We start from the raw sequence: 70,010 nt of genomic DNA, 5'->3' as shown, positions 1-70,010 counted from the left end.
AGGAGTCGCGCAGAGGAAGAAGAGAGAAATGGGGAAGAAGAAGGGGCTCGTGGTTATAAAACCTAGGGTCCGACGGACATTATCCGTCGGAATTCCGTCGGAATTCTAATTTCAATTTTCGCGAAATATTTGCCCGGTAAAATGAAAATATTCCGAGGAAATTCCGACAGATAGTAAAATATCCGTCGGAATTTCCTCGGAATATTCCGAGGAAATACCGAGGAACTAGTGTTTGGGGTTTCAAAACATCAATTTTTTTTGCCGTATTTCATTTCTTATACAATTGTAATGCATACCATTGAGGATTCTTTGTATACATGAGCATAAACCATGAAATAACAAATTTCAAAACTAATTGAAAGTATTCCCTTTACCGTTCATTAAAAGGTATAAGTGTTTCTCTTATGTTGCGAGATTTCGTTCATACAATCGGAAAAGTGTTAATTATACGGTAAGGAACAAATTTTTGACTTCATAATGAACGTAAGACACTTAATAAGGGTTATATAGGTGTTATTCAAACGGCAAAACGTTGTTTTCGGTTTAAAAACCCTATTTCCTCGGAATTTCCTCGGATTATTCCGAGGGAACTCCGAGGAAACCCTCTTCTTCCTCGAATTTCCTCGGAATATTCCGAGGAAATTCCGACGAACTAGTGTTTGGGGTTTCAAAACGTAATTTTTTAAAAAAAACGCATCGATCGATGCGTTTTTGAACAAAAACAAATCGATCGATTACTAAGATGGCCCGGGCCGTAAGATTGTGATCGATCGATGAGAGTATCCCATCGATCTATCGACAATCTGAATTGTTCCTCGGAAAATCTTGTATGTTTTTTTAAAAATGCATCGATCGATGCGTTATAGAACAAAAACGCATCGATCGATTACTAGGATGGACCGGGCCGTAAGATTGTGATCGATCGATGAGAGTAACCCATCGATCTATCGACAATCTGAATTGTTCCTCGGAATTTCCTCGGAAAATCTTGTATGTTTTTTTTAAAATGCATCGATCGATGCGTTATAGAACAAAAACGCATCGATCGATTACTAGGATGGACCGGGCCGTAAGATTGTGATCGATCGATGAGAGTATCCCATCGATCTATCGACAATCTGAATTGTTCCTCGGAATTTCCTCGGAAAATCTTGTATGTTTTTTTAAAAATGCATCGATCGATGCGTTATAGAACAAAAACGCATCGATCGATTACTAAGATGGACCGGGCCGTAAGATTGTGATCGATCGATGAGAGTATCCCATCGATCGATCGACAATCTGAATTGTTCCTCGGAATTTCCTCGGAAAATCTTGTATGTTTTTTTAAAAACGCATCGATCGATGCGTTATAGAACAAAAACGCATCGATCGATTACCAAGATGGCCCGGGCCGTAAGAATGTGATCGATCGATGCGTTATAGAAACAAAACGCATCGATCGATGCGTGTTCGGAAAACAGAATTATAAGGCAAAACCCGACCTTTTTTGGATCTAAACCTTAGAACTCTCATCCCCTCCGATTTCCCCTATAATTCGCCCCCCCCCCCTTTCTCTCTCTATAATCATCCGATTTGAACAATTTTGGGCTCTATTCCACTTGATTTTTCGAGCTCTACCTGATTCCTACACTCGTCTTCACCCTAAGACAGGTATACTCCGCGAATCTCCACATTCTGAAATCGTGTTCTTGAGCAATTTTTTGGGTTTTGTGAATTTCTTATTTCCGTGTTGATTCCTTGATCAAATATGCATGAAACAGATGTTTAAACATGGAATAGAACACAATTGTCTGTGATCAACGAGTTTGGAACATGATTTGAGATGATTTAGGGATAGAGAATTTTTTTCAATTTCGTTTTTTTTTATCACAACTCGATTTCGCTTTTCATTTTCATGTTGCTTTGAGTTCTTAATTGATTATAACCATGTTGAGAGCAATGATTCTATTTTGTAGAGAATGAAGCGCACGAAAACATCAGCAAAGAAAAACACACAAGAAGCGGGTTCGTCACAGCTGGAGAAGCAAAGGCCAAAGAAGTGGGATAAGTCTGATACCACCCACTACAACAACATGAAGAAGGTAGCCGTTCCGGCTACACAACTAGCATGTCCTGAGACGATGACAATATTGGGAATCAAAGCAGACATTGAAGGACTGTTCCAGAACATGGGTCTAGGCCAACTATGCAACCTCAAGGAACCCACTTATCCGGAGTTGGTACGCCAGTTCATAGCATCCGCATACGTCACCCGTCCCGATGATAGCCATCAGGAAGGTTTTCTGGCATTCGTAGTGCAGAAAGTATACTATGAGGTATCTTTCACAGACCTCTGCGGACTATTTGGATTGAGTGCGGGGGAGAGGACATATGGTCTTTATTGGACTTCAGAGCTGTTGAACTTCTGGGAAACGATTGGCACAGGGGTTTATAGATCTTCTCAGGCAAAGGAGTCACTTATCCGGAGCCCAGTACTGAGATATGCGACACGCCTCATTGGCTCATTGCTATACGGGACAACCACAGCCGCATCAGTCACGCAATGGGAGTTGTGCCTCCTGTACCAAGGTGTGAGGCATTTGCTACCGGCATTTGGAAACTCTACATTCCCACCTGCTACTGCCTTCAACATGGGAGCGGTGCTGGCCGCAAACTTAGCAGGATACAAGGGGAAAGTAACCAAATCCAAGAGCAATGCATGTGGATTTGGTGCAGTGATTACTCGGATCCTTAGACATGTGGGTGTAGACTGTGAGAACCACCAGGTAGCACTGGACAGATCGAACAACATTGCTTGGAACTACCTGGATGTCATTTCTCTAGTAAGTAAGGAGTTCATAGCTGGTCCCCACTCGAGGATCGATCGGGATGGTCCTTACGTCTACGTATTCCAGGACCGAGCGAAGAAAACACTCTACTGCCACCTGCCTCAGATCGGCCTGACTGCTCTACTTTCAGAGGCTGCAGTTGAGTTCCTACCCCCTGCTACCGCACTAGTAGACAAGCCATCCTTCTTCACGCCAAAATATCAGACCAAAGGCAAGGGCGTGGTTGATGAAGAAGGACAAGATGAGGCTGCACAAGCCATTCCAGATGATTCACAACCCCATCAGCTACTCCCATCAGACTCCAGCCAGTACAAGCTGCAAGAGCTTCCACCGAACGCCACTTCGCGCCAGCAACAACATTGGAGAGATCAGAGCATAAAGACAAACAACGACATGCTACACAAGATCTGGGCTGCCATTTCACGTATCAGGCCGTGTCGTTGCCAAAAGGATGATGTAGTTCATCGGGACAACTCTCCATCCAGCTCTGGTTCGGGTTCGAGTGGTACACACAGGGTAAGAAAGAGGTCCAAGAGACCCAACGATGCAGGAACATCTGGAGCAGGAGACGAGGAGTAGGAGCTATCACCGGCTATTTTATTTTCTTTTCTATTCTAACGTTTTATGGTCTTATTTTCTGTTAATTTTGAACTGAGTTTTTTTTTAGGTTTCTTAATTATGAGTTCGTATTTCTTTTACATGGTTTCTTTGTTTTATTTGGTTGTGTTTTGTGTAGCTTTTAATTCGTATTCAGCTTTGCCTTGCTAGATAAACCAAATAACTATTATCCGAGGAAAGAGGTTATATCAAGTGTTCCTCGGAATTTCCTCGGTATTTCTTAAAAAAAAAAAAAATAAGTTCAATGGTAGTCTGTTTCCGAGTCATCATCACCAGATGAATCTGAATCTGGATCTTGGTGAAACTCTCCAATTACTGGTTCATCCTCTACGTGAACGACGGCTTCCTCTCCAAAGTCGGTTAAATCGACTACAAGGCCAACTCCAGCTAAATCTTCTGCTGCACTACAGTTGCCGGATGTGCTTGGTTGTAGTGGGTCTTCCAGCTCAGAACTTCCCTGAACTCGGCCTCTCGGGTTGAGTCTTGTAACAGTAACCCATGGATCATCTCTGTTCCTTACCCGGGGGTACTTGATATAACAAACCTGTAACATTTAGAAAAATTATAAATTAATACACATGATGATGAATCATTCTGAATAATTAACATTTAATTACCTGATCGGCCTGGGAAGCAAGAATGAAAGGATCATAATATTGCAGCTTTCGCCTCGAATTTACTGATGTAACACCAAATGCATCTGTTCTCACACCTCGATCTGGGGTGTTGTCGTGCCAATCACAATAGAAAACAGTACAGCGCAATCCAACCATGCCCAAATACTTGATTTCCAAAATCTCATGTATGTGTCCGTAGTATACATCATCTCCTGATGCAGAACAAACGCCAGCATCATAAGTCGTACTCGAACGTCTCCTCTTCTGAGTTGTGAATGCATATCCTCGAGTACAAAATCTCGGATATGACTTCACAACAAAGTTTGGTCCAACGACCATCTCACGTATCCAATCGTCAAATGTTTCACCTCTGGCCAAACCAGCAGACACCTATTAATAGCACATATATATATATTATATCAATAAATGTGAATTAGTATAAATATGTGATAAAATATATTTTAATTTGTTTAAAGCACTCACATAAGTAAACATCCATCCAGTAAATTCTCTCTGCTTCATTTCTTCTAGTTCGTCCTCTGTGGCGTATCTATACTCGAACCGCTTTTCTGCCATGAAAATCCTGTATATGATGACAATAATGTAATTAATTAAGATTTAAATTTCAACTTGTTAAAATAAAAATTTGTAAGCTCATTTATTTACCTCTCATATTGAAGAACGTCTTCGCAGTTGGTGAGCAAATATGTTTGCAAATGACTGCGCTCCTGCTCAGTAAGTCGACGGTCCTTTGGTTTTCCGCTAAGTCGTCCAACGTCTGTGAAAATGTCTGGAACCGTAACATGATATGTTGCCCGTTCGCCTCTATCATCATGCCGAGCAGGTCTTCTGTTTTTGGTCTGAACTTCTGCTGGAAAGTAGTACTCGGCAAAGTTTGAAGTTTCTTCATTGATCATCTGTGCGACTATAGAACCTTCCACCCTACTTAAATTTTTCACCATCTTCTTCAAATGGAACATATACCGCTCATACAGATACATCCATCTATACTGCACAGGACCACCAAGTTCCAATTCTCTTGCCAGGTGAATAACAAGATGCTCCATAACATCAAAAAATGAGGGAGGAAATATCTTCTCAAGGTTGCACTGAATCACGGCTATGTTAGTCTTCAAATTTTCAATACCTTCAAGAGTCACTGATCTCGTGCATAAATCGCGGAAGAAACCACTTATCCCTGCAATTGCTTCATGAACATTTCGTGGTAATATTTCCTTGAAGGCGAACGGAAGGAGGCGCTGCATCATTACATGGCAATCGTGGCTTTTCAAGCCAGTAAACTTTCCTTCCTTTCTGTCGATACAGTTACGCAAATTTGATGCGTAACCGTCTGGAAATTCCACATCGTTTGAAATCCAATCAAAGAACGCATCTTTTCCCGCTGCATCAAGTCGGTATATGGGAAAAGGAGCCCTACCATTCTCATCAACATGAAGTTCTGAACGAGCACATATATCGACTAAATCCAGTCTTGACTTCAAATTATCCTTTGTTTTACCTTGAACATTAAGGATCGTGTTCATGAGATTGTCAAAAAAGTTCTTCTCAATATGCATGACATCTAAATTATGCCTTAGCAGATGATCCTCCCAGTATGGCAGATCCCAGAAAATACTTTTTTTGTGCCAGTTATGTAGTTCTCCAACAGCATCTACCGGAAAACGCTCATGTCCACCGACTTCTGGCGTCCTTTCTGCACCAAAATCTCTTAGTTGTATCTTCAAATCTTTCCCACAAATTTCCGGAGGTGGACTGTCAAACACCCTCTTGTTCTTCGTAAACAAATTCCTACTCCTACGATATGGATGATCAGGTGGTAGGAATCTCCTGTGACAGTCAAACCAACACGTTTTCCTTCCGTGCTTTAGTTGGAAAGCATCAGTGTTATCTTGACAATATGGACATGATAGCCTTCCATGCGTTGTCCATCCAGACAACATACCATATGCTGGAAAATCACTTATTGTCCACATTAGTACTGCCCGCATTTGAAAGTTTTCTTTACACGAAACATCGTATGTTTCAGCACCTTGAGCCCATAGTTGTTGCAACTCATATATTAGTGGCTGAAGAAACACATCAAGTGATCTCTTAGGATGCTCTGGTCCGGGAACGAGAATCGAGAGAAACAAAAACTCTCGTCGCAAGCACAAGTTTGGGGGGAGGTTGTATGGTGTAAGAATGACGGGCCATAGAGAATACTGTCTTCCACTCTTGCCAAACGGACTGAAACCATCAGTACATAATCCAAGGTAGACATTTCTTCTCTCATACGCAAAGTCGGGATACTTTGATTGGAAATGCTTCCACGCTTTTGCATCTGAAGGATGTCTGATCTCACCATCTGTTGAGTGCTCCGCATGCCATCTCATTGGTTGCGCTGTGCGTTCAGACAGATACAACCTCTGCAACCTTTCCGTCAAAGGTAAATACCACATCCTTTTATATGGCACTGGAACTCTTCCACTTGTATCTTTATAACGAGGCTTTCCACAAAATTTGCATGTAACCCGCTGTTCATCCACCCTCCAATAAATCATGCAGTTGTCGCTGCATACATCTATTACCTGATACGATAAACCAAGACCAGCTACGAGTTTCTGAACCTCGTAGTATGAACCAGGAGCTACATTATCCTCGGGTAGAATACCTTTTACAAAATCAGCAATCGCATCCACACAGTCTTCAGCCAAATTATAATCTGTTTTAATGCCCATCAATCTTGTAGCAGATGATAAAGCTGAATGACCATCTCTGCAACCTTCGTACAATGGTTGCTTTCCAGCATCCAACATATCATAAAATCTCCTAGCTTCTGCATTGGGTAAATCTTCCCCTCTAAAATGATCATTTACCATCTGCTCAGTACCTACACCATAATCTACATCCGTTCTAATTGGTTCTTCTAATCTAACCGCTGGCTGAGGTTCACTAGTACTACCATGTTCATAATCAGTTTCCCCATGATGATACCAAATTTTGTAACTTCGTGTAAACCCACTCAAATATAGATGAGTCCAAACATCCCACTCTTTAATAACCTTTCTATTTTTACAATTAGAGCAAGGACATCTTAACATACCTGTTTTTGCTTCCGGTTGTCGGTGAACTAACCCCATGAATTCAGTTATACCTCGTTGGTATTCTTCCGTAAGCAATCTCGTGTTCGGATCCAAATGAGGTCGATCGATCCAAGAACGAAAATAATTTGAAGAAGACATATTTTTTATGAATCAAATTCGTGTGTAAATAGAGTAAGAGGGAGGATGAAGATATGAAGTGAATGAAGAGGAAGAGGAGTGCTTGTATTTATAGTTTAAATCCTGCCGACATACCGAGGAAATTCCGACGGAATTCCGACGGACAAAACTAGTTTGTCGGAATTTCCTCGGAATTTTGTAAAATCCCCCAACGGCTCTCCAACGGCTATAATATTTCCTCGGAATTCATCGGTTTTTTCCGAGGAACACAGTTTTCCTCGGAATTTCCTCGGAATATTCCGACGGACTGTAGTTTCCTCGGAATTTCGTCGGTATATTCCGAGGAAATTCCAAGGAAACCCAATTTTGTGTTTCCTCGGAATTTCCTCGGAAATTCCTCGGTATATTCCGAGGATTTCATTTTCCGTCGGAATGTCCGTCAGAATATCGCTGTTTTCTTGTAGTGTGGGTTTGAATAATAACACTTCGAGTTTGGTTCAAATTTTTATTGCATCCTAATACCCATAAAATAACCATATATCTTTTGGATTCGGGTTATATCAGTTCAGTTCGGATACATCCGAAGTAAAAAATAAAATTTTAAAATAAAACAGAAATTAAGAAAAACACTAAACTTAATAGAAACTAGATTCTGACCGGCCCTTTGAAAGGGCGGATATACTTTTTGTTTTCATTCTTTTCTTAGAAATTTAATTTTTATATATATTTTTTTTGTCATCATATTTATGTTATTCTTTGTAACCATATTTGTGTATAAATTTTAATCAAAAAATATTTTATAAAATAATAGCAACTAAGAAGTTGACCCGACATACTCTATGTTCCTTATAATCATATGTCTGTATGCCCATTCTTTTTGTAATCATATTTGCTTATTTTAGATCTTCACCCGCATGTATAATGTTACTTTATAATTTATATATTTTTCTGTAAATATGTAACATTTTTTGGTCACAAAAATGTAACATTTTTTATATGTTAAAAAAAAAAGTTTATATGTTTGTGTATAATATTTTTAAAAATTATTAGTATTAAAACAGTCCTAATATATTAAAATATTCTTAAAATGATTAAGTATCTAAATTAGTCCATTTAATCTTTCAGAGTATATATATCAAATATAACTGACAATAAAATAAATCAACCTATTTAATATATATCAACCTGTTTGTATCTATCTAAACTTATTAAAACTTTTGAATTAATTTTACTTATAAAAGGTGTAGGTGTTAGGAATAGAATCGAGGTTAGGTTATAGGGTGAAAAAATTGATGTCAATTATATTGTTGTCAAACATGTTTAATATGATTACTTACATTGATTGTTGTATTAAACCGTAGACTTTGACTCAAGTAGATCCGAAAATTAGGGGAATCAAATGGAAGTTATAAATAAAACTGGATATGGATATATTAAGAGAATAATAACTAACCAATAAATAAATAAAATATATGTTGGACACAACCTTTTATCAATTGGACATGTTCCTAATTTAATATTATTGATTAATCCAACACACTGATAAAATAACAATAAAATGTTAATTAAGCATGAAAACAAACATCGTTTGTAAACAACACTAGCTTTTGATCCGCGCTTTAAAAGTGCGGAATTATTTTTGTTAATAATTTTTTTTTTAATATATACTATTAAAGCAAAATCTTTTTTAGGATTATGCCCCTCGCTTTTCCAATTAGTTACAAAATTTTCCATTAACTTTTTCAGTGATTTTTTCAATAATAAACATGATTTTGTCGATCAAAACAATAAACTAGATTTGTAAGGGTAGTGGACTTGAGCCTATTAAGGTAAAATAAGATATATGTTTGCTTTGCTTTCTGGTTGAATTGGTTTTTGCGACCCAACTTGATCATTTGTGCATGTGATTTTAAAATCAAGTAATAGTGCGTCTCATTTTAATTATTTTCAGCAAATCAAAATATTTGAAAATATAAAATATCGACATTATAATTTTTTTCATAATATAAACATTACAGATTATATTTTTAATAAAAACTATAACATTTTTTCTGAATATAGTAACTTTATGTTATTAAAATTATTTGTTATTCTTTTCTACATTATTTATACCTTAAATAAATAGATATGTAAATAAAATAATTTTCTAAATATTTCTCCCATTTTATTATATTGGTGATTCAAAATATGAAGATTTTTTTATTTTACCTCAATTATTTGAAATGATTTAAAACATAAATGTAACCAGAACCAAAAAATTTGAAATTTTTATATATTCATACCACACAAAATATCAAAATATTCAATCACTTTAACCAAAACTCAACTTCATATATAACAAAAAATGTTCATATATTTCTAAACCAAAAACCACATCCAAACTGAAATCGAAAACCAATAAAAGCAAATTAGAGTCGAACAAAAACCGAAAACGTTTATAGCAAAATAAATTAGTTAACAAACAGTTATATCAATAAATTTGTCAACAAATTAGTTAACAAACAGTTATATCAATGTAATTGAAATTTTATATAAGTTCATTTAATTTTATGTATATTATAGAGTTATTTTTAAAGATGCTAAAACTGATAAACCCTCCCAATTTAATGTTTTCCTTTCATGATCTTTTCTATTTATCTTTCAAATAAGTTTAGACACATTTAATTTTAAGTTTTTTAGGATCCTCTGTTTACACCACCGGTAACTACATTTACCTGTTTAGACCAATTAAATTATTTTTAAAAATTGAATATATATTCAAAATTAACTTTACAATTTAAAAAAATATCTGAAGTGTATTTTGTAAGAATATGTTATTTATTTATTTATTAAATGAAACAAAACTGAAATATTATATATGTAATTTAAATTATTGTATTATATAACTCAATATTTTAATTAATCTGAAATATTTAAATACTAATTACAAATTATTTTATTTATTTATTTTGAAAAGAAAATTATACAGTTTTTTATGATTAAAATAAATTATAGATTGTATTAGCGTTGTGCATTTAGATAAGCGGTAATTACATTGACATGTTTAGATCCGTTAAACTTATTTAAAAAAATTGGATATTAATTCTAAAAGTAACTTTACGATTTAAAATATATGGGAAGTGTAATTTTTCTAAATCTGGATATTCACCTTAGTTATGGAATCAGTAGAGTATATTCTATATAATTTTATTTTCAAAAAGTAGTATATGGATATAATTATTAGGTTGTAAAGTACTCTTAACATTCTTAACAAACGAACCCTTAAATATTGATGTATAATATATTCATCATAAAGATGTTTATAATGTTATAAAAATTTAATTTATATTATCATTATACTAAAATTATATCAAAATTGAAGCATAGCCAAATTATATTATCAATATACATAGTAAATAGACAGTACATACCTTATAATAGTTAGTAAAATTTGTAATATTATAATCAAACAAGTAATAAAAAGGGAATACGAACCTCAGTTAAACCATCTACGTAGGATAGAAAAATCGTCCAACGGAAAATCTGCATTCGGACACGTCAGCACTGTTTGGGTAACGCTGAGCTTCCCTTTTTTTTATGAGCTCTTTCTGATTGTTTATTGGGTATATTCATTAAAACAGAAGATATTTTACTAAACTCGTGTGTTGGCCCAAATAAGCGTCTTAGTCGTCTGATCTCCCTCTTCAGTGTTATATAGGGTTCCTGGCGACTCTCCATGGAACTGTTAACAATTGAAGCGAAAAGTACTCCACAAATCACTATTCGACTTCCCTTCTCCAACCCTATATATGCCGACCACCACCAACAAAACTTAAAGCAACAATGGCTTTCTCTCATAGATCTTTATTCTCTTCCCGAAGCTTCAGAGATATCTCAAGCGTCGGCATCACCAAACTTCAGAGGATTATGATTCAGACCATTGTATGTTTTCTTGGATCTTTGTTTATAATATTTGTTGTTTTGACTACTGTAAATAAAAATGGAACACTGAGGAATCACAATAAGTTTCTCCAAAAAGCGTCGAGAATGAGTGGTTGAGGATCTTTTAGCAAAGCTTAGTGCTGCCACGTTTATATTGAAATTTTGTGATGTGGGGATGGTGTCTTGGTTATGTTCTGTTTCAGGTTCTTCTGACGAAACTCAAAATATTTCTCATTGTTTGAGAATACACCAAATTCTGCTCAGCTCTAGCAACTATGTTTCCCTTGTTGGTTCGACATCTATCTTATTAAAGTAGATCTATCTTATTAGAGTAGAAGTACCTAAAGGTTTTGTTTGGCACTTTGATAGTAGTAAAAAAAATTATACTCTTTTTAAAACAAAAACATGGATAGCTTAATAAGATATATTTATTATTTTATGCTTAAATCTTTTAGTTTACACTAAATGGGCTTTTAATTCTCTTATATCTTTGACCCGTTTTTGTGTTGGTCCACCAATGATAATCAAATAATGCTCTTTGACATACATACAAAACGTTTTATTCCGTATCAAACCAAATCATAGAAGCCAAAACTGAAATATTTCTTAACAGTAATATTTTTTAACAGTATCATTCTATGCACCCCCGTTACACAATACAGTGAAAAAATACATAGTTTAAACATATAAACAAAAGTAGTCAAACTAGAACCGTTAACTTTTCGATTTTTAAAGTTTGTATATATTGTAAAATATGCACTCGCGCAATCGCGTGGGTCAAGATCTAGTTATATTTATATTGCAAGTCAAGTTTATAATTTTGCTTTCAATTGCATGGAGTATCTCGAATTTGTCTCTTCTCATCATATAGATATGTGATTGCACATCCAATTTATACCTCTTAGTTAAGGGTCACAAAACCTGAGGGATTGTGTCAGGAAAAAGAGTGGTAGAAAAAGATGACGAGGTAAGAAAGAGAGATAGTTCAATGGAAAAGTTGATGTGGTGGCAAAGTCAGTAGTGGTTTTTCACCTACGTAGCTTTTTTGGCCAAATTGTTATACACAACAAATGTAAGATTCTGATAATACTCATCTACTAAATTTTTCATGGGGAAAAGTGCCAGTGTATGCTCTTCATTACTCTTGAGTCCTGACAATGATTTCGCTGGGAAAGATCATGTAACCCTCAAATTAATATACTTTTCCGAGTCACAGGCTTGAGATTCAGTTTCCATTACCAATAATGGTTTGAAGCAACTTATTATAAGTATTCACATCTGATGCATTTTCTTCATTTCGTGCAGACTATTACGTCAGATGAAATGAGAGAACCAACCGCTTACATGTGAGAACTGATACATAGAGAAATGTCTCACCAATCGTTTCTGGACGCTCTCCTCCTGCATATTTAAACCTTGATGAGTAGCTTCATTCCTCAGCTCCTGAAAATATATACGTATTGGGGTATATTACTATCACATCATCTTCCCAAGAATGTATTTGTCTTTGTTCAAGAAATGTTCTTGGTAATCAGTGTTTTATTTTATGTTCTTCAGAATGATGTCTTGACATGCTGTTGCATATACTAGAATTGACTACAAAACAACGTGATTATGTTAAGAGCTATAAAAATCGTAATATAACATTACTTTTCTTATATGAAATGTTTTTCCATATTTAGAGTGAAAGCTGTAAGCAGAAGTTGTGAAATGTGTTTTAGATGACATGCATTTAGATGACTATTAAAGACACTCATAATAATCTATATTATAATAGATCACTTTTTGCTCACTTATAAGGCTGTCCACCTCAGCATTATGTGGGTCCCACTTATAATCTAAACATTACGATAAGCGGAATTTGTATCGTCAACTTAACTAATATTTATTAACCCTCTTTCTCTCACTGCTGTTGATCATCCCCTCTCTGTCCTCGATCCGCTTCTCTCATGGGGCCATAGACGCACACTGCGACACTGGTCTGTGGTCTCAACTTCACCCGCCTCCGTCTCCATGGACGGATCGAAGGAAACGTCAATGAGCTCTGTGCTCAACTCGAGAAATCTAGGCCGATAAAAGTTGAATCTGGAAATTCCAACAAGAAGAAGAGAAGATCTGATTACGATTCGCCCCATGCTGCTCCTGTACGAAGAAGGTACATTGATATGAACGATGATACTGACGGAGGAGAAGACCGGATTGGGGTGTTCAGGAGAAAGCTATCTGATGATTTTGATAGAATCGTTGGAGAGATGACAACCAAAGCCAATAAGAAATCAATTAAATCTGGTTTACTACTAACATCTAATTTTTGAACTTTTTGTTTATTCAGATTTATAGCTCCATGAGATTTTCTACGAACATAGAAAGTGAACAGAAACACAAGATTTGGGATCAGTGGAGAATCTTCAGATCTTTGTAAGCTATTATTGAATGGTGGGGTTTCTGTGTATATTGTAATGACCAAATAAATCTTTTACGTAATATAAAAGTCAACTATTCCTAGGATCAGTGTTGTTTTCTGCCGAGTAGTAAACCTGAAGATAACTATTCCTACTCATTTTTTCATGTATTTCATAGCTGAAGCGAGAGAAGAGATGAGCAGCTGATTATAAAAAGGTTATTACTTGCAGGAAAGATGTGCTGCAGTGGACACTGTTTCTCTTGTGGCTCGAATACTGCATATCAAAGGCTCATCTTCAATCCATGCTTATGTCAAGAAATGGCTCTTTGGTTGAAGACTTCTTTGGTCAACTGGTATGTGATGCTTTCAGTTTTGATTCCTTATAAGCTATTGCCTTATGTAGCTGTAAGACCCGATCCCGACCGACTAGGCCGCGGTCGATGCCTTACGTCGCTCGGTCTATACACTGACCGAACCTCTAAAATTTTTGCCCTTTATTTAAAAATATCGCCCATAGGCGAGGGCTAACTCAGATCTTAGCTCAAGACTACCTTAGTCATTCCCTAGCTTAGATCATTTCAACTTATGCACAGCGGAATAACATCTATCATCCATTGGACTAAATCCAATCTAACACTTGTCTGGTCAGATCACCTCAGCTACTGGTCAGTAAACACAACTGCCAGCTAGCTCCAAGGTCGATCCTGAACCTAGACCAAGTCATACAATCAGAGGTTCCGTTTCCCTAAGCCATTCTATCTAGATCTATGCAACATTGACAGATCATACCTTTGCCACATTCCCAGAGCTTGTTAGCTCATTGTCCCAGCTGACTTAGCTGTCTTAGCTAGCTCACCCAGCTAGTTGAGCTGAACCACTTCACTTGAGGTTTGCTGCTCCGTTCCATCTGATCGAGCTGCGAGGTAGCTTTGCCCAGCTCCCCGTCCACTCGTCCAACTCCCTTATACCTGCATAAACTCTTCCCTTGGGTACTTAGTCATTCAGCCAACCCTCCCCACAGACTAAGTAACCTTTGGGAAGACTTCAATAGTAACTGATATGCATCTGGCCCTTCTTAGCCCATGCATCATCCAATACCCGTACGCTTTGTAGAATATAATACCAAGTCCTCTCATGGACTAACCAGATCAAGTCTTCACAAAGACTAACAATGCCCATCAGATCCTAAGTCAATCAACCAACCACCCCACATGACTCAGAACTGATGAGTCTTCATACTTCCAAATCAGTCATGGAACCATGTCCCACTGAACCTGATTAGTGTTGCTCTTACCACCGGTGCATCCTTTGATCAATCAGATCAGACACCTTGATCCAACCTCCAAGGATCAGGTCGTCCATCCTTGCCCATGATCAGATCACACACGGCCTGCCTTGAATAATAACACCCAAGCTTAGTACTTTGGTCCACGCCACCAAGTACTTAGATGTACTCTTCTTCCTGGCTCTCAGCCAATGCATTGCCCATACCTTACCAACATCAAGGTTGATAACCAGCAATTCCTTATGATCAATATCATAAGTGACAATATGTTCCAGCACACAAACATATGATCAGATATCCTAACACAAGGATCTGACCCCAATATGCCCTCAGGTGCAATTTCGACCCCAAGCAAAACTTCTCCAAAAATCAATTAAAATTCATGACAATTCATGATAGATCATAACTAAGAGAATGGTCCAATCGGATTTCCCAGAACCGGCCTCCAGCCCATAGATCTCGGCCAGGATCAGCCAAACCGGCCCAAGTGACCATCTCTAAATCAATCCCTAAAAACTCATTAGGATTCATGATAATTCATGATAAATCTTAACTAAGAGAATGGTCAAGTCAGAATTCCAAGAACCGATCTCTATCCTATGGATCTCGACCTAGAACAGCCCCACCAGCCACCTTGACCATCTCGAAATCAATCAGATAAAAATCCCCAAATACCATGATAATTCATGATAATTCATGATAATTCACCACTAAGAGGATTCCAAAGTCAGATCGCCATAAATCCATCAGGAAGTAGGAGATCCGGACTTAGCTGCCAAACCAAGGCCATCGAGGGTTCTTCTGAACCGGCCAAGCCATGGTTCAGTGCTACTATGTCTAATCATCAATCTCAATCATAAGAAGAAGGGATAATATGATTAATAATCATAAAACAGAGTAAGGTGTAACTGCAGGACCAGATCTGCCCATAGTGTACCAGACTATGTCCAATGGTCTGCAGTCCCCACCAGTTACCTCATCAGGGGCGTCCATGCTCCTCCTAGCACGCCTTCATCAAATCCTTATCACATACTCCCAGTATTGATAAGATCTAACCATGATTTGTGCCCATCACTCCTTCCATGGAACTTCCATGAAACCAGTTTCTATACTGCATCCATCTTCAAGGCTGTTCATGCCTTTGAGAGTGGAGTCAAGCCTTCCCCCTTCTCTCCTAACCAATTGCGTGTGTTCCCAAGACACAGAGGAAGCCTTAGACATGATCATCCATGATCAATCACCATCCAAAGGTCGTGCATCACTTCCCTCTTTGTTTCCCATGAAACTGCTTTCCACACCAATCTCCCTTTAAGGCTGCATTGGCCCTTGGGAATGGATTCCAGCCAACTCCCTCTTTTCCTCACCATTTTCGTGTGTCCACAGGCTCCAGATAAGGCTTTGGGTGTTGTTAACAATGATCAAAACCGTTCAGAGGGTCGTTCTCAACTTCCCCCTTGATCTGCCCCAAAACTGTCTCTTTATGGCATTCACACCACCATGGGTCTTGGATTGGAAATCCGACCAACTCTCTGTATTTTTCTCTGGATTCTTTGTGTTTCAGGGTATAGAAGGAAGCCCTGGCGTGCCGGCAAAGGCACGGACTTGCCTTCCTTATATAGGAGAAGGGGTGGTTACTTCTTAACCATTGCATCCCTTCGGTATCATTTCTGGCCATTGATTTAATCAATGGTACAGATTGCACCCTTTCGCCTATGGCAGTTACCACACGCCCTGGAACTGCCAAACCACTCCTGGACATGTCCAAAACTATCCCACACGGGCTGCCCATGCCCCTGGCTCAATCCCAAGAGCCCACTAGCCCATCGGCACACACGGGTCACCCACATGGCCCGGCCACTGTCCAGACCCGGCCCAACTGCCCAACACCTGAACACTCAATCCAGCTGAGTTGAGCTGATCCCCAGCTAATCCAGCTGAGTGAGCTAGACCATCCAGCTCAGGGAGCTGACCTATACTTCAGTGAGCTACACCGAGCTGCACTACACTTCACCTAGCTGGTCGAGCTTGCTTACTGCATCGCCCAGCTGTTATACACTGTGTCCAGCTTGCTTCCTTTATCTTCTTCAATCCTTCTAAGTCCCTTGGTCAATTTCCAGACCTAGACTTAGTTTTCCTATGATCCATTCTGATCACTCACTTCATCGAGCTTCACCTGGATCTTGTCCAGCTACCAGCTCGCTTGTCCAGCTCCTTTGAGCTTGTCTCCTTCTTGGATTAGCTATGCCTTAACTTCCTGATGCCCTTATGATACGCCCTAAAATAGGGAAGGATCACTCGACCGGACTAAAGGGATATGAACTCGCCAAAAGGGAGAACTGATGGATTGAACGGTGACACAATGGGTTGCGGATGGCCCAATGATACTACCAGACTTCAGTTGGTGCTTGATATGACTCACAAGTCCACCAAAAGAAGGATTTCTAAACGTTGCCTGATATGACGCACAGGTCCAACGAATTAGAGGCTGTTTACTCGGAGATAACCTCACCAAGAAACAAAGAAGTGTTCTACAAAGAACAAAGAGATAAACTCAAATAAAAGGGGAAAAAGCTTCCCTTATTTCGTGGCTCTTAGGCCCTATATATAGGATTACAAGTTGTAGAAATCCAAAGAAGAATGTGCTAAAAACAAGACATGGAAACTAGAAATGAAGACTTTGACTAAAGACCGAAATTAATGATTTTTGTTGAATTCTTTTTCCCATGCACGACCAAGACTTCCTTGCTGACTCCCTCTTGGCATTCTTGATGAGAATGGGCTTGAAATGGACTGAGGAAAGGTCTGGTCGAATTTGGTGTAAAACCGACCCAAATTGAATTTGTTATGAATTTTTCTTTGGGCTGAAAAATGCTCATTTCGCCCAGCAACTAAACCAGCTCCATCTTCAGTGTCTCTTAGCTCATTCAGCTCCAAGCTAGTATCACTTAGCTCACTCATCTCATCTAGCTCATCTACTATCACTTCAGCTGGTTTCAGCTCAAGCATACTCTCTTCAGCTGGTTCCAGCTCGTCCTCAGTCTCATCAGCTGGTTTTAGATCAGTATCCTCACCATTAATCCATCCTGGTTTGTCTTTTGTTGAAGAATCATCTGGCTCAGCCATGGTCGCATCATCCTGGCCCGGGTCTATGATCCGAGGCGCATCATTCCCTCCCTCTTGAAAAGGATTTGACCTCAAATCCATTTTACCTGTATCAAAAGGAAATGAATCAGACAAAAAGAATTTAAAAATCATGTAAAATTTAGTGAAGGAAAATTTTGGAAAGAAACTTCCTTGGAGTTTTGAAGTTGGTTTCCTCGAGTACATGCATCTCCAAGTCTTAAACTGATAAGCACGATCTCTGCTTCTGTTCCTGACACCTCTTGGAGACTGATCATGTTTATCCTGGACACTCAAAACAAACATTAAAATACCAGGATCATATGTACAAGACAAGTACTTGTTCGGATCATAAACCAAAGTTTCTTTCCCTAGAACATGTAGCACACGTTTCAGATCATCATGAAGCCTATCAAAGTAAGTCTTGTACACCAGAATGGTGTCAGGGCACGTGATAGCACAGTTCCTAAAGAACAAATTCAAATCATGCGCAAGTTTCTCAGATTTAGAACACAAAAGATTAAGTTCAAATTGAGAATTTCTTATCCAAGGCTCAGCATGTTTATCAAAGAAGGTGTTGTAAATCAGAATGTTTTCGAGGCATGAACTACCATAGAACATTTCCAAAACGTGCCTAACTTGATCAGATTCAGAACACAAAAGTTTTAGTTCAAGATCAGATTCAGAATAAGAATGGACAGGTTTCAAAACAGAATCACCACAAAAATCTGTTTCAGCTTTATGTGAATTCTGTTCCAGCAATGCGCTAACCATAAAATCTTCCAAAGCATATGAGGATGCAAACAAAATTCCAGTGATCAGTTCATGTCCATAAGATCTCAGACTAAAGCTATTTTCTTTGAAGACAAATGAATCAAACGATTTTCTAGAGCAGAAAACTAGTTGTTGCAAATCAAGCTCAGATGACTTTTCAAGATGATCAAGACCAGAAAGTTTTATGTCATTGGAACTGACTTTATCAAACAGATCAGGCAGAAGATTAATCAAATCAAGTTTCTCACAGTGCTCTTGAATGTATGTGGTCAAAGGCGTAGGAGTTGTGCCGGGATCAAAGCAAAGTTGGTTCTCCATGATGATGGATGTTATGCTTGGTGCTTCCGCTTCAAAGGTTGGACCAGGTTCGCCTTCCTCATCAAATATGGGACCTAGATCATCGTCCATGGGTCTCCTGGTGCCAAGAAGCAGTCCTTGATGTGAGTAGTCGAATGGTTCTTCCTTAAAATCCTGTGAAAATAGAACAAGACTACTCGGATGCTCCGGTTCAAAACAGGTTAGTCCATTAGTCTCTTCATCATCAAACATAAAATCAGATTTTGGAGATGGAAGATCACATTCATCCTCACAAATGATCAAACTTTCAATCATCTCTTCATCATACTCATCAAAAATTGGTAAAGAATCTGAAAAATCTTTTTGATCTTCAAGGTTGTTTTCAGATTTACCTTTGGGTTTTTCATTGATGAATAAGGAAGGCTTAGCTACAGATGCACGTGTGGTTGTGCTCTTCTTTTGGATCTTGCTGACGTCCTTGAGGGCTTTCACCACACCCTCCACAAGGTTGTCACAAAACTCCCAGACTTCAAACTGACTGAAAAGCCTTCTTTGATCAGCTTCAAACATCTTAACCTGAAAGTTCTCAACACAAAAGGTAAACAGATAAAAATAATACTCACACTCTCAAGTGTTTGATCTCACCCACACAAGTGTTTCTCTCAGATTTTATGGTCACTCAAGAGTCTCCTCTCAAAGTTCTAAGAGAACAAATCAAATAACCCAATGGATTTCTCCAAGCAAGCAAGAGATGAACACAAGATAGAAAGATAAAGAGAATTGTTTTGAAATCCGTATTAACCACTCCAAGGCTGGATTTCTCCTCAGCCAGCAGGATTTCTCTTCCACCACCTAGCCAAATAAATCAAACTTTTTTTTTTCTTTTCTCTTTTTTTTTGATAGATCTTTTTTTTTTTTTTTTTTTTTCTTTTCTCTTTTTTTTTTTATAGAAGAATGGCGATAGGTAAGGTAGTGGCCCAGATTTGAGATAGAAAGATGAAGAAGAAGTGTTTAGAAATGAAAGATGAGAAAGATGGATAGATAGTACCGGTTGAGTGGCTCTGATACCACTTGATACGCCCTAAAATAGGGAAGGATCACTCGACCGGACTAAAGGGATATGAACTCGCCAAAAGGGAGAACTGATGGATTGAACGGTGACACAATGGGTTGCGGATGGCCCAATGATACTACCAGACTTCAGTTGGTGCTTGATATGACTCACAAGTCCACCAAAAGAAGGATTTCTAAACGTTGCCTGATATGACGCACAGGTCCAACGAATTAGAGGCTGTTTACTCGGAGATAACCTCACCAAGAAACAAAGAAGTGTTCTACAAAGAACAAAGAGATAAACTCAAATAAAAGGGGAAAAAGCTTCCCTTATTTCGTGGCTCTTAGGCCCTATATATAGGATTACAAGTTGTAGAAATCCAAAGAAGAATGTGCTAAAAACAAGACATGGAAACTAGAAATGAAGACTTTGACTAAAGACCGAAATTAATGATTTTTGTTGAATTCTTTTTCCCATGCACGACCAAGACTTCCTTGCTGACTCCCTCTTGGCATTCTTGATGAGAATGGGCTTGAAATGGACTGAGGAAAGGTCTGGTCGAATTTGGTGTAAAACCGACCCAAATTGAATTTGTTATGAATTTTTCTTTGGGCTGAAAAATGCTCATTTCGCCCAGCAACTAAACCAGCTCCATCTTCAGTGTCTCTTAGCTCATTCAGCTCCAAGCTAGTATCACTTAGCTCACTCATCTCATCTAGCTCATCTACTATCACTTCAGCTGGTTTCAGCTCAAGCATACTCTCTTCAGCTGGTTCCAGCTCGTCCTCAGTCTCATCAGCTGGTTTTAGATCAGTATCCTCACCATTAATCCATCCTGGTTTGTCTTTTGTTGAAGAATCATCTGGCTCAGCCATGGTCGCATCATCCTGGCCCGGGTCTATGATCCGAGGCGCATCACCTTAACCTTACCTTCAGGCCATGATATACTTGTCTTTAGGTCATATGACCTGACTGGTGCGTTTCCTCACACCGCAGTCCGTCCGGACGATCCTATCCAAGATCGGGGACATGACAGTAGCTGTGCTATTGACAAAATTGCATACAGTCTGCTTATAGATAGACCTCTGTAGCATCCAATAGTCTTTTGCCTCTTTAAAAATAATGGATTCTGAAGGATGATCATAAGTAGTTTCATTGCATTCCTTTGTTATAGATTTCTTAAATATATATTAGTCAAGAACTGTTTATATACGGTATGAGTGTCAAATATATTTGAAAGAGTTGCATTAAGTGGATTGATTCATCAGGTTGGTTCCGTACCTGATCTGACAGAGCACTTACACATGACAACTGCGATGATCCTGCGGCATGTTAATGGGTAAATTGCCAATCTACTTAAGAGAGTTATTAGATGTCTGTGACAAAAAAAAAATGTTATTAGATGGATTCAATCTCTATCCTCCCTTTTGTGCCTTTTATTCTTATTCTTACTGGCCTCTGGATTTAAAAAAAAACTGTTATATAACTTTTTAACTCAATCGGTATGTTAAAGTCAAGCCTTGGTTTTGTATGATATATGTTCTCATTGGAGTATGTCGACCGGATTGCTAACTCTAAATGGGAAGTCAAGGAGCTTGGAGTGGAGCATAATGGGTTTGTTACTTCCTTCTGTTACTCCATTTGCTCTTCCAAATTTGTACCTGCAACTTTAATTAAATAGTGAAATACTCAACTATATTTGATGTTCATAGTCTTACAAAAGTATTATTTTAGAGTTCTCGTGTAGTATAAAGTTATCATTGGAGCCTACTTATTATCTGAGTTAAGATTTAGATATTCAGCACACGGTATTGATGCTCTTAAAACAGATTCTGATCATTCATGGCTTCACTGCCATCTTATATGTACTAAACTATTTGAACAAACATGTATGTTGATTTGATCCTTGGGGAATTCAAACACTACAAACACAAGGCTTGCTCACGGAGGCATTCCACAGGAGGTAAATGTCTCTCTGACCTCATCATTAATTCTAGGAGTTGATTACATTTTCTTCTCAAACTCTTAACTCTTTTTCGTATATAGGTTCAAAACCTCCTGCTGGAATATGGAATTGAAATATTCGCGGAGACGCTGGTGGAAGGTCTATCTAGGATAAAAATATGCACCGATGAAGGACGAGCTCTCATGTCTTTAGATATTCAGGTACATTTCCTCTTTGTTTGCTTTTTTATCCAGTGTAGTTTCTTCTACACGACATCAAGAATGGACACGAAAGAATGAAAGTATCAGTTAACATTGACAGACATTCTGATATAGAAAATATTAAATACACAGCGCATCTAGAAAGGTGGTCATGATAGGACAAACCTTTATTCTTTGCTGATGAGATAAAAGTAAAACACAAACAATTGATAAATTGCATGACATGTCATTTAAACATGCGTCTGCGTTATAGCTATATTGTGCATAGGAATGATTTTGGTTGACAATATCTATCGTTTTGTAGGTTCTAATAAACGGGCTACAACACTTTCTTCAACAAATGTGAAACCCGATTCGTAATGAGTGATATTTAATAAATAAATTATTAAATTATTTTGTAGTTGATAACTCTAATTTTTACTTTTAATCAGTTTTTATTTTTCAAATAATATGAATGATATTGAAGAATGAAACTAAAATGGTTTTACTTAGAATGTATTTTTTTTTCTTTGAACCATCTTATACTAAGCTAAATGTTTTCTTCAAGCTTTAGAATCCCTTGGTTAACTCAATCACCTCAACATTTAGCATCACTATTGCTTCAACAAACTTACATTCATTGGTGTTCATAGTCATTTTTTTGGACAAGTGATTTAGATAGTACCTAAATACATATGACAAAATTAGTACATAAAAATTATTGAATGAGCACAAATTAAATGATAAAACGATTAAATTACTACAAACATTAAATCATTATCCTTTTATCTAAACCCTAACCTCTTTCTTCCTCACTTTCATTCTACGCTAAACCATTTCTTCTTTATTCACAAACCTCTAGAACGTTTACCTTCGCTCCGGTCTAAATAATGGTGTCCACAAACGCGCTCTCTTCCGCCTCCGTCCTCTGCTCCTCACGACAGGTGAAGGTTTTTTTTTTTAGATCAGCCATTTATGTTCTCATACTTTATTTGTGATTTGAATTTTTATTTCATTCTATATCACTGCCCTTTTCTATTCAGCTTCTTTATTTTATGTGGTTTTTTGGGTTTATGTAAAAATTGTTTCTTTCTCAATTCATCTTCTCTTTACCCCATTGATTGGTAAAAAATGGTTACTTTCTATGGGGAAAGAGAAAAAACTTGATAGAAGATGAATCTGGTTGTAATGGGCATTGATTCATTCATTTTCTTGTGGGTGTGCAGGAAAAGCTGAGTGGTGGAAACCAACAGAAAGGTCAAAGAGTAAGCTACAGGAAAGCAAGTAGAGGTTTTAGTGGTAGAGCAAGTATAAAGGAGATCTCTTTCGATCAGAGCTCAAGACCTTCTCTTCAAGCTGGTATTGATAAGTTTGCTGATGATGTTGGTCTCACTCTTGGCCCTAGAGGTATTCGTTACAATCTCAATGTCCGTTGTACCAAGTTGTGTCTCTCTTTTGTCTTAACCTTGTGGTCTTTTACAAGAGAGAAATGTTGTGTTGGATAAATTTGGAAGCCTCAAGGTTGTGAATGATGGAGTAAACATCGTACACATTTTTGGCCGATCTATTTCAGACTTTTTTGGCCCTTTTTAACAAAATGCAGCAAAAACTATAAAAATCAATAATTTTGTAACTATATAATTTCTAGAGTTATAATTTTTTTGTAGAAACAGTTTATTGCAAGTCTATATTTTTGAAATTAATTTTGGGTAGAATAAAAAAATAATTAAATTTTTTGTTCGTATAAATTGTTAAATTCGAATTTTATATATTTTTCTTACTATTTGATTTAAATACTAACAACTACCTAAGTAAAGATTAACCAATACTATAAACCTCAGCAGCTTTTGAACATGAAAGCGCTAATAACGCTAATGGTCGATCAAATCATTACAAAAATAAGATATGAAAATATCAACACATATGACTTCGCCGGTCATTCTTTGATCAACCTAATCAAGCTATGTGACTTCCAATGTTCCATTCATCACTATTATAGAAAACACAAAAAAGAAAATTAAAAAGACAAAATCACCGTATACAAAACTACACGACGCATCAATAATGTATCCGGCTCCGCGCAAGCGCGGGTGCTATGCCTCTAGTATTTAAAGAGTAATATACACTGAAACAGTTTTAGTGCCAGAATTCTTGAAAACGCATGTAGTGAATATTATAGCCCTTTCTCACGTACGTCTTCATGCTTTTGAGAAGTGATTACATTATATGCATTAGCATATCAAATAAGTGATTAATCTATTAGAAACTAGAACTAATCTTTAATTGTTTTTATTGTTTCACAATCTATTTTAGTATCCTGTGTAGACAATTATGAAGTTATTTTATTATTCATTAGATATACCAAACAAGAAATATTCAATGCAATTACTTTTGAGTACATCTGTATTAGATGTCCGATTCAAAAAATTTAAACTGTATTTATCATAATTCAGGTGAAAATATTATCCAAATAAAATAGACATCAATATATATATATATATCAGTTTATGCTACATGTTATCTAGAAGTGCAATATAGTTGATTATGTTATCAGTCATCTTTACGAATGTAAAACTCTATTTTGTTTACCAAGACACGTGCTTGGTTCCAGTTTTTTTTATTACTTAAAAAAAATAAAATTGATCATATTAGTACATTTTCAATCTATATAATTTTATAACATCAGTTTTTTCCATTAAAATATGAATTTAGCACAAGCTAATAATATAGTTCACAAAGGACAAAAGGTTAAAAATATATAAAGAAAATTCATAAATGCAATACAAAATTAATATTTTATTTTTTCACACCACGTAAAAAACCACAAGGATAAAAGGCAAAAAAACTGAATTTTATAAAATAAAAAAATAATTGAGAAATGAGAAACTATATTTTTGCCATGCACCTCCTCTATTTGTTTTTACAAAATGATCCTTTAACTTTTTACTTAAACAATTATAACCGAAAATATTTTTTTAGTGAAATATATTATTTATTTACATAATAGATTGTATAGAAATATTTAGTGTAAATAATATTATAATTTTATAAAATACTAAAATAAATTGGGCTGGTTTTCAACTTTCACAAATAAAAAATATTATTTGTAAACTTAGAAAAAAATATATCAAGAATATACTTTTTTAGGAGAGAAAATAGAAAAATACATCGGAGATAATTTCATCTCTATTATGAAATTTTTCTATTTTAGAGAAAAAAAATAGAGGAATACATTGAAGATGGTCTAAGACATGGCCGACGTAAATGATCGACGTTGAGATTTCAGCTTTTCTGATTCTTACTATTCTAATGTTTCAATATAATTTGAATATTCCCTTTGTTTTATAATATAATGGTTTAAAAGTATTTTTGTTTCACTATATAAATTATTTTTATATTTCAATGTAACTTTATATTTATTGGATATTGTGTGGCCAATTAAATTATGTAAATTACTGTGTAATTGATTAAATTTATATATTAAATGACAGTTTTCTAAGTAATAACTTTTAAATATTACAGATTTTAATTAAAACTGATTACATTTTGAAACAGATAGAGTAATCTATAAACTAACTCTATATAGATATAAGAACAAAATTGTAAAGTGGTCTCACCTTGAATTTCTCTCATTCTGTGCATTATAATTGGAAGGAGATAATCAACATATAATATTATGTTACTCTCAGTATATTAGAAATGGTCGAACCGTAAACCAATTAAAGATGAGGTAAGGAAGACATAAAGATGTATTTCCAGTTATCACAAATGTAGAGTAGAATCAATTGACAACAACTTAATTATATCCAGCATAGGACAACAGAGAAGAGTTTCCATATCTTCTAATAATATAATATCTCACTATATTAGTGGCTAAATCAGTTTTCTCTAGCACAAATACTCACTCTATTTTTGGAGTTTAAGTTTTTCTATCTGATGATATTAGTAGTTTGATCCAAAAAAAAAAAAAAACGGTCGAACTATACATTGTAATTGGAGAAAGAAAACAAACAAAAATCAACCGAAGACTTTTAAGGTATATGAAACATAAATTGGAAATAGCAATTCTCTGCAATTAAAAAATAAGGCAATAAAATTGTAAAAATACAAAATAAAACAAAAAATATACACAGAAAGAAAGATTTAGTAAAATAAAATCATAATATAATTTCCATAATTTATAGTGCTCGGTTACACTAAAAAGTCTAAATTTACAGCATACACAGTTTTATTTACATCTTTAAACCTATTATCTAATTAAAATGATTCTAAAAAAAGTGTCAGCATGAAGAGTTAAAAAATATACGATAAAATATAATACATAACGTTAAAAATACATTATCTCTGATCACTAAAAAATCATGTAAGTAGTAATAAAAATGAAATAACAACACATTTATTAAAACCATAAAACGGCACGCAACAAGATGTTATTAAATATACAAACTACAAATTAAATATGCTCAACGCAAACACACATAAAAATGAGACATCATATTTGAATATATTTAAAATCTATTTTATTAACATAATATATTTTTTATATTATATATTTAAAAAATTATTAAATATATTATATTCTTGATAATTTTAAAATTACTTAAAAAGAAACTAAATTATTAAAAAATTAATATACAAATAAAAATAAAGCAATATTTTGTAACGTCAAAATAATAAATGAATAAAAAATATATTATGTTAATAAAATAGATTTTAGATTTTAAAGACTTCTAATTCATGTAATATTACAAAATTCAAAATTTTGTTTATTACAATTAATATTTTACCATTAGATATATTAAAATAATATTCTAGATCGATATTCAATTGTCAGTTTTCAACTATTATACGTAAAAAAATATTATTAAGTACGCTTTTTTTTTTTGAAAAGGGGGTTTTATATTTTAAGTAGGTTATTGAAGTACTTTTTCTTTTCGTGAATTTATTCGAGATGAGATTCCGATCTTTTAAACTAAGATAATTTATGTTCTATACATAATTATATTTTTTTTTACATAACTCTAAAATCTCGGACTTGATTCTTCATATTTTATTAGTTAATTGTGTTATATATAATAAAAATACTTACTTCAAACTAAAAATATAAAAAAAAATATCAAATTTAAAAATTAGTTATATATAATTTAATATACAAAAATTCACATACAAATAAAAATGATAAATATAAAAAAATTAAATATATTATCCGCGCGTAGCGCAGAGAAAGTATCTAGTGGTATATAACAAGTTGTATGACTTTATCCTTAATTGAAGTTGAGAAGTGTATAACTAATAATATTTCTTTCTAAAATTTGTAATATTATAATGGTAGATAAGAAGTTGTATGGCTTTATCCATAATTGAAGTTGAGAAGTGTATAACTTAAAATTTCTCTCTCTCTCTTCAAATTCCTCTGCCTTCTCTCTAGAACCTTCAGCTGATCTCTTTGTTTCTCCGGCACCGGTTGCTCCCTTAGAGCCAGAGTCGGGTTTTGTCCTTTGTTTTGTCTAGGTGCTTATGGGTTTGATCTCTTTTCAGCTCTCTCTCCTTTCCCAACGGTTTGACCCCTTCTAGATTTGTTCTAGTCTCTGTCGTATCCGGGGATTTCGAGAGAGTTTTGTTTGATCATCCTTATTCTAGTTACATGCATCAACTAGTCAGCCTTGGTCTATCTATCCTTCATGCAGATCATCTTTTGTCTTGAAATCCAGTAATTGATTGAAGACTTGCATGTTTATTCCAAGCTTTCTTTGCTTAATCTATGGTGTCGATCTTCTTCCTTTTTGATCTTTGGAGAGTGGTTAAATCTGGAGTTGTCTTGATTCGCTCCATGTCATTTACCTAAGATCTGATCGAGATCTTCCTTTCTCTTGCTTCTTTATAGTGTATCTTGTCGGCTCTGGTTCTTTCTCAAAACGGTAATGTTCGTTGTCGGTTGATAGCTTTAGATTCTCTGAAGCTCTGTCTTGCCAAAGTTGGAAGCTTTGGTCTCTCATCTGTCTGGGCTATTCACTATTGGAGGTTTCACAAGTTGATGGTTCGGCCATGATTGCCTCATTTATTTGTATTTTATCAAAGAAGTCTTGTTGTAGTCTCTTGCAAGTTTGTTCATTGAAGTTTGGGTTTCACTTGATCTGGTTTTAGGTTGTATTAATTTTGATGTTTATGTTTGTTTCTTAGTTCTCCGTGTCTCCTATTTGTGGGCTATCGTTTCGGGGGACTTCCTTGCAGTCTGCCGGTGTTTGTATCTTCGGGATTGTATTCGCCGGATCTAAAATCTAAATTTTCCTGCCAAAATCGCAAAATCAAAATTTTCCACTAAAATCTTAATATCAAGTTTTTTTTGCCAAAACCATAAAATCAAGTATTCCCGTTAAAAACGCAAAATCGATTTTTTTCGCCACAACCACTAAATCGAGTTTTCCTGTCAATACCACAAAATCGAATTTTCCGTAAAAACCGCAAAATCGATTTTCTCGCCAAAACCGTAAATCAAAATTTCCCGCCAAAACCGAAAATCGAGTTTCCCTCCTAAACTGAAAAATTAAGTTTCCCGCCAAAACTGAAAAATCGAGTTTCCCGCTAAAAGCGCAAAATCGGGGTTTCCCGCCAAAATCGGAAAATCAGGGTTTCGCGCCAAAACCAACAAATTGATTTTTCCCGCCACAACCGCAAAATTGAGTTTTTTCCGCCAAAACCACATAATGAAGTTTTCTCGCCAAAACCGCAAATCGAAGTTTCGCCAAAACCGCAAAATCAAGTTTTTCAGGCCAAAACCGCAAAATCGAGTTTTCCGCCAAAACCGCAAAAATCGAGTTTTCCGTCAAAACCGCAAAAATCGCAAAATCGAGTTTTTCCGTCAAAACCAAAATCGAGTTTTTCTGTCAAAACTGAAATTGTTGTATTGTTGTACTTATGAATTTATGGGTGAATTTTAGTCTTATGAACTTTTATTTGTATTTATACACTTATAAATTAAAATTAAATTTTTTCTTATATGGTCCATTATGGACTCCATGGCAGTCCATATAAACATGTATATTAGTGGGTATGTTCCTTAATGGACATGGTTCCTAATGGACATGGTCAATCTCTGTCCACAAACAATAAATAGACAAATGGATATGGGCTAATGGACGTGGCCGAGCCCAGTTTGCAGCTCTAGCCGGATCATGTTGTAAATCTCAATCTAATATAATCCTCTTTTTAGTGTTAAAAAATACTAATAATTAGAAATAAATATATCTTAGATAAAAAGTTCATATAATATGATATAACCAATAGTTAATTGATATAGGTTATGTAAAATTTGATCCAAACAAATAGTCATGTAAGATTGATGAATGCGATTGTGCGGCTAGTGGTTCCATTATGTGAGGCTAGATTACATATTAGTAATAACTAATATGCGTAGTCAAAAATATAGGAAAAAAAAATAAATGTATTTGTCCAACATAGACTATTTGTAAGTAAAGAAAAATGCTTTTATTTTAATTGTATTGTACATTACCTTATAAAAAAAGTAGATTTGTTATTTCAATGAGCAAATTAATAAAGTACTTATTTATAACTAATTGGGTATTTAAGATATTTATCTAAATTTTAATTTCAACATAAAAATTGAATTGATTATTTGAAATACTTATATATATTTTAAATATTTTATTGACTATTAATTTCTGGGTTTTTTGGGTTACCGGTTCGGGTTCGGTTAATTACATTTTGGGTTCATATATATTTCGTACCACCCTACAATACCAGTTCTGGTATTTTTTACATGTCAAACAGATCAGGTTTTCGGTTCGGTTTCGGTTTGGATTTTAGGTTCCAGATTTTATGCCCATGCCTAACTTAACTTAAAAAGAATTTGAAAGAGGATAATTTATGACGCTAAGTTATGTAGAGTTTATCTTTAAGTTCTGTATAATATTATGTTGTTGTGTTTGTTATTATCCATTAATTTCTTTCCATTGACTTTTTATCATAAACTAGAGGGAATATTATTTTAGTGTTGTTAAGTATGATGTTTTTGGATGATGTAATTATGTGGTCACTATTTATTTGTGAAAAGCATAATTTAGTATTTTATTGTGTTATGTAATATTAGGTTATAGGTTAATATATTATATGTTTGTATTTTCAATAATGTGTTGTTGTGTATATAGTATTATTTGTTAGTGATAAACTGAGCTTCTGGTGTAAAGCATATTAAATTTCAATAACTTTGCATTTAAGGATTTGTTAATTCTAACATTAACGGTTTCAGCGTCAAAATTGTATTTCATATTTTCATATTTTTGAACATTATTTTTTTTTAACAACGTCGAACATTGTTCTCCTAAGATGTTTTTTCCGTCTCTGCATATTTTGACTTGAACCATCACCATCTATGTATTTTGTTTACATTTCCGGTGTGGGTGTTTCTTACCATCACCGGAAAAAGACTCACTTTCGTTTCTCTTGTTTTTCCTCGTCTTCTTCTCTTGTGAGATTATCTGATATTTGTTATAGATCAGGTTTATGGATTCCCAGTCGTGTGGTTGTTTCTCATGATGTTGTACACTGTTCTGGTCCCTATTTGTCCTCTTCTTCCTTAGATTTGGCTAATGTTAGGAACTACATCTCCTTGGGTTAGGTAAGAGTTAAGTTGTCTTTTATGTTGTCTTCCTCGTAGTTGGCTTGCCGTTGATAGTCCATGCTCATCTTGGTTTTCAAGATCTGGTTTTTGGTGATCTGACTTTTATGTTCTCATCATAACTCGAGAATGGCTCCATAGTTTGCTGATTTTGTGTAGTCTCCTTTTTCTCTCTTTTTTCTCTTATCTTGTTTCACTTTTCAACGCTGGTTGCGTCTCTGATGGCTCTCCATTTTTCCATGTTTGTCACTCCAGATTTGGATAGTGTTTTCCTTCGTGTATGTTTTGTGGTCTCAAACTTGAGCTTTGGTTTCTCTGTGGTTGATTTCGATTCTCCCTCTTTTAGGTTGTTTTTCTTCTCCTCATGCTTGCCTTAGGTGTGTGGAGGTAGTCTCTTGGAGCTTTCGTCTCTTCTATTCAGAGCTTTGTGTTTTTTCATTGACATGGCACTTTGTATGTGGTTGTTTTGTTTATGAGGTGTTTCTTACCTCTTAGCTGGTGGTTATGCTTTAGTCATGTGTTTTCCTGCTTCGTGGTAACTTTGGTCTTCCGATAATTATTCTTCCTTTGATCCGCTTTTTTGGTTTTTGGGTTGGTGTTTGATCGCGTTCATTTGTGTTCCACAGTTTGTTGATTTTGTGTAGTCTCTTTTTCTCTCTTTGTTCGCTCATTTCGTTCTATTTTTCATCGCTGGTTGCGTTTCTGGTGGCTTTCCATTTCGCCATGTTTTGGATAGTGTTTTCCTTTGTGTATGTTTTGTGGGCTTGGACGATTATTTCTTGTCTCAAACTTGAGCTCTGGTTTCTCTGTGGTTGGCTTCCATTTTCTCTTCCTTAGGTTGTTTTTCTTCTTCTCATGCTTTCCTTGGTATATGTGTGTGGAGTTAGTTTCTTGGAGTTGTGGTCTCTTCTATTCAGAGCTTTGTGGTTCTTCATTGGCATGAGTGCCCTGTATATGGTTGTTTTGTTTGCGAGGTGCTTCTTACCTCTTAACTGGTGGTTGTGCTTTAGGTATGTGTTTTCCTGCTTCGTGGTGATTTTGGTGTTCCGTTGATTATTCTTCCTCTGATCTGTTTTTTTTTAGTTTTTTAGATTGGTGCTTGATCGCGTTCATTTATGTTCCAGACCTTTATTGAGTTAGTGTTACTATAGTATTTTGCTTTTTTTTTGTGATGCGGCGATTTAGGTTTAGATTATTTGTCGTATTCTAGTTTTTTTTTAGTTTAGTTATTTTATAATTTTTAATAGTCAAATAAATTTATATTTTGTAGTAAAATAATAGAAAATAGTAAAAAATAATAAAATATTAAAAGTTTATGTTATTTTTAGTTCTGAATAAATAAAATATTTAAAATATATTTATATTATTTTATTTTTCTTTTATTCATCTTCAATTTTACTGATCAATAAAATAGATTATAAAACTTCGTATAATAATGGTTAGTGTGAGAAAGATAATAGTGCATAATTAAAAAGTATTAAGCAAAATTGCAATAATGTAAAAAAAAGAAGTATCTAAAATATAAACACAAAAAATATACGGGGACACATGTTATCAAATCCTCATGCCACTTGTCATAAGAAAGGAAAAAGTTAACTTTATATATATAGATAAAATGCCTCTATAGAGATAACAAACACTAGTACAGAAATGAAAAATTAAAATACGAACCACTCATACGAAAGGAGAAAAGAAGCAAACAGTTTTTCTTTTTGCATTGCTTTTGGTGGTTCCGGCCGTCGGATTTTTCTCTATTCTTGTTTAATTTTCTTTGCACTTCAATTTTGCTAGTAAACGATGTCTTCTTCGCTATTGTTTTGGGTGATTCGACGATTTTATCAATGATCTCACCATCCTTATCCTCTGCTTTCTGGTGAATATCGTGGGCTTTAAATACTTTCGACGGCGATAGACCTACCTTGGTTACTTATCCGGTTACCGATGTTGATCTCCATCGTGTACGGCGTGATATTTTCTCTGTAATAGGGTGTGATTTTCTGCTACGTGATTTCCAATATATTACCGACGTTTGTCATCAACTTTCGGGTTTGGTGATGTCTTTCCAATAATAGAGTTTCAATCAACTATTGGGCTCTGTTTGTTAGACTTACGGCATAACAGTGTTTTCCGAGTTCAATCCATCAAGCGAGCTCCATACAACCATGGCCACCATCGGTCTTACTTTTCTCCGATGAATTGATGGAAACTTTTACTTCATCCGACACTCAACCATCAATCCATAAAGAGGCTACGATGCTGTTGAAAGGAAAATTACAGAGTTTGTTGGACTCAGTATTTGCTATTAAGAAAAGTCGAACGTGTATCAATGGGTATGGAGTTTCTGTAAGGCAACACTATGACGTCAATAGTTTCATTAGGGAGCAAAGGATTTCAAGCAATAAAGTGTCTAAAGAAGTTTCTACAACATAGTAACTTGGAGATATGGCTTTATCTGTTTCAAAGAAAAATAATTTTAATGTCATGGACAGTTACAACAAAGCATGTTATCTCCTTCAGCGGAAGTGTTTGGAACGGATCGCAATGTAACAGATGGCTCGCATCCAATAATCTCCTTAGAGATAAAGGTATTTACTCATAAGAGTTGAGAGCCACAAGATAGATCATGCAAGACCAAAAACGAAGATGATAAAAGCTAGTGAGTCAGCCTATCGTACGAATGAGTTAAGAAGCATCATGTTGAGCTGTCTCTGTTTAATGTTTTTTAAACATGTTTGTTATAATTTATGTTTCATATAATCTGTTATATTGATTTAATATCAATAATGTTAAAACGTTTAAAAACTGCTTCTATAAGGATTTTCCGGTTTCCAAAATAGCAAATAATGTCTCTTTTCCACATAAAGCTTCCAATTTGTTAGCTTCACAAAGGAATATATTCAAATAGCACAAGCACGGCCATTTCTCTTCAGTTTTTTTTTTCTCCTTTATCAACCCAACCATTCATGATGTTCGTGTAAAAAAAGTGATCAACGAGGAACAATTCGAGAGTTGTCTATTTATACATGGGAATGAGAATGGGCTCCTCATATATGGAAGGTCGTGGAGATATAGAAAGCTAACTTTCTTTCTAAGTGACATGTGTATCCAATGACATCATCACTTTCGTCATAAATTATCTTCTTCCAATTCTCCTTCCACAATAAAATACAAAACATTTATGCAAATATGTTGGCAATAAAAAAAGAAGATATTTATGGTAATAAGTCGGCCAAAAACAAAAGGAGACATTTATAGTATTATGATTGAATGGTGACCATAGATTATAAAACATCAAAATCATTTGGATAAAATAAATTTAAAGTGGAAAATTCTCAAGAATTTTTTTTAAAGGTTGAATAGATATATGTAAAAAGGTCTGAAGATTAAATAGTTTGATTAACAAGGTTGTATAGTTATCAATGGTGCGTTGGACTAGTGGTTTAGCGATTGGAATCGCTTTTATTGTGCTCCTAGGTTGATTCCGGCTGGGAGAACCGGCTTACACTATGTATTGGTATTATCAACCGCTGCACCCGGACCTAAGGCTAAGATTACCTCCCGTTTATTCAAAAGAAACAAGATTATAGGGTTAAATAGTTTCATTAAAAGGTTTTGGGCTAGTATGTGGTTTAAAAAAAGTTAAAGGTCTTATTCGTAAATATTGTAGAGCTGACGGCTAAGGTTAAAATGTTTTTATTACCTACGGGAAAGACTACGAGAAACTTTACATCCCCGAGACGACGAGAGCGAGGGAGGAAGAAGAAGGCGGCGGCATGACGAACAAGGTGATAAATATAGAAAGGGATGCTATAACATACAAGTCTATAGACCATTGCGTATGGTGTGTGACCATTACAGAAAACTACTTGCACGGAAGTACCATTACCAAAATTATCAGTGGACAACAACATATTCTTTTATTTTGATTCTCTTGTATACAAGAAGGAAAAAGAAGAACACTATAAAAATCCACTGTTGTAGTCAACATAGTTTTACTCTTTAGGTGCTAAGTGATTGGTAGCCATCTTCCCGCTTCTGTCTCCGGTATACCACAGCGGCAATTAGAACCACAACCGCCACCACCACCGTCGCTGCAAGAAAGCTTAGAAAGCTCACGTCTTTCTCATGCGCCTGCAAAGAAATGAAAATACTAAAAATGTAACACACATATCTACAAAACCGTATATTTTATGAGGTATGGCCCAAACCGAGATCTGGTACCAGCAGTTTACCTGGAAAAGTGCAGGCAAGGAGCTCTCCGGTTCAGGCAGCTGCTGAGCAACCAGGATGTAAAAGAGTCCCATAACTCCCGTATGACCAACGGCACTACTGTAATTGAACTCCAAAGTCAGTGTCTCTCCAGAAGTCACTTTCACCGGTTCAGGATAACAAGAGGACATTCCAACGATATAACCAGCTTCGTTTCCAGGCTCGTCTCCATTGCCATACTTTGCCATCGAAGTGCAAATTCCCTCACCGTCCTGATCAATCAACGACACAAGAGAGGCCTCAGTTTCAATCTATCGTTTGCCGTTGGCTTAAAACAAAAGCCACTGTTTAGTTACCTCTCGGTATAGAGCAGCACCGATACCACCTGCGTGCTGGTGAGCTACTCCATAGACAATATACCCGTTAAACGGCATCATTAAGCTCTTCTTCTTAACGTCAACGCATCCATCGCCATTGGTTTTGCACGGTTTCACCTCATATTCCACCTGTAAAAAGAAAAGCATAAGACCTTATCAGACAAAGATTTAGCAATAATGATCTTTTAAGGAAAAGATTTTACTAACATGGCAAAAATGTTCTTGGCTGTCTCCTGTTGATCCTTGTGATGGTTCCCAAGAATCCGTAACGTCGAGAATATAAACCTTAGCGGGCACCACCGAGCTGTCCCAATCAACCCATCTCACTGTATACTTAAGATATAGAGTTCTTGTTTTCTCCTCGACACTATCAAACCCGTTTCTCACCAAACACTGTGTCTTATCATAGCAGCAGTAAAGACCTCCTTTGTAATCCGGTTTTATAGCACGACCGTACTCATCAATAGTTACATTATACAGATTACACCTGCACTCCGTGCATCCTGATTTATCCACGACACCCCTCGTGTCGATAGCGTGAATGTTGAGAAGCCATTTGAACTCATACCCATTAGGTGTTTCCTCTGGATTATCGATCTCGATAGCGTAAGGATCAGGAACATGCGTCGAGGTTTTGCGGGTTTCTGATCCTAACCCGAAGAAATGTCTGACTGTGTTCCTGCACAGACCACCATTCCTAACAAGAATGTAATCAGGTTTCGAACCAAGATGTCTTGCGTTATCTTGCCTGGAGAAACCGTGGTTCCTAGGCATGTCTCGCTGAGAAAGCTTAAAACCTTTGCGCACGTAGTAAGGTTGAACAACCCAGTGGTGAAGATAAGTCTCGTGTAGAGGGACGGGGTTGCCGTCTTGGTCAACAACTTCGGCATCGAAGCCTTTGATGCCGATATGACCTCTGGGGAAATCGATGTCGAAGAGGAAAGGATTGGCGACTGATCCTGGATTCATCACCAGTTTTGGTGATAAGAAAGATGCAGACTTTATCTTCTTCTCGGTCTTAAGAAAGCCGTGGCTTGGCCATATGGTTAACGCGACCAGAAGAAGAAGAAGAAGTAAGGACGAGATCAGTGATCTCCCGCCACAACGAGCCATTGTATTCTCCTGTTTCCATATCATTATAGAGAGGTAATTCGTCATAATTTTTTTTTTTTTTTAAAACAGCAACTCATAACACAGAGAAGCAAGAACATATAAAGCAGAAAGCTCATTTGCTAGAATAAAATTTTCGAAAACGAACAATCTACGACTTAACTAATATGATCCTAACCTCTGTTTCTGATTCGGTATTCCAAAACCCAGAATTCGAAGCAGAGGAAAAAAAACAAATGATAATACAAAATTTAACAGACACACAGAGAGATTTACCCGATGATTTTCCCGCGTTCGTTGATCTGTCTCCGATGTGTCGGAAAGATCAGTGAAGTCTATCTCTCTCCGATGTTAGTGTAATAAGGTGATCCACGAGGAAGGATTCGAGAGTTATCTATTTATCATGGGAATGAGAACGGGCTCCTCATATAAGGGAAGCGCAGAGAGACGTAGGACGCTAGCCTTCGTTGTACGTGACACGTGTACCCAATGACTTCATTGCTTTCGTCATTAATTATCCTCTTTCAAATTCCCGTTCCACAGCAAAATACTTTATAAACACTTAGTGTAAGATGATTTATGACCATCTATATTATTATAAAACATCAAAATCATTCCGATTAATAAATACTAGGTAATAACTCGCACATTGCACGGAATATGATTATTAGTTTCGTTATTTTTAATAAAAAGACATTAAATCTGTTTAATCTAGATATTAGTTCGGTTTTAAGTTTTTTTTTAATCTTCTAAAATATAACTATTATTTTAAATTAATAATCATTTTAATTTATTCGGTTAAAATGTTTGATTTTTTGATTTTTTCCAGTAAAAACCAAAAATTAATATTATTTGCTTATTTTCATGTTATGAATTTTATATAGTCGTTATGTCAAACCAATAGTTTCATATTATAGTTTCTAAACATATAATAGTTTTTAAGAAAAGAAAAAAAAATTATTAAGACAAATCATTTCACTACAATTTGGTCGGTAGTGAAAGAAACATTAAAAAAAAATATTTTAACTTTCAAAAAAATTAGATACTTCAGTTGTGGTGAGTACTTAGTTACAAGGTGCTCACATCAAGGTGCACATATATGTCTATGTAAAAAGTATATAAAAATAGTTGACAAATATATAAAGATATTGTTAATTAATATTAAATGACATTTTTGTTCAAAATAATGCATGAAAGATAAAATTAAAATTAATTTAAAATAAAAAAGGCCTTGACATTAATCATTTTTCATATAAAGAAAATAAAATTGTATCCGTAAATAGGGATGGACACATATCGAATATCTGGGTATTTGGAAGCACTCGTGTCGATTCGATCTTTAGCCACCTAGATATTCGGTGACTCGGATATCCGAAATGTTTTAGAATTTTAAAGAATATCAGATTTGATCCGTAAATAAAATAAAATTTTAAAAATAATTGAAAAATTTAATAATAACACTTTATTACAAAAATAAAACATTATTTAAATTTTTAAATTCTAGTACATAATATAATAAATTTAATTCATAAAAATATTGTAAAAATGATATAAAGTATAATAAATATATATATAACGTATATATATAATTCTTTACATATATGTATATATATGCATATAACAGATCGAATTAGATACTTGTTTCTAAAAATATTGGTATTTGTAATTTGCTTCTTTTTTGGATATTGTATTTTAGTATTTGATTTGTTTCGTAAAGTTACGGATATCCAGATTTTTGGTTCAAATCAAAACGGATAACAAATCGAATCAAAATTTATGAATATTTTGCTCAACTTTATCCGTAAACAATAAAAAATAATATATATATATATAGTTTGGCTTTTGATTCGTTATCTATTTTTATCTGAACCGAAAAATCTAGAGTTTTATTGGAACCTTGTATATGAGTTTTATATTAAAAAAATGCAAGTACATAGTGTGAACACATTTATGAATATAATGTGAACGCGTTAGCATACTTATTATCAAATCATTGTAAAACTGTCACGTGTCTATTATAGTGTGAATGCATTTATTACGATGATTCTCACCATGATTATTACAAGGGATCCTTAAGTTTTTTTTTTTTTCTTTTGTGTATTCTAAAATAAAAAATATATATATAAATAAATCAATCGCGGACCACCACGTGTTGGTGGAGCCTCCAAACAGTACCAAAACCCCTTCAATTACATTTGGTGATTTTGGAGAGCGGTTTTTAAATTTTTGTGGACGCATGGATCCCACATTTTGTCAAAAAAACTTCCCAAAGAACCTTGGGATGTTCACGCCCTATGGGATTAAAAGTTAGAAAATTTCTCAAGTAAAGTTTTTTTTTCCATTACTTGCTGTAGTTTTAACGCTGCATTACTTACTCGAAGAAATTTAACGCTGCATTTGGGTTAATTAGTTTATTTCAAAAGTTTTTAGGGTTACATAGTTATATTGAAAAGGTCTGAGGGTTAAATAGTAAAGTTAAAGGTCACATATTCGGAAAAAAAATTGTTGAGCTGACGGCTAATGTTTGTTTAGTTTGATTAAAAAAGGTTGTATGTAGGGTTAAATAGTTTGATTAAAAAGTTTTAAGCTAGTTTGCGGTTTCAATAAAAGTTAAAAAAAAAGAAGTATCATTCGTAAATATTGTAGAGATGTCGGCTACTAGTGTTATAATGATTTTGATTTCCTACGGTTAGGAGTAGGAGAAACTTTTACACCTACGAAAGCGACGGAGGAAGGCGGCGGCGGCGGCGATGACGAACAAGGAGAAAGCGCGGGAGAGAAGGGAGAAGAGGATGCAGGAGATCTCTCTCCTTCGAACCATCCCTTACTCTGGTCACCAGAGGTTTTATTCGAACCTTTAAGTTGACAAGCATCGTGAACTTCAATCTCAAATTTAATTTCTCTTGTAGTGTTTTTGTTTTTAAACTATATATAGAGTTGTCAAATTGAGTGTTTGTCTTCAATAACATTCCTCTTGTTGAATTAGGCATTTGAATTGATATGTGTAGATGGTGGTCTTCTGAAAATGTAGTAGCAGTGGTGACTGGTTCTAACCGAGGTATTGGACTCGAAATCGCAAGACAGCTTGCTAGCCACGGATTGACTGTTGTTCTTACAGCCAGAAACGTTGATGCTGGTCTTGAAGCAGTTACTTCCTTGAGGCACCAAGAAGGTCTCAAGGTTGATTTTCATCAGCTTGATGTCACGGACGCCTCTTCGATTAAAGAGTTTGGTCGCTGGATTAAGCAAACTTTTGGAGGTCTCGATATTCTCGTAAGATCCTTATGTAATCTGCTGGTAGTCTATATAGCTCTCTTATTATATGCACTGTGTCACTGTGTGCGACTGTTGTTATATATTCAGGTGAATAACGCAGGTGTCAACTACAATCTTGGCTCAGATAACTCGGTTGAGTTTGCTGAGACAGTTGTATCTACTAATTACCATGGAACCAAAAACATGATCAAAGCTATGATACCGTTGATGAGACCCTCTCCTCAGGGAGCTCGTATCGTTAACGTTAGCTCCAGGCTAGGCAGAGTATACGGAAGACGTAATGTAAGTAAACTCCTTTCACTCTTGCTATCTTTGTAATTTTCATTCAGATTAAATTTGCATATGCTTCTGCAGAGGCTTGCAAATGTAGAGTTGAGAGATCAGCTAAGCAATCCGGATTCTCTGACAGAAGATTTTATAGACCGAACTGTCTCTACATTCATCAACCAAGTAAAAGACGGAACTTGGGAATCAGGCGGGTGGCCTCAGACATTCACCGACTACTCCATCTCTAAGCTTGCTGTCAATGCATACACTAGAATGATAGCGAAAGAGCTTTTGACAAGGCAAGAGGGAGAGAAGATTTATGTTAACAGCTTTTGTCCTGGTTGGGTGAAGACTGCAATGACTGGCTTCGCTGGTAATACGTCGCCCGAAGATGCAGCTGATACCGGAGTTTGGCTTAGCTTGGCTCTCTCTCAAGAGGCGGTGACCGGAAAATTCTTTGCAGAGAGACGTGAGATAAACTTCTGAGTGGGGGTTGGTGAAAGTTTATTAAAAACTGGAATAGATTTCTCTTATCTTTCTTTCTTGTCAACAAACGATGCCACTTACTAAGTTGATGATGGTTATACAAAATAATTCTACAGAATACAGGCAAGCAACAAATAGAATCAACTGTATCAAATTCAACCTCTCTTCGATCACATTTGTTACTCACCAAGGTTTCAGATCAGCGACCGGTCCTGCAGTCCAGTTCAACAGCTTCTCACCTGCTCTCAGATACACACTCCTATCATGAGGCAGCTTACGGGCCAACCCATTCAACACTTGGTGAAACGCATCCCCTGGTTGAGCTGGTTGCGGGAACAGCATAGCCTGTTTCATCGACGGGTTTGCCAACAACCTCTGTTTCCTCAGTATAACCTCTGGTGGGATCGATGTGAGTATGGTGTCCAAGTAAGGAACATCCTTCTCATCCACAAACACACCAATGTCTTCCCATGGGATGGCATCTGCAAATGGTAGCACAATGTCGTCTGCTATGATCACGGGGATGCAACCGAAGATCACGGCTTCAACTAGTCTTGGACTCCATGGGGCCCATCCAAGTGGGCATAAGCAGAAGATTGCTCTCTGCATGTCCTCGTAATATGTTGTCGGGTGCTCTGTTGAGATGTCGAAGAGCGGATTGTCCTTGAAGTTTTCCCATACAGCTGCTCGTGCACCCCTGTGTCCGTTTTTGACAAACAAAACATCATCACTGATTATACGAGAGCAAATCAAAGGATGGTAATATACCATAAGATGAGCATTCTGATTAAAACTTACCTCGCATAGTAACCACCCTCGGGGTCATTTCCCACATCATAAAACAATCCTCGGAAATAGACGAAGATGGATCGAGGAGTTTTCCCAGGAATCAAGTGTGATTGCATCTTCTGCGGTGGAGCATAGGGAGGAACAGTGATTGAACCCTCTTTCAAGCAGACATGATTCCTCTGTCCAAATGTCTGCACCAGCGTAGCTCGTTGAAGCAAGGGTAGTATTCCTCTTCCTATGGCCTTCTCTTCCTGCCACAGTCAAACACAAACAAGAGATCAACGTGCATCACGGCTGGGGATAACAATTTATGCGGCATCAAAAGGGCGTTGCAACTTCCAAAGGGATAACAGACTTTAGTGAGCAAGTTCAACAGTAGCAGACAATCAATCATTCGCATCCAGAAGTTAGTGCACACGCATAGATGAAGAAAAACACAAACTAGGAGGATAACACAGCAAGAGCATATAATCTTGGCTTACTTGATAATGGAAGCAGGCCCCAAAGTCATGAGGCACAACAAAGAAGTGGTCAGCTCCTTCAGTGCGATTCCAGTAAGGCCAGTTGGAAGCAATGAGCTGAATAGCACTTCTCATCATTCTCGGGGATTTAAAGGGAAGAGGAAGGCCGTTTGGAGTGAGATCACAAGTGGTGTAGACAGGGACGTAGAACCAATCAGCTTCCTCGGGGTTAAGTGTTCGAACAGGACTAGACAAAAGAAAGCGTTGCATATAGATCTCAGCAGCAAACATGTGGGTGAGACATCTGGGGTCTTTCTGAAGAATCTTCTTGTTGTATTTGCTTGGAAGCTCATAAACAAAGACTTTCAGTCTTCCCACTGGATTATCGTCCAACACATCACCAGCACTACCTAAACACCACAACAAACAAACAAACAAAAAAGACACACACTTTAAAAATCCAAGTGATCCTGATGACCTGCACATCACTAAAACACTAATACTAGTACCAAGAAAAGGCTATCTGTGTAGCTTAAATAGAGACCCTCAGAGATCATGCAAAACTTAAAAGTTAATCTATAGTCATCCTAAGATTTACATTATTCAATCGCAAAAGACTTAGCCCTAGCTTTTATTTCGATTCTTAAGACTAAAGTGATTACCACACAATCCGAGTAACCATAGGGGAAAGCAATCATTCACTGAATGTTTAGATAGATAGTACACTGACCTGAGATTCGCTCGGTTGGTTGACTTCGACTCAGACGGAAAGCAGAGATCGTGGAGAAGGCAAGGTTACAAGCAAGGAAGATCAAAACCCAGCTCGTCAACTTCATCTCTAATCGCTCAATTACCTCACAACACACATCAAAGCTGATTGCTAGATCACGCCAAGAGTTGACAGCATGAGTACATCGTATTTGATTCGATGAAACGAAGGTTCGTGCGACGCTAATACGCTGTCGTTTCAATGCCACCCATCTTCGCCAACTAATGGAGAAGTCGTTAGGGGCGATGAGCAGTCAACGTCATCCATATTTTTAATAATTGATCGAAAATGAGATTAGTTAGCACTTAGCAGTGGACTTGGACGAGCTTTAGGCCCATTTATCGTTTTCATGGCCCTTTAGACGATTTATTTGTTCTCCATCATGTAGTTTTCAGTTTTCACTCTATAAGAGGATTTATGAGCGGCCTGTTCTTTTACATTTGAAGCATTAAGCATAAAAACTCAACGCAACACCTCTGTTTTTGCAACGACTATGGTTTTATGAACATACTACCTTCACTGAGGTTCTCTATTTAAGCTACACAGATTATCTATCCATATATGTGAATAGAAAATTAAAGGTGTGTTAACTTTGAACGATATGTTTTGTTGCTCTCCTTCTGCAGTTCTTTCTTTAACTAAATTTATTCCTTTTTCAATTAAGAATTTAAGACAAATATAATATTGGAAAAATAGGGTAGTATTAGGGGATTTAGAACACATAAATCAATCTTTTCAGGATTCTAAAACTCCAACAGTTAAATAACAGTGGTGCAAAACAGTATTAAAGTCGCAAGTCGCAATGATGAACATGATGATATATCTTTAATAATAACAATATTGTAAAATTAAAAAGGTTAGACATTTACACCAAAAAAAACAAATTTGGACATGAGAGAAAGGACAAAGTAATGGTAAGAGGAAACTGAGGGACTGATGGGAAGGAGACAAGAGGATAGGGCTGGGCTGTGAGAGAGAGAGACAGTCAAAATAAAACACACTGACCATTAAAATTGCAGACTCTCAGAACTCCGATTTGACCTGTCGTTTCTTCATTGGCTTCCACAGTTTTCTTATCGGCTCAGTCTTTATTTTTAACTACTTTTTTTTCCTTTCAAACGGCTTTGTTTTGTCCTTTTTCTTATTCTTTGTATTCACTACTGTTTATTGACAAGGCTTACTTAACTAGGGATTGTTCACTTCTATTTCTAGTTTTAATGTAATTCAAGCTATCGATTTTCTAAGAATCATATGAATTTTGATTTTGTTTGTTTTTTTTGTTAACGGTGAAATTTCGGTTTTGGTGATTGGTTATATATATAGCATTGTAATTTATCAGTTTGAGAATATAGTTTTCTTTCTTTGTCAAAGTTTTTATCAGTTGAGAAATTGTTTTATTTTTTAATAAAGGTTTTCTGGTTTATATGTGTTACTTTTAGGGCATAGGTGTACATATAAAGCAGGGAGATGACAACACGTAAGTCATCGTAGAAGAGATTAGACCCCAAGTTTGTGGGATTAGATAGACTGAAACACTTCTGACCCCCCTCTCTTTGTTGAGGTTACTCTTTTGCATTTACGAATTTTCGTTCCCTAAAATGCAAATTAGTTGCTCATAAATTAAGGCCCTGTTCGTTTGCTCATCCAGGTGATCCATCTGGGTGAAGATGCAAATTGATGTTCGTTTTATGCATTATAATGCTACATCCAGATGGATCACCCAGCTGAATTTTTAAAAACTCATCTCAAATTCTCACCCAAATGAAGGTGAGTCTTGATGGTGCATCTGGATACAGATACATCTAGTTCAGTCCAAAATAATAAATGACAAAATGACCTTTTAAAATCAAAAAATTATTTTTAAACCGTAAATTCTATTTTTTTGCATATACATTTTTCTGCTATAACCAAAAAATGCATTTTCTCGCAAAAACTGAAAAATACACTTTCTCGCCAAAACCGCAAGATGTATTTTTCCGCAAAAAAAAAATATAAAACACACATTTTCATAAAAACACATTTTTCGGCTAAACCAGTAAAACCGCACTTTTCGACAAAAACCGAAAAACACATTTTCCCCTCAAAACAAAAAAAAAACGCATTTTTCCGCCAAAACCCAAAAACGCATATTCTCGCCAAAACTCTAAAAACCATTTTCCGGCCAAAACCGCAAAAAGAATTTTCTCGCCAAAACCGGAAAAAGCAATTTTCCCGCCAAAACCGGAAAATCGCATTTTCTCGCCAAAACCGGAAAACGAAAATTTTCCGCCAAAAACGGATAAATGAATTTTTCCGCCAAAAACGGAAAACAGAACCCAAAACCAGAAAACAGAATTTCCCCCCAAAAACGTAAAAACGCATTTTCCCGCCAAAACTAAAAAACACAATTTTACCGCCAAAATCGAGAAAACGCATTTTCCCGCTATAACCGGAAAAACGCATTTTTCCGCTAAAACTGGAAAAACGCATTTTCCCGCTAAAACCGGAAAAACGCATTTCCCGCCAAAACCGGAAAATCGCATTTTCTCGCCAAAACTGGAAAACGCATTTTCTCGCCAAAATCGGAAAAACGCATTTTCCCGCCAAAACCGGAAAAAATGTATTTTCCCGCCATAACCGGAAAAATGTATTTTCCCGCCAAAACCGCAAAAATGCTTTTTCCGCCAAAATCGCGAAGAAAACTTTTTCCACCAAAATCGTGAAAAAAACTTTTCTCGCCAAAACTTCAAAACACACTTTTTCCGTCCACACCGCAAAAACGCATTTTCCCGCCAAACCCATAAAACGTATATTTCCGCCGAAACCATAAAAATGCACTTTTTCGCGAAAAACACATATTTCCTCCAAAACCGCAAAAATATTTTCGGCCAAAACCGTAAAAATGCTATTTTTCCGCCGAAACGTAAAAAATTATATTTTAGTCATTTTATCAACAAGTCCACCTGGATGCATATGGAAGTGAAAAAAATGAAAAGCAAACGAACATAGTTGCATTCAGATGATTCATCTGGATGCATGGACGAAATGAAGAAACGAACAACACCCAGATGGAACATCTGGATAAGATATCTAAATGGACCATCTGGATGCATCTTCCAGATGTACAAACGAACAGGGCCTAACACTCGGTATCTACTACTATTGCAATTCAAAAAAACTCTTTTTTTGCTCGTTTGCTATAAATTAACAAACCTCATTTAATGTTTACAAGACTTGCGTTCAGACGGTGCTGATATTTCTTATTATCATAAAAAAATCTTGTGTCGTTATAAATTTATTAGTTCGTGAAAAATACCAGAACTGGTTGTAAATAAGACGTACTCTCTATACAGTCTATATGGATAATGAATTCATATAAGTTATGTTAATGACACCGTAAGGTAATATAATTAATGTCATATACACCTGCCGCAAAGAGTTTGGTACCACTCCTGCTTCTAGTTTATATGCAAACTATATCAACGTATATACGCAATATATCCGAATTTCAAAGAGACAACAACAGTAACAGGAATAAAAACGTGAGAAGCGGATGAGGAAAAAAAAAAACAATAGGAGTTTTAAAATAACAAACAATTTTTTTTAAACAGTAAGAAAGTATTTGTAGTTTTACTAATCATTTTAATATCTAACGTGAAAATGACAAAAGGTCATGGTCGGAGTAGAGAAAAAGAATGTGGACGAAAGGAAAAAGTTTGACTTGTTTAGTCCCCAACTGTCAATTTTCCAGCAAGACACATCACACCTATCTTCTTTATCATTTACTCACATATACATACGCGCTTTACTACTAAAACATTGATATAAAATAAGAATATTTTTTAAGAACCTAGTATTTATTTCTAGATTCTTTACTGTTGTATATATAGAAGCTGCTCGAGTGGTCTTTTTTACAGTAAAGCAGTCTCCTCAAAAGAGTAAAGAAAGAGAAAAGGAGTAAAAGAGAGAATATGGATCCTGAAGGTTTCACGAGTGGCTTATTCCGATGGAACCCAACTAGAGTAATGGTTCAAGCACCAACTCCGATTCCTCCACCGCAGCAGCAATCGCCAGCAACACCGCAGACCGCAGCGTTTGGAATGCGACTAGGTGGTTTGGAGGGTTTGTTCGGTCCTTACGGTGTACGTTTTTACACGGCGGCAAAGATAGCTGAGTTAGGTTTTACGGCGAGCACACTGGTGGGCATGAAGGACGAGGAGCTTGAGGATATGATGAATAGCCTCTCTCATATCTTTCGTTGGGAGCTTCTCGTCGGTGAACGGTACGGCATCAAAGCTGCCGTTAGAGCTGAACGGAGACGATTGCAAGAAGAGGAAGAGGAGGAATCGTCTAGACGCCGTCATTTGCTACTCTCCGCCGCAGGTGATTCCGGCACTCATCTTGCTCTTGATGCTCTCTCCCAAGAAGGTACGATAATAGTAAATATCTAATGTATATCTATAACTTTTTTTTTGAAAGCTGTAATATAAATATATTTCCCAACGTTTTATACATGCATTGCTAATCTATTTAACTATGCGAGGCTGTCAACAAATATAGATCTATATATGTTCACTTGACTGGTAGATATAGGCTTATGAATCCTTGCATGATTGGTTACTAATATCAGCAACTATATACTTGTATGATATAGTTCTGGGCAACATTTGTTTTTTGACTGTCAAATGTAACTTCAAATACGTGTATAGTAGAACTATTTGTATAGAGTATGCAATTGCAGTCTGCTTTTTAAATTAGACCTGTTGCAAGAAGTACGAGGATTAATTATATATTGTGCAAAATCCAAATACTGAACGTATCTTTTTAATATCTATATAAAATAAAGTTTGCGATTGTGACAAAAGTATGTATAGATGACTGGACAGGGTTGTCACAGGAGCCGGTTCAGCACCAAGATCAGACTGATGCGGCGGGGATCAACGGCGGAGGAAGAGGAGGTTATTGGGAAGCAGGGCAGACGACAATAAAAAAGCAACAGCAGAGACGCAGAAAGAAAGCGATTGTAACGTCAGTGGAAACTGATGATGACGGCAACGAAGGTGAGGATGACGACGGGATGGATATTGTTAACGGAAGTGGGTCAGGGATGGAGAGACAAAGGGAGCACCCGTTTATTGTAACGGAGCCAGGGGAAGTAGCACGTGGCAAAAAGAACGGTTTGGATTATCTTTTCCACTTGTACGAACAGTGCCGCGAGTTCCTTCTTCAGGTCCAGACCATTGCTAAAGATCGTGGCGAAAAATGCCCTACCAAGGTATCTTTCGTTTATCAACCGATCCTAGCCGTACGCTAACTTTACATTATCATTTTTATAAAATATATACATTTTGGTGTCGGATTGGTAGGGAAACCCCTAGCCATAATCATGGACAGCTGTTTTAAAGCAAGTTTGACAAGTCATGAGTTCAGAGATTTTTCGTTATTATTTTTGTTTTATTTTCTTTCGCTATGTCTGGCAAAGATTTATATAGGTTCTGATTTTATGTCTTCACTCGGAATAAATATAGTTAGATTTTTTTTTTTTTTAACATAAATATAGTTATATAGTTAGATTTCAATTTAATGTTTTGTAAGAGTCACCGTACGACAACGTGTCGAGTTATGGAAACGACACAGTCGTTCTTTTGTTTTTACCTAAAACGACACGAGATAGTAAGATACGATGTCCTCATGCATTTTTTTTTTTTGGGCAAATGGCCTCATGCATTTAGATTCAATATCTGCATGTATTTTACATATTTGTTGACCCTTTATTAGAGATATTTGTTGTGTGCTATATGTATTTAGATACAGTCTATTACTCAGTGGGTAATAAAGAGTCTTCTTCCCCATAGTACAGAATCCATGAGCTCTGTGCCATTTGCTTGTGCAGACGCACGTTATTAAAAATATGAGGTTTACAGATAACGTGAGCCAATAAAAGTCTAAATTTTTCTCTCTGAAGATATTACCTCCAATATATATTTAAATTATATATTGGTACTTTTTCTATGCTATTAAAAAAGGTTGTTTTGAATTATTAAGTACTGATTTTTTATGTTTTGGAAAAATATGTAAATAGGTGACGAACCAGGTGTTCAGGTACGCTAAGAAATCGGGGGCAAATTACATAAATAAGCCAAAAATGCGACACTACGTTCATTGTTACGCACTCCATTGCCTCGACGAAGAAGCTTCAAACGCTCTCCGAAGAGCGTTTAAAGAACGCGGTGAGAACGTTGGGTCGTGGCGTCAGGCTTGTTACAAGCCACTTGTGGACATTGCTTGTCGTCATGGCTGGGATATAGACGCCGTTTTTAACGCTCATCCTCGCCTTTCCATTTGGTATGTTCCCACTAAGCTGCGTCAGCTCTGCCATTTGGAGCGGAACAATGCGGTTGCTGCGGCTGCGACTTTGGTTGGTGGTATTAGCTGCGAGGGATCGCCTGCGTCTGGACGCTTTGGGGTTTAATTAGTTCATGAGTTGTTGTGGTTTACTTGTTCGTTATCTTAATTAATTATCTACTTTATTAGAACAGAACTACAAATAAGAAATAACTCTAACACTTACAACTTAATTACAATACAATGCCACTGAAGTAATTAATAAAATTATATCTAATTTTTTTTTTTTCCTAAATCTATTCCACAACAAATTCATTATAAATATTACACTTAATGCACATTAATACTATAAACCTTAATATGTAAAGTAGAAAACCTCTTTTCATAAATTCGTGGGTATTATCCTCTATTAAATCATGTTTATTATATTTTTCAAAATTTTATTGGTAATGAAATCAATTAACAATATTTAAAAAATTTAAAGGATATGATGTATTTGGGAATAAAAACTTAATAATGAGAATATATTTAAAAATATTCATTTTACTTGATAATTCTAAATTTGAACCTAATTAAATTTTCAAATAACCAATTTGACTGATCTATTTAATTGACGATATTTTTTTAGATATATATAACTAAAATGCTATTAGAAAATTATTATTTTTTAATTATGTATGATATTACATATGTTCAATTGAATTTTACCTTAAATTATTTTTCTTTAGTAAGGATTTGAAATATTAGATCTGGTAATAACATGTACATTTAAGTATTAGTATTAGAAAAATTAAAAACATCTAAGATTTTTCTTATGAGAAAATTGTAATAGGAAAAGTTTCAAAAGAATATTTTTCAAGCTTTGTATATAAAAAAAAACATTTAGACAAGATAACAATGTTCTAAAAAAATAAAAAAAAAGTTCATATAAAATAAAAATCCTACATATAATAAAATGTTAAAGTCAATAAGTTAAAATAAAATTAATTTGATAATAATATAAATACAAGAAATGCAATTACTCATTCTAACAAATGACTCATTTTAATAAGTATAATATAAATATTTTACTAAAAATGCATGACAAATATTTATATATCGGGTTGAGAAATTAAAAATTAAGACTACTTATATAAGAGATTGGAAATTTAAATAAAGCTATCATTTATGACCAAAAACCTATCAAAACATCTCAAATATTATTTTTGCATATATATGTTAGTTTATGGAAAACACACACATAAACTAAAAATATATATTTTAATTATTATGCGTAATGTCATAATAAAAAATACGTGATACGTGAAAAAATAAATAAATATTATATTATTTATAGAAAACAAAAGTATATTCCTAAAAATGAAAATTGGTTTCTCTTTTTTACTGGGAACCCAAATGTTGTAAATAATTCTTTCCAACGCGTATCAAACCCGACCAATGAAAGGCTACTAGCATTTCCTTTACCACTAGCCAACTCGATATCGGGTAAATAAAAATGATATCAGTTAAATAAAAACAAATATTCCCGTGATATTTTCATTTACAGTTATGTAAATCATTTTACTTTTACTAGTAGTGGAATTATGTAACAGCAATATATGTATTATGTGATGTATTTTTGTCACCATTTTATTATAATTTTTATAGATTATATAATGGTGTAAAAATATTTTGTTACATTACGTAAACAAAAAAAATACATGTCCGGTCGGACGGGTCCAGCTCTAGTTAGTCTTTAATTTAGTTCTTCTTGGCTAATTTGTCATCTTTTTCTTTTCTTAATCAACCGTTTTGGCTAATTAAATTGGATACACGCAGATTCTTCATTTTGTGTAAACCGTATTTTGAACACATTTGGCTATATTAATTCGAAACGCTCGATAACATTTGATCCTTGAACATTAACAATACTCAATACCCTTTTGTAAAATATTTCTTCATCCTGAAAGAAAAACAAAAGTAATGCGAGGGTGTGATCAGAAATTAAAGGCTGAAAGAAACTACCATTATGAAAATTTAAAATAGATTTTAGTGATCTGTAAAAAATGGTCTGGGTTTGTTCGAGTTGGTATATGGGCTGTGCTATATAAACTCGAAGAGGAGAGGCTGGTGCACTGGGCCCACTCGTTTTATCTTGTGAACCCAGTGTGACGCATGGAAGTGTAATGAACCAATGATTTTTGCAACACGTTAGCAATCATTAGATATTTACAAAGACACTTTCAAATTCGAACTGAACGAAGAAAACAAAATAGATAACTGAGAACGACTGTGAAATTCGAATCCAACGATGGAGATCCCGCCAAGAGTGATATACCCACGGAGGTTCCACGCCTCTCCGTCGCAATACACGGTGGCGGCGCCTGATCTCCGAGATAAGCTCGCGACGCTGGTCGATCGCAACGAGAAAGTGAAAACTGCGTACCATCAACTCCAATCGCAGATCGCTTCCGGCCTTGCCGAGGTTACAAGCAACCTCTCTTCTCTTGTTCGCTAGATTCGATTCCTTGTAGATTTGATTGAAACGGCTTCGAGAATTTGAGAGAGGTTATCGTATTCTCTGGTTTGGTAGATTGAAGATAGTTTCGTAGAATCTGAGTGAGGTTTTCGAAATCGTAAAGGCAGGGGAAGTCTTCGAGTCGTTGGCGATCCCTTTGATGAAGCTGGTTGGATTGAAAACGTCGGAGATGGAGAGCGAAGGGAGACACTCCACCTTCATCTTCAACACTGTTAGTTAGTTAGTTAGTTAGTTACTCAATCAACTTCTCGTCGAATCATGCATCTACTGAATCAAATTTTCAGATAATACTTTTTATTCATCAGGAAAGACACCACATGGATGATACTGCCCAAAACGGAGCTCGATCTGATGATCTGAACAATCAAATCCTCCGTTCAAAGGTAATATACGTCAAGATTCTTATCATATCAGTATGTTTCCTTCTGATTTAGATTGAATGCGAGCTATTTAGTATGATTTTGAAGCTGTAATGTGTCTAGTCAGCTGTCATTATGATATGTATGCCTTATTCTGATATAGGTTGAAGGTGAACCATATCAAATATGATTCTAAAATTTCTTAAGTGTTTAGCCAAGCTTGATTCTGGTTTATCAGTTCGTCTAATTCTGCTATAGATTGAATGCAGCAGACCACTCGATCTAATTTTGAAACTGTAGTGTTTCTATACTCTAGTCATGTGGATTTTGTTATTTATGTTTACCAAGTTCTGCTATATATTGAATGTGAACCAATTGTTTAGGATTCTTATGTTTTGGTGTAATTTATAGTAGTTATTCGACGAACCATATATAATCTGTATGTGGGTTTTGAACTTGCAGTTAGTATATAACTCTTGTCTAATCCAAAGTAGATTTAATTTCTCAGAAGTGTTCACTTGCAGTATTCTGAATTCTGTAGGAAGAAAACTATGCTGCCAAAGTCGACTCTGCCCGAAAAGAGATCGTGCACAACCATAAGGGGCAATTGAGACAGCTAGTCCACATGCTTAGGCAAATTGAAACACAAGTGAATTCACATCGGGGAGACATTGTGCAGATGCTTGACGATGGCAGAAACTCTTTCCAAGAATTCATCCAGAAATCTCTTTATTACCTAAGCTCGGTTCACAGCCGAAACGATGACACGTTTCCAGCCACAGTGAAGCTCCTTCGGATCCTATTTAATAACATCAATGAGTTGCTTGGTTCTGTAGATACTGGTGTTACTGATCTTATGCAGGCTTTATCAAAGAATATGTGTAACCCGATGTCCAAGTACGTAGGGAACTTGGCAGCTGATGTAAAGGTTGGCCCTTGTGTGCAACTGATGAAAGTAGTGAATGAGATGGAGAGAGCCAACGCAGATACAAGGAGAGAGCTGGAAGACGCTAGAGAAAGGATTAGACTTGCAGAAGAGAGAAAGATGGAGGCTTTATCAAGGCTGAAAAAGGCTGAAGATCAAGTTCAGCGAATGACAAGCTCTGCCAGGTTTCTTCTACCCTCAAGTCAGGAGAAGCAAGAAGAACACTCTGTTAACGGAAAGGTAATTTCGAAATGTTTTTTTTTTTTTTGCAAAGCTCAATAATTAGCCCAACGCTGTAAGGTTTCTTTACTCTTTTTGTCCATGTAGCGTATATGCACTGAGGGAAGCAGAGAAAGCGAAGAGAAACTACTTTGGAATCTACTGAGCAAAAGGAGAAAGCATCAAGAACCAGAGAGTCCAATGGGACCGAAAGAGCTCATCAGACAAGCCGGCACGAAGCACAAGCCATTGGTGCAGAGTCGAAGAATGACTAGGAGCCAAACAAGGTTGAGCTCTCCAACGGGTCGTCCTGATGCCTTGATCCCACTTGGTGTGTCACCTTCTGTAAGAACAGTAACCTGGAGGAGGTAAGTAAAGTAAAACACACGTTTACACGCACTACATCAAATATATCTTCAGTATGCTCAGAAAAACATTCAGGTCCAATATCTTCATTATTGCTTAAAAACTTTACAAGTACTCGTTGTTATGTCACTACTTGCACTTTAAGTAGTTTGCTGTTTCTTGAGAAGATTAAGTTGAGCATGACTAACAAACTTGACTCCAGATACGATTCTAAGTAAATTGCATCAACTGAATGATCAAATTTCGGAACGAAAGATGCATGTTTCTTTTTACCAACCTTTTGTACTTCGAATCAAATTATACGAAGCAAAAGTTTGATGATCAAGTTTTCTTTTCATAATATTTTATCAAAATTACATTACAATAAGTGTTGTTTATAGAGTGATTTACCATAAGAGACACTTTTGTCACAAAAAGAATTGTTTGAAAAATCGGGGCTGTAACCGAATAACGACTCTAAAGTAATGGGCTTAAATTGAATACATGTAGGCCCAAATTACTTTCCGGCGTCGGTTAGGGTTCTTATTTGATCTATCATCATCACCTGGAAGTCCTCCGCTTCCGTCCGAAAACGCATAAATTGGGTCGGCAAATCTCTAATTCCCGGTAAGAAAATTCAACAGCTTAACGTAATTTGATCGATCGATTTTCTTCAGACACTAGAACTTGTATCTGTCTCTGATTCTACTACTACATGTTTTCCTTCTTCTTATGGATTTTGTTATGAAAGACATTCTAAGACTGTACTTTATATTTCAGGTAACCTAAAGAATTATCTCTCTGTAGTTAATAATCGGCCATGGTATGCAATTTCTTTAGTATCAACCAAAGTTCCACACCTTTTTTTTTTAATCAGAAACAGTTTTACTCACCAAGTAGCTTGTGGTTACGAATATGTTTAAGAAGCTAAAAGGTGTGGAATCGACGCAATCTCTAATGCTTGTGAAGTTTGAGCATAGAAACTCATACGGTTTTGTCTAAAATTATTGTGTGCAGGCTGCGAGACTTCTTGCGACTTTGATAGTCTACGGCTCTGGAGCGGTAATCAGGGCTTGTACTCAGGCATATCGTCAGGCACTTGCAAGTATATGTCTTTTTCTTATTACAATCTTCTTAGTTATCTTTTTTTTTTTGTTTGGTTCTTTTTGTACTAATGGTAACCGAATTGTTTGGGCTTGTGTCTCTCAGATGCATCAAAATCCGGGGTTGCGCAAGAAGCAATGCATAGTCTTAAGAGAGGAATCAGAGGGTTAACTGAACCCGAAGCTAGACAGATTCTTGGTGTAACCGAGAAATCATCTTGGGGCGAGGTTCTTAAGGTTTGTTTCTCTCTCTCTCTCTCTCTCTATTGGCGTCATTGCATTTTTGTTAATCATTCATGTAAAGAAGAAACCTTTTTTTGTTATTTAACATCATTTGTATGTTATGTTGCAGAGATACGACAAACTTTTCGAACGCAATGCAAAAAGCGGAAGCTTTTATCTCCAATCAAAGGTTCATCGAGCTAAAGAATGCTTAGAGGCTGCTTACCAGAAGAAACCATAGGGAATCACAACAAGAGTTTGATCAAATAATAATAATAAATACTAATGTAGTAACCAATAGAATGTCTAGAAGCAAAACCATGAATATATGTTTTGGATGCATGTTAGTTTTCTTGACGTCTCTTAACCGGTTTTTGGGCCGAGAAGTTTGAAGATTTGAAAGGAGAGATTTTATAAGAGTATGTTTATTGGGGTGTCTTAAGTATGGTTCTTCACTTCTTTGGGTAATTATGAATAATAATAAAAAAAAAAAAAGCTAATTACCTAAGGAACGGCTCCTAATTAAGGCAGGGAATCACAACAAGAGTTTGATCAAACAATAATAATAAATTAGTATGTAGTAACCAATAGAATTAGGGGTGTTCAATCCGGATATCGGTTCGGTTTCGGTTCGGTTTTTTCGGTTTTTCAGTATTTCGGTTAGTAAAATATAACTACCATTCTAAATCCATATTTACTTCGGTTCGGTTCGGTTTATATACCGTCGGTTTTCGGTTTATTCGGTTTTACACCAAAAAACATAATTCTTTATTTTGAGATCATATTATATGAATTTTAGAGTCTTGTTGTCAACACATTCATTTATTAAAAAATATTATAAGTTTAAATAAAAGAACAAAAATAAAAAATGTTTCTACCATCTAATAAAATAATCAAATCTATAATTAAAATCAAAGCTCAAAATTTTGATGATAAAAATAAAAAAACAAAAAACAAAACAGAAGCACGAAGCACAAAAATAAGTTATTATATTCTTTCATATTTAGCGTTCATCAAAGTCATGTTTCTTCTATTAAACACGAAACTCTATTCGTTTATAGATAAAAAAAATTGTGAAGAATTTCTACTAATTGTTATCATACAATTTATAATCTTTATTTCAATTTAGTCAATGCTAAATTAAAGCAAAAAGATCAAAAGAAGACTAAGAAAATAAGAAGCATGTTTGCGATGAATTGTTATTTAATTATAGTTCAAGTGTTTTACAAATCAGGACTATTTTATTAGTGTAAAAAATATGGTAATAGTTATTAGCAAAAAAATTAACTTATGATTTTTATACGTTGTTATAAAATATATACATATTTACATGTTACTATTTTTTGATCGGTTTTATTCGGTTTATTCGGTTTTATCGGTTATATACCGAACCATATCCAAATCCTACGGTTTTTTTAAAATCATATCCATTCGGTTTGTATGGTATATACCAAATCTAAACCATATTATTTATTTCGGTTTGGTTCGGTTCGGTACGGTTCGGTTTTGCTATATTGAACAGCCCTAAATAGAATGTCTAGAAGCAAAACCATGAACATATGTTTTGGATGCATGTTAGTTTTCTTGACGTCTTTTAACCGGTTTTTGGGCCGACAAGTTCGAAGATTTGAAAGGAGAGAAATTATAAGAGTATGTTTATTGGGGTGTCTTGAGTATGGTTCTTCACTTCTTTGGATAATTATGAATAATAATAAAAAAAAAGAAGCTAATTACCTAAGGAACGGCTCCTAATTAAGGCCTGGAAGAAGCGGTTCTTGTTAAACACGTGTAGCTATTGTATTGGTTTTGTGCACTGTTTTGAAACCCGATCCGAACCCGCGGTTGAACCGGCAAACCCGGTGATCCAGAAAAAATCCGGTTTGGGTTTTGTAAAAAACTTAATATTTGGAAACTCACAAAAACCAGCAAAAATCTAGTAAAACCCGGAACCCGATCCTGGTTGAACCACCGGTTGAACCAATAAATAACTTTTATTTTATTTTTTAGTTTTTAATTATGTTTTATATTCTAAATTTCCAATTAAGAAATTAGGTGGTGACAAAAAAAAAGCTAGGTTTTCCTTTTCAGTTTTATATTTGTGATTTTTAGATTTTGATGAAGATTTCACTATGCCACCCGAAGAAAATGAAGTGAACGATGGTAGAGAGAACCAAAATTAGTTGATGTGATTTGGTTGTAGTTTATTTCCGCTATCGATAATCTATTACAATGATCTTTTACTTTTGGTTTATTTTGTATTTGAAGTTTAATTTATTATTCACATTAGACATTTAAATATTTATAAATTTTATGTCTTGATTTTTTTAGATGTCATAACTCTTACCTTGTTAGAGAAAATTTTAATTCTAAACTATTTTTTGATATTTTTTTTTTTCAAATGAAAATACAAATATAAAAACTAAAGTTATGTATTTTCTAAATGTTTTTAAACATAAAATATATACATATCCAAACTATTATTTTATGTTTTAAAAAATATTTAGAAAATATTAAATTTTAATTTCTATATTTTTATTTACATAGCTTATATATTATTAAACCGTGGTTCACCTGCGGTCGACTCAGTGACCTAACAACCCGGTAAGTCGTCCGGTTTAGTTTCCGGTTCGGGTTTAAAAACATTGGTTTTGTGATAATGAGAGGAGAAAAAGAAATTGAAGTCGACGAACGAGATGGAGTCGGTGCTCTCAATATGTGCTCGTCTCGTCCTCGAAGAATCTCGTCGTCGCCTCGTCCTAATTCTGAAGAACTCCGACCCCGAAAAAATCTCCGATTTCTGAAATTTTTTGTCAATAATTCGTTACAACTTTGGAGTCTTTTTCTGGGCTTTCTCGACTTTGCTTGTTTTGATTCTAATGTGTCTCCTACGTGCGACATCGGCTCTTCACAGACTTCCTTGCTCTGTTCTAATCACGTTTTGTCTTTGTGACTTTGTGAGTGATAAGTTTGCTTCTTTGTGTTCAAGTTTTGATTTTTAGGTTTTTTAATTTGGTTGCTTTGATCATCATAGTCTATGATTGTAGTTCAAGTGTATTGATCATGCCACTTCTGCTTTATGAAATAAGGAGATTGTTTTGCTGGACATTAGGTGTGTTCTGTGTTAAGAGCTGCTGTACTGAGATCATCTGAAGAAATCATTAATAGCAGGAGCTAGTTGCAAGAAGAATTAGGACAAGGCGACGAAGGTTTAAGTAATAACCATGAATGTTCAGGCTCACATGTCGGGACAACAACGATCTGGGCAGTCTCCAAACCAAGGGAATAACGGGAACTCTCAAATGTAGAACTTAGTTGCTGCTTCGGCTGGTGCTGGTTGGTAGCGTAGGGCCTTCACGTAGCACCGTTGGTCCGATGGACCATGATATCTAAGGTAGTACATGCAAATCCTTGTGTAAGCCTTCAAAATTTTTTACACCGTTTGTCTTTTCCGGCTATATGTCTATGTTTCGTTCATCTTATATTTGCTTATTATGGAGTTACTGTTATCTTATAGTGCTAGTGCTAGAACTGATTACTGTCTATCTTTTTTGTTGTTGCTTAAGACGTTCTTCTTTGTTGAGCTCGATCCTCAGTGGGCTGGAATATGCAATGGCATGGCTGCTGGTGTGATGTTGGCCGCTAGCTTTGATCTTGTGAACATGTTGTGTATCACGGGATGTATTTGTGATGAAGTGTAGAGTCACATGCTTGTAGTCTTGTTGTGAACATGTTGTGTTGTATCACGGGATGTATTTGTGATGAAGTGTTGAGTCACAAAATCTTTATAAATAATGTATTCAAAGCATTGTTTTCGATCATAAACCACAATCTGAAACATTTCTTTCATCACAAACTCTTGTTTTCTTTCATGTTCTTCCTTTTATTTATCAATCACAATCAACAATCTTAAATATTTCTTTCTTTTTAAGAACCTTTAACTTAAGAAACTACCATTGGAGAATTAAAATTAGGTGTTTTTAACATAAATTCTTAACTTAATTTTAATACTTAAATATTGACTAAGAATCCACTTGGGGGTTACCCCCAATAACGATGCTCTAACGCCGGAAAGGTTGAAATATGAGCAAGGTTGGTGAGGCCGGTAAAAGTCAACCCTGAATTTTTTTTCTTATTATATCGACTTTTTTAGTTCTTAGACTCGTCGAAGTCCAAGTCTCTAGACTTGGATTATCCTGAGATTTCGAAATCTGTCTACTTCACTTTTGCACCAAACATGGTGGTCACCGTGACTAACAGGATCGAATGTAGATATTTCTCGTCTTATGTCTTGGTTTTATTTCATTTGTATTGTATATTACCCAACAACTTGATGATGAAGTAAACGTAAATCCAAAAAGTCGTTTTATCCGCGGTGATGCGGTATTCTTATTAGGTCTCATGCGTTTTTCGTCAAAAGATTCGAACGTACATGTTGCATGTCACTCAGTCACTGTATATACTATTGATACTCAACTGATAAAGAGTTCCACTAGCAAAGCCCCTGTTTTAAAAATAGGCCGCCTTCTTCCACTCCGATTTATGCCAAATCGGTTAACAAAATCGTATATCCAATTTTCTCCGTCTAGACAGCCTAAATGACCGCCTAGCCGCCTAATCTATTTTTTTAATAATATTTTTTTTTATTTGATCTAAAATTTTATAAATATGTATCATTTATATTCATAATTTTGATGAAAATTACACTATATTAAGTTTATATATTCTATTTGTGTGTTTTATACAATCTTAAACATGAAAATGTATTAATGTTATACACAACTAAAGATTAACATGTTTTATAACATAGTAAACCATCTAAAAATTTTGCTCCGCATAATTTTTGATTAATCTCCGATTTTTTCTTTAGCCGCTGGGCCCAATCCGACTGCCCAGCCATATGGTGGAAGACTTTGAAGTCCAAGTCAAGTGGGCTTCATCATAAGTCAGCGTCGTTGAGAGTCAATGCCGCTTTAACAAAGTTGTGGCTGTGTCTATCATCGTTAAAATTAATACGACCGAACAAACAAAATATGAACTTATTTTACTCATTTGAAGTTCTGGATGATGTTTTGAAATTGCACGTCGGTCGCCGAATCTAGACAGTTTACACGACAAACTTATCACTATTCTAGAAGAGCTATTATATGTCAACTCATCATATGAAGTTCTTTACAGTTAACGTTCAATTTTGTACCCTTTTTATGGTTAGGACACAATCAACCGAAGGAAGAAAAACAATTTGAGAGTTGAAGCCTTGGTCATACATTAACGGAAAATATATATCAAAATATGTAGGGCTTTTAACATAATTGACCTACAACATAAAGTCAAATACAAAATTAACCTCCTTTTTTAAAAAATTGGTTTTGTCCTATTCACTCCACAAGTTCATATAATTCACGAAAATGCCATCAATTTTTTTTTCTTTTTTCGAAAATGATATTTTTACTCTCTCACCCTCATCATCTTCAAGTAATTACAAGATTGCCATTGTCATCAATACCCCAACCACCATGAACAACCAATTTGAAGCTCTTAATGCTCCCAAAATCGAGTTACCCTTTTTCTTTTTCCATTCTTGTGAACTAAACACAACATATCTCTCACTTTCTCTCCACAATGAGCTAAAAAACCCAAGATTTTGATTCTACATTTTTTTATGGTTCATAGAGTCATAGAAGCTAACGATTTTAGGTGGGTCACTTTCGTTTGAAATTATGTGTGCTTGGAGAAGCCTTATGTGTGCTAAGAAAGTTATCTCACCAATTTAAGGTATGAAATCGAGTTTTTTTCCAGATCTGTTCGTCAGACGACTTACATGGGAAGTCGTCTGGCTGTAGACGACTTACCTGGAAGTCGTCTGGTCAACGCAGAGGTTATTTTTGTAATTGACTTTGAAATCGATTTTCTGAGACGACTGAATTGTAAGTCGTCTAACGGACGACTGAATTGTAAATCGTCTATATATAATTAAATATTGTAGTTTTTTTTTTCAATTGCAAAACTAACCTATGACGACTTAATTGTAAGTCGTCTAGTTTTAAAAAAATATTATCATTTTAATTTTCATGAGACGACTGAAATGTAACACTACAAGAAAACATAATCTTAACGAGGGCGGTTTTCCTCGTTATTTCGTCGTAAAAGAGGCTTTACGACGAATTAGCGAGGAAACGCGTTTGCTCGTTACACGTCTGTCGTAACACATATTTCCTCGCTAATTCGTCGTAACTTAGCGAGGAATATATTTCGTCGTAAAGACGAAGTAGGGCGATTCGTCGTAAAGACCACGTCAATATTCCACGTAAGGACGTCGCTATAATTCCTCGTAAATACCTCGAAAATAGTTCCTCGTAATCTACACGTAAATACCTTGAAAGAGTTTCCTCGCAAAATACACGTAACAACCACGAAATGATTTCCTCGTAAAATGGTCGTAAACTTTTCCTCGTTATTTCCTCGTAAATGGTTCCTCGTTAAATGTTTCTCGTCATTTCCTCGTAAGGTTTCCACGTAAAGAGGTCGTACATTGGCTACGAATTTACTTCGTTTTTATTATTTTACAGAATTTAAAAATATAATTAAAAATAATTAAAATTATTTAATTTAATAATAAATTAAAATTCAAAATAAAAATAAATCAATATGAAAATATTTTATATATAAATAAGTTTTGAATTTATATAATACAACAACAAAAAAAAAACTAAGGGTCGTTCATCGCCCGGTAGAATTCATCACTCCTCCTCGTAACATTCGCCTCGTTATGTACGTCGGATGACTCGCCTTGAATGGGATGTTGTTGTCGCATGTTCCTCAACATGGACTCCCATTCCGGATTTGTGGCCGCAATAACGTCCAAGAAGCCCTCGACTCCACCCATACGAGATTTTGTCGCGGTCAACTCGTTACGCAACTGAGCGGACTCTCTACGCAGCTCCGTGACTTCATCATCCCGTCGCTGACCATAAGACGATGTCGCTCTCGGAACATCGTTGACAGAACCAATACCCAACGTCCGTCCCTTTTTTTTAGGGACAACCTTAAAAACAAAAAATAAATATTGTAAGTAAAAATTTAAAGTTAAATTAAATGAATAATTAAAAATTAATTTTTTTGAAAATTTACCTCCTCGTAAATCTTATCCACTTCAAGTGTGGATAAGGTGACGGGTAATCCGTTGGTAGACTGCTGGGTCAGCTGAGTCTGGCGGTCTTCAACCCGAGCAACTACGTCGTTGTAGATTTGCTCGGACGTGCCATCTACAAATACGCCCGCCTTGTTCTTGTGGGTCCTCTCGTAAAGTTCCATAAGAGACGGGAGATGTCCCGTCTCTTTGGCCTAAAAAACAGTTAAGAAAGTTAGAATAAATTAATATATGTATTAAAAAAATTATTTAATAAAATATTTAATTACCATTTCCAATCGGACACCGGCGTGGGGTTTTTGGCCCGTAGTGTGAAGCATCGGCCCGTTCCCGTGCTCATCGACCGTGTTACGGGAGTTAGAGCAAGCCTGGGCGATTCTAATGGAATCAGGAAGGCGCCAATAACGGATGAGGCCATCCCACACATCCGTGGTGAGCTCAGCGGGTTTGCCACGCTCATACCCCTTCACAATCCAGTCACCCTTCCAGTTGGAGACCGTGTCCAACAAGCGAACTTTTGCTTTCGCGTTAAACTTCTTCCTCACCCTCTCAGTGATCCCCAAGGCCCAATTATATTTTTGCTGTTGAAAAAAATAAATTAACAATTAGTTTTTTAGAAAGTATATATATAAATCATGAAAAAATTAAAATATATATAATTAATTAATAGAAACTTACAGCGTAAATTTTGAACCACGTCTTTCTGACGTAGTGAGGCGTCTTACTCCATTTTGGATGTGCAATGGAGAAGTAATCTTTGATCGTGTCGGTTACGTCCGATGCAAGACATCCGTCAACCCCCCACCTGGAAAATACAAATTTAAAATATAAATTATTTTTTAATGTTATAAAAGAAATTTAAACGAATTAAAAAAAAATTAATGCAACATACCACAACGTTCCGTCCGGTCGGTCTGGGTCGATGACTGGTAAACCTTCTCTGCCTGGCAGACTGAGAATGTCCTCTACAGTGTACTGCGAGTAAGGAGCACTCGGAGGCACCATCAGATCAGGATGAATATCGGCGGCCATCGGAGGTGCCATCGGAGGAGGCACAGGAGGAGGCATCGGAGGAGGCACATGAGGAGCAGATGGTGCACTAGAAGAAGTAGACCCAGAGACTCTCTGAGTGTACTGAGTCTCGGGGACAGTCTCCTGGCCCGAAGAACTGGGAGCGGAAGAAGAGGCCGGGTCTAAACGACTACCCGGCTCACCGAAGATCTCTCTGTAATGGGCAGTAAGTCTTCCTTTTCGAACCTGGGAAAAAAATGAAATTTTTAAAATTAACATCAACAATATATTTCCCAACATTATCCACCTAATCAACACTAAATAACATAAAATCCGCAAACCTATCTAAATTCCCTATACTAACCACCTAATCTATCCTGAACTAACCAAATTAGAGAAGAATCAGAGAGGCTTACCATTGCTACGAAATGGAGAGGAAGTAGAGAGGAAGTAGAGAGGAAAGAAAGAGTGAGCGCTCGGGTGTATATATAAGATTACATATCGTCGCAAATTCGTCGTAAGTTTACGACGAAATAGCGAGCAGTTACAAAGGCCCGTGTTTTTTTTACGAGGAAATTGCGAGGAATCACAAAGGCCCGTGTTTTTGTTTACGAGGTATTAACGACGATTTTGCCTACGTGGAATTAACGAGGCTTGCTTTCCTATAAATATACTCACAACTCTCATTCTCAAACCACACATAAACTCCCAAATCACACACCTATCTGAAATCACATTCCTCAGCAAAATCATATTCAAATTATAAATATTTGAAAAAAATAGGAAAAGGATAAGATATTAGAATTCATGTGGGCGAGACTTACGTATTATAATTGCTGGAAGTCTTGCCACATGTTATTCTGGTATTTTGATCCTTTTCCCTTTTTTCTATTTTTTACACTACGAGGTATTTACGACGATTTATGCTTACGTGGAATTAACGTGTTTTATGTTTAAATCTTTTTACGTGGTTTTTACGACGATTTCTGCTTACGTGGTCTTTACGACGATTTCTGGTTACGTGGTCTTTACGACGATTTATGCTTACGTGGTATTTACGACGATTTCATCCTACGTGGAATTAACGAGTGTTATGTTTAAATCCCTAGAATCCGAAAACTGAAACCCGAAACCCCATACCCGAAACCCCAAACCCCAACCCCCAAACCCGAAACCCGAAAGCCCAAACCCGAAACCCGAAACCCAAACCCCCATCTTTAATTTTCTACTTCATATATTCCAAACCCCATATTTAATTTTATATCTAAAAAACCTGCATATCCAAAAACGTTCAAATGACTTAAAAACAGAGAAAATGAGTGGAAGATTAGATAAATCTACCTTTATAGAACACACAAAAAATACATATCTAAAATTAATAGATCTACCTTTAAATGAGTGGAAGATGAGTACCATCTGATTAAAAACCTGCAAAAAAAAATAGATTAGTAAGAAAGGCATGAGACAAAACTGAAAAATTCATATAAAGTTTGGTGTTTTCAAGTCAAAGAGATTAGAGAGAGGTTGAAGAGTTTTAGAGTGATGAACATTACATTTTTGTTGCAGCCATTTGAGAGGAGAAGAGAGAATGTGTAAATTTTTCTTTATATAGGGAGACAAAAAATCCAATTAGGTTAAATATTTTTGATTCAGAAGACTTCCTAGACGACTTACTTGTAAGTCGTCCAGAACACTTTAATATTTTTAGCGGGAAATTAAAATATTTTTAGTGGGAAACTAAAATAGAAGACTTTCCAGACGACTTACAAGTAAGTGGTCTGGTTTAAATTATTTAAGCGGGAAAATATTTTTTTTTTTAATTTTAGGCGGAAATATTTGGACGACTTACATGTAAGTCGTCTGTTTTAATTTCTTCACCAGACGACTGAAATGTAAGTCGTCTAGACCCTAAACATAACCCCTAAACTTAATTAACTAACTAAACACTTCATAAAATCAAATTAAACTTCAAAAGTGTTTACTATACACAAAAATAAACATGTATAGGTAAAAAATTAATTTTTCAAAAAAACATTCAAGCTTTCCAAAATCTAACCCTAAGTATACATACAATACTACAACATATGTTGCCAAACCCTAGACTAAAGAATACCATGATTCACTACCTACACTCATCTATGTTGAAAACAATTCAATTTTGTTATATTTTAATTTATATTATTTAAAACTGTTTATAATTACATGATTTTAATTTTTCGCTTATCAAAATATTTTTTAAAAAATTTAAAAATTATTTTTAAGATCAGCTACACCTGAAGACTTACTTTGAAGTCGTCCAGACGACTCAGACGACTTACTAGGGCTATATTCGTAAAAATGATTTCTGTTTTTTTTTTGTCACAAGGGACTGAGCTGTAATTTCATTAGGCTTTTAGATTAGTTTTACATTTGATTCAAGTTTGAGTATAGATTTCGAGTTAAAATCAAGTTATGGGTTAGTTTTGGCAAATTCCCCAAATATGTATATAGGAAAGTTTCGCAGAGATCAGATGGCATCTAATCGCACCATATATAATTTGATATTTTATGTTTGCATGTGTAGAACCAAATTATAACTAAGGTAAATAGGTAATATATACCTAGAAACTACCGAGAGAATAGTATTTATAGGAAGATAACATATTTTCTACGGGTGAGTTTGTCTTGTCATGGCCAAAGGTGTTGTAGCTCATATAACAAATTACTATATATATTATAAACTTACACCTTTTTCTTTTGAATACTAGGAGGTTCGAAACCCATAATTCCTCGGACCTGAAACTACATCATTTAATATTTGTTTTATCTCAGCAGTCACTTAAACCGGAGACTTCTGATACAATAACCATGGTTCTTTCCAATTAAGCTAACGATCTCTAGTGAACTTACACTTTCAGGTAACCTTAACGAACTATAAAATAAGAGACAAAACATCAGAAACATTCAAGGAACATATCATCTCTTCATCACAAGCAACCCAAATGTCTTACATATATATCATCTCACAAACCCGATTTAGAAGAGGAAGAAGAATCCCCGAACCGCCAAAATCTGGCATAATCTTGCTCTTCTTGTGGCCTAGAAAAGCCACCAGAAGACGAAGAAGTTGTTGCGGCAGTAGTACTAGTTGTTAAACTAAACCTTAGCATATCAGTATTATTCCCATCTTGATAATATTGGTTATAGTATGGTATATTTTTCGGCTCGATTTGATTGGAGGAGTAATAGGTAGAGTTTGATAGCTGATCATTACTGATATCATTAACCCTCTCCGGGAAATTGAGTTTAGCTTTGCTTCCTTTGAACTTAAGAGCAGCTTCATCATAAGCTAAGGCTGCGGATTCAGCGGTTTCAAATGTCCCAAGCCACACACGTGCAGCCTTTTGTGGATCTCGTATTTCAGCTGCCCATTTTCCCCATGGCCTTTGCCTTACGCCTCTATAATGTCTCCTCCCCATCGAGTTTCCTTCATATTAATCACAAAATTGAACAATAAAACTGCATCGTATTTGTGTAATAATTTGTAAATATTGGTGCTCATTAATTGAACCATATATTAATAAGGTCATGGTATAACTATTTAGAGATCCTCTCGAGCAAACTATATTAGAAATTGTTAATGAATGAATAAAAATCTCACATCGGTAATCGAAAAAATTAATAGAGTTATCATTATTTGGTTTGAAGCTAGAAATCTATGATAAGCTCAAATTTAACATAAATCACATTTGATAATATTACAACCTGGACCGTGTATTTAAGTTTGAGATTTACATTTGATATGGAGTTTTTCACAAAACTTCCAAATAATATAAGACATGAACATGTATATGTATATTATATAGTATATACCTTGATCTTGATGAGATGGAGCAACTGGCTTACTAAGGTCTTGTGGATTATACACAGGACTATCGTGAGAGTTGCTCTGTTGGTTTCCGATTACTTGAGTCAAAGCCAAGACCATAACACGCCTGTCGTGTTGAGATCTAGCTGAGAAGGCAGGGAACAAGTTCTCATCTTCCTCGTCTTCTTCCTTTGCTTCAGGTTCATCGCCTCCAAAGGGCATCTTCCCATAGACTCGAGGATCCACTTTTGCTGATTTTAGTGAAAATATAATCTTCTTTTTAGAAGATAGAAACCCGATATGTGTTTAGAGTTTAGGGGTTGTTCATTTTATCTTTGGACATCAAGAACAAAGAGGCGATAAAGAGAAGAGATTAGATTGAAGTAAATGGCAAAAGATAGAGTCAACGCTTTTTGGGGAATGCAATATTCTGAGGCTTTTTATCGAGGAAGTCTTTCTACGTGTGTGAACATAGACCTTCAAGAATATACGTGAAGTTTGTTTTTTGTTTTGTTTTGTTTTTGATCTTAATTTATTTGTTTTTAACGTACTGTCATTGGTTTATAATTGTATTTAGAAGTAATTATACACTGCCATGTTTGTACGATTAGTACGGCTCAATGTTTTAGGGTTTAAAAATGAAAACATGTGTAACATGAGAATCAGAGAATGTTTATTAAACTTCTCTTATTGGGGAAAATGCATGTGTATTTAAATATCAGTCGATGGGATATTACATAAAGGTTAATATAGAAGATACTACACGAGATGGAAGACTAAACGTACAAAATAATAAAATAAAGAAGAGGGGAAAATGCATGCATTCACGTTTGGTATGATTATCTTCGTAAAAGGGTCGTTAACACACTCATGAACACGAGGGAAAGAAAACATATTCTTTTTCAATATTAGTATAAATCTATACTATAATGATTGAGTTTTTGCTATCTCCTAGGTGTCTACCTCAGCATTTCATTTATTTTGATGTGACTTATCTTTATGCTTTTGTTTTGATATATTATTTTTCGTAAAAACTTACAATAAATATCACTTAGTGCAGCGGTGTACACATCTTTAGTAAGGCTAACAACCCGAGTTCAAATAGCAACCATGGATTTTTGCCTGTTTTTATGAATAAGTTTAATTAAAGGCAATTATGACTTCTACAAGTCGTCTTCCTCTTTAGACTTTTTAGGTTTTCTGCAATATTAACTCCGATAGCTCATAATTTTTCATGAGTTATACATCAATTCTTCGTTTCTTGCCATTTTCATGAAAACATCATAAATCTTTATATATACTACTAGGGGTGGGCAAAAAAACCGAACCGAACCGAATCAAACCGAACCAACCGAACCGAAACCGATTCAAACCGAACCAAAATCTATTTCAAACCATTCGGTTGAAGATTTTCCCAACTCGAATGGTTCAGTTTTAAACCGAACCGAACCGAGAAACCGATGTGTTTTTGTAATTATTTAAATTAAAAATATTAGTAATACCAATATACTAAAATTCTAATACCATACCACGTATTTTCCATTTTTCATTTATTAACGTAAATCATTAAAATATTTGATTTAAAAAATAGAAAAGTTTGTATCTTTATATTCTTATATATGTAAACATGGATGTTAAATCTAAACCTAAAACCTAAAGCAAATTTTATTAGCAACAAAAGTTCTTCTCCACAGCGTCACATGGAAGATGATTCATTGCTAGCTTTTTAATAATGATATAAGAGACATTACTAATGATGTTGGTTTTTTTTTAGTTAACTTTCATTTGTTTTAATTCTTATATATTTTTTGTGACTTTTTAAAGGTTTTTGTTTCAGTTTTATATTGAATATAGTTCACATAGTTTATGTTTACATAATTTATGCTATAAAACATAATTTCTCTTAAAAAAATAAACTAAGAAGAACCTAAACAAGAAGAACCTAAATAAACTGATCAAAAAAACAAATCCAACCAAACCGAACCGAATATAAACAGAACCGAACACAAACCGAATCGAACCAAACCAAACTAACTATGGTTTATTTCAATTGGAAAAATACTAGAACCAAACTAACCAAACCGAACCGAACCGAGAAAATAACTGAAATGCCCACCCCTATATACTACTCGATTATAGGATGAAACGAGTAAAAATTAATTTTTTAACAATCCCGATTTTCGAACCGAATCAGTTTAAATCGTCACCGTTGGTGCCCGAGTTACGTTTTTCCGGCGATTTTACGGCCCTCGGCGGTGAGTTTTTGAACAGGGCTGTGTAATGAATTAATGGTTGTTGGGTCATTTTAATTAACTCGCGGCCTATCGCACCCAGTTTCTACCTAAGCCTTAAAAGGTAAGGCTGATGCGTCAGACAGACCCAAAGAAGCATCCTAATCGTCTATTATTTTTCACCGTCTCTAAGCTAAGGCCTAGGGTTCTCCCACTTCATCGCTTAACTCTCACCTCCGATGATAAATCATTACACTCTAAACCGCTCTATTCAGTGTCGCGTATCATTGAAACTCTTTAAATTGATAGAATTTCATAGTCCTACTGAAAACTTTATTAATATAACTTTTCTTTGTTGTTTTTTTCTACTTTCCAAAGTTGTCCACTAAGACATGTATGCCATGGAAGAATTCACTAATTTCCCAAACTTCAATTCCAAATTAGAACACATTGGTAGTTTCAAGGAGAAGGTGAACAAAATCGTTTACACAACCGACAACTACAGGAACAACCAATGAAAAAGAAACACAACTTCTTGGACGGACTAAGAGAGTTCACATAGACCTGAGAGGAGCTCATGGAGATTTATTTTTTATTTCTATTAAAAGATCTCGCCTTGACCATATATATAGGGTTATGTATATTCTCTTGCTCTATGCCTAATAAAAGGTTTCACTATTGTTTGGGGTTTATAAACTGTGGTAGATAATTATTTTCTTATACTTGCACAGCTTGCGGATTTACTGGATAGTTAATGAGGATGACAATTAGTCAGTGTATCAGATGTTGAATCTCAGCGGATATATGGGTCTTTGTCCGACATATTCATGGGAAAAATGTTGCTAAATGCCGAATTCATGAAGATAAATCGGAAACTCTTTTAAACGTCCACACATAAAATATGAAATATCAACATATAAGAAATCATCGGTTATTCTCATATCAACATAATCAATCTATTATAATATAGATTATATACAACACGGAAAAACAAAAGTTATAAAAAAAAAACAAATCTCATACATAAGATACATTGTATAGTTTTTATATGGATAAAATTTTATACTCACCTTATACACAATAATATCTAAAA

The 70,010-nt window shown here is 35.6% G+C and overlaps 7 protein-coding genes and 3 long non-coding RNA genes across 13 annotated transcripts; 7 read left to right on the top strand and 3 right to left on the bottom strand.

The window, feature by feature from the left end:
- The first annotated feature begins 10,213 nt into the window (after positions 1 to 10,213).
- Positions 10,214 to 12,885, top strand: LOC111204036. Its single transcript, XR_002656459.2, has 2 exons — positions 10,214 to 11,208; positions 12,514 to 12,885. It is a non-coding gene; the product is annotated as an uncharacterized LOC111204036 (long non-coding RNA).
- Positions 12,886 to 13,086: 201 nt separating this feature from the next.
- Positions 13,087 to 23,789, top strand: LOC125583978. Its single transcript, XR_007320991.1, has 2 exons — positions 13,087 to 13,965; positions 21,411 to 23,789. It is a non-coding gene; the product is annotated as an uncharacterized LOC125583978 (long non-coding RNA).
- Positions 23,790 to 34,696: 10,907 nt separating this feature from the next.
- LOC106421954 lies at positions 34,697 to 37,136 on the bottom strand. Its single transcript, XM_013862786.3, has 5 exons — positions 36,895 to 37,136; positions 35,716 to 36,630; positions 35,488 to 35,637; positions 35,155 to 35,403; positions 34,697 to 35,053 (listed from the first exon to the last, which is right to left on the bottom strand). Exons 2-5 carry the CDS (start codon positions 36,619 to 36,621, stop codon positions 34,922 to 34,924), a joined length of 1,437 nt encoding a protein of 478 aa, XP_013718240.1. The 5' UTR covers positions 36,622 to 36,630; positions 36,895 to 37,136; the 3' UTR covers positions 34,697 to 34,921.
- A 2,066-nt stretch (positions 37,137 to 39,202) lies between these two features.
- LOC106421946 ((+)-neomenthol dehydrogenase) lies at positions 39,203 to 40,765 on the top strand. Its single transcript, XM_013862774.3, has 4 exons — positions 39,203 to 39,460; positions 39,627 to 39,891; positions 39,982 to 40,176; positions 40,249 to 40,765. Exons 1-4 carry the CDS (start codon positions 39,369 to 39,371, stop codon positions 40,645 to 40,647), a joined length of 951 nt encoding a protein of 316 aa, XP_013718228.2. The 5' UTR covers positions 39,203 to 39,368; the 3' UTR covers positions 40,648 to 40,765.
- LOC106421944 (probable beta-1,4-xylosyltransferase IRX10L) lies at positions 40,665 to 42,908 on the bottom strand. The gene is made up of 4 exons (XM_013862773.3): positions 42,628 to 42,908; positions 41,919 to 42,307; positions 41,446 to 41,687; positions 40,665 to 41,344 (listed from the first exon to the last, which is right to left on the bottom strand). The coding sequence occupies exons 1-4, from the start codon at positions 42,731 to 42,733 to the stop codon at positions 40,831 to 40,833; spliced, it is 1,251 nt and encodes a 416-aa protein (XP_013718227.1). The 5' UTR covers positions 42,734 to 42,908; the 3' UTR covers positions 40,665 to 40,830.
- Positions 42,909 to 45,392: 2,484 nt separating this feature from the next.
- On the top strand, positions 45,393 to 49,271 carry LOC106421908 (putative transcription factor BOFH). Of its 2 annotated transcripts, none has more exons than XM_048751638.1 (3): positions 45,393 to 47,073; positions 47,532 to 47,920; positions 48,728 to 49,271. In XM_048751638.1, exons 1-3 carry the CDS (start codon positions 46,617 to 46,619, stop codon positions 49,115 to 49,117), a joined length of 1,236 nt encoding a protein of 411 aa, XP_048607595.1. In that variant the 5' UTR covers positions 45,393 to 46,616; the 3' UTR covers positions 49,118 to 49,271. The 2 variants fall into 2 exon arrangements, with proteins under 2 accessions (XP_048607595.1, XP_048607594.1); XM_048751637.1 differs by having other exon boundaries at positions 45,396 to 47,073; positions 47,520 to 47,920.
- A 1,867-nt stretch (positions 49,272 to 51,138) lies between these two features.
- Positions 51,139 to 54,176, top strand: LOC106421837. Of its 3 annotated transcripts, XM_013862669.3 has the most exons (7): positions 51,144 to 51,454; positions 51,612 to 51,719; positions 51,814 to 51,891; positions 52,409 to 53,032; positions 53,120 to 53,379; positions 53,867 to 53,983; positions 54,137 to 54,176. In XM_013862669.3, exons 1-6 carry the CDS (start codon positions 51,281 to 51,283, stop codon positions 53,892 to 53,894), a joined length of 1,272 nt encoding a protein of 423 aa, XP_013718123.1. In that variant the 5' UTR covers positions 51,144 to 51,280; the 3' UTR covers positions 53,895 to 53,983; positions 54,137 to 54,176. The 3 variants fall into 3 exon arrangements, with proteins under 3 accessions (XP_013718122.2, XP_013718123.1, XP_048607593.1); XM_013862668.3 differs by lacking the exons at positions 53,867 to 53,983; positions 54,137 to 54,176 and having other exon boundaries at positions 51,139 to 51,454; positions 51,793 to 51,891; positions 53,120 to 53,631; XM_048751636.1 differs by lacking the exons at positions 51,612 to 51,719; positions 53,867 to 53,983; positions 54,137 to 54,176 and having other exon boundaries at positions 51,146 to 51,454; positions 53,120 to 53,631.
- Positions 53,870 to 55,123, top strand: LOC106421839 (mitochondrial import inner membrane translocase subunit PAM16 like 1). The gene is made up of 5 exons (XM_013862672.3): positions 53,870 to 53,983; positions 54,137 to 54,179; positions 54,374 to 54,461; positions 54,566 to 54,696; positions 54,812 to 55,123. The coding sequence occupies exons 2-5, from the start codon at positions 54,177 to 54,179 to the stop codon at positions 54,920 to 54,922; spliced, it is 333 nt and encodes a 110-aa protein (XP_013718126.1). The 5' UTR covers positions 53,870 to 53,983; positions 54,137 to 54,176; the 3' UTR covers positions 54,923 to 55,123.
- A 2,218-nt stretch (positions 55,124 to 57,341) lies between these two features.
- On the top strand, positions 57,342 to 58,534 carry LOC106421896. The gene is made up of 3 exons (XR_001284265.3): positions 57,342 to 57,635; positions 57,791 to 58,072; positions 58,245 to 58,534. It is a non-coding gene; the product is annotated as an uncharacterized LOC106421896 (long non-coding RNA).
- Positions 58,535 to 65,737: 7,203 nt separating this feature from the next.
- Positions 65,738 to 67,447, bottom strand: LOC106421900 (ethylene-responsive transcription factor ERF114). The gene is made up of 2 exons (XM_013862737.3): positions 66,692 to 67,447; positions 65,738 to 66,305 (listed from the first exon to the last, which is right to left on the bottom strand). The coding sequence occupies exons 1-2, from the start codon at positions 66,906 to 66,908 to the stop codon at positions 65,842 to 65,844; spliced, it is 681 nt and encodes a 226-aa protein (XP_013718191.1). The 5' UTR covers positions 66,909 to 67,447; the 3' UTR covers positions 65,738 to 65,841.
- Positions 67,448 to 70,010: the final 2,563 nt, after the last annotated feature.

The sequence above is a fragment of the Brassica napus genome, chromosome C3 (genome assembly GCF_020379485.1).
Source record: "Brassica napus cultivar Da-Ae chromosome C3, Da-Ae, whole genome shotgun sequence".
Classification (NCBI taxonomy): domain Eukaryota; kingdom Viridiplantae; phylum Streptophyta; class Magnoliopsida; order Brassicales; family Brassicaceae; genus Brassica; species Brassica napus.
This window is presented reverse-complemented; position numbering and strand designations above follow the sequence as displayed.

What these genes read in the sequence shown, in the direction of transcription:
- LOC106421954 (XM_013862786.3), bottom strand. Translation starts at nt 36,621, where the DNA reads ATGGCTCGTTGTGGCGGGAGATCACTGATCTCGTCCTTACTTCTTCTT. An exon ending in GTGCTGCTCTATACCGAGAG is followed by an intron (nt 35,404 to 35,487) that starts GTAACTAAACAG and finishes TTGATTGATCAG; the next exon opens with GACGGTGAGGGAATTTGCAC. An exon ending in CCTTGCCTGCACTTTTCCAG is followed by an intron (nt 35,054 to 35,154) that starts GTAAACTGCTGG and finishes ATTTCTTTGCAG; the next exon opens with GCGCATGAGAAAGACGTGAG.
- LOC106421946 (XM_013862774.3), top strand. Translation starts at nt 39,369, where the DNA reads ATGACGAACAAGGAGAAAGCGCGGGAGAGAAGGGAGAAGAGGATGCAG. An exon ending in CCTTACTCTGGTCACCAGAG is followed by an intron (nt 39,461 to 39,626) that starts GTTTTATTCGAA and finishes TGATATGTGTAG; the next exon opens with ATGGTGGTCTTCTGAAAATG. An exon ending in GAGTATACGGAAGACGTAAT is followed by an intron (nt 40,177 to 40,248) that starts GTAAGTAAACTC and finishes ATGCTTCTGCAG; the next exon opens with AGGCTTGCAAATGTAGAGTT.
- LOC106421944 (XM_013862773.3), bottom strand. Translation starts at nt 42,733, where the DNA reads ATGAAGTTGACGAGCTGGGTTTTGATCTTCCTTGCTTGTAACCTTGCC. An exon ending in ACCAACCGAGCGAATCTCAG is followed by an intron (nt 42,308 to 42,627) that starts GTCAGTGTACTA and finishes TGTGGTGTTTAG; the next exon opens with GTAGTGCTGGTGATGTGTTG. An exon ending in GGGCCTGCTTCCATTATCAA is followed by an intron (nt 41,688 to 41,918) that starts GTAAGCCAAGAT and finishes TGACTGTGGCAG; the next exon opens with GAAGAGAAGGCCATAGGAAG.
- LOC106421908 (XM_048751637.1), top strand. Translation starts at nt 46,617, where the DNA reads ATGGATCCTGAAGGTTTCACGAGTGGCTTATTCCGATGGAACCCAACT. An exon ending in TGATGCTCTCTCCCAAGAAG is followed by an intron (nt 47,074 to 47,519) that starts GTACGATAATAG and finishes AAGTATGTATAG; the next exon opens with ATGACTGGACAGGGTTGTCA. An exon ending in GCGAAAAATGCCCTACCAAG is followed by an intron (nt 47,921 to 48,727) that starts GTATCTTTCGTT and finishes ATATGTAAATAG; the next exon opens with GTGACGAACCAGGTGTTCAG.
- LOC106421837 (XM_013862669.3), top strand. Translation starts at nt 51,281, where the DNA reads ATGGAGATCCCGCCAAGAGTGATATACCCACGGAGGTTCCACGCCTCT. An exon ending in ATCAAATCCTCCGTTCAAAG is followed by an intron (nt 51,892 to 52,408) that starts GTAATATACGTC and finishes TGAATTCTGTAG; the next exon opens with GAAGAAAACTATGCTGCCAA. An exon ending in AACACTCTGTTAACGGAAAG is followed by an intron (nt 53,033 to 53,119) that starts GTAATTTCGAAA and finishes TTGTCCATGTAG; the next exon opens with CGTATATGCACTGAGGGAAG.
- LOC106421839 (XM_013862672.3), top strand. An exon ending in ATATCGTCAGGCACTTGCAA is followed by an intron (nt 54,462 to 54,565) that starts GTATATGTCTTT and finishes TGTGTCTCTCAG; the next exon opens with ATGCATCAAAATCCGGGGTT. An exon ending in CTTGGGGCGAGGTTCTTAAG is followed by an intron (nt 54,697 to 54,811) that starts GTTTGTTTCTCT and finishes GTTATGTTGCAG; the next exon opens with AGATACGACAAACTTTTCGA.
- LOC106421900 (XM_013862737.3), bottom strand. Translation starts at nt 66,908, where the DNA reads ATGCCCTTTGGAGGCGATGAACCTGAAGCAAAGGAAGAAGACGAGGAA. An exon ending in TCCATCTCATCAAGATCAAG is followed by an intron (nt 66,306 to 66,691) that starts GTATATACTATA and finishes ATTAATATGAAG; the next exon opens with GAAACTCGATGGGGAGGAGA.